Genomic DNA, 61,905 nt, shown 5'->3' on the forward strand with positions numbered 1-61,905 from the left:
GGATTCACCCTCCGAGAGCCACAAACATCCTCTGTCCTTCCGTCTTCTCTGCTGAGTTAACCAATTCAGGTTGCATGGGGGATGGAGCCAATCCGAAATGGACGAAGGCACTGGACCAACACAGACACAAACATAAAGACTCATATTCATACCTACTGGAACTTAGGGTCACCAATTTACCTCAAATGGATGTTTTCTGATCCTGGCCGGAAGCTGAGAGAAAACCATTACAGGAGAGTTCTAAATACTACAGTACCTCAACTAAACAAAAAAAAAACATAAAATTATAATTTTTGCATGCATCATCTTGTCGTCTCTGTTCACCAAAACTGCATGTGTAAGAAGAATATGATCAAGAGGAAGTGCGAGGAGATAGGAGCTCAGAAGCTGCTGCAGGATTCAGTAGCTACAGAGTCTCTTTCACACGTACATTCCCCAACGTTAACTGCACAAATTGTCCGAACTATTCTGGCCGATGCCTCCCGATCTCACTGGAGCAGGTCCTTAACGCAATTTCTATGCTATGCGACCATTCACACACCAACACCAATGGCACAAGTTCTCTGTTGTTTGCAATTAGACGTGTTAACATAATCTCCCAGCATGGCTTTAACTGATTTAGAGCCATAACACCATTACGGTTCATTTTTATTTGTACATGTAACTGTAAGATAAGATAGAATTAGCAGCGGTTGAAGCGTCGTCATTCAGAAACCCCTTTGAGAAGTTTTCACTGACTTTGTTTGTGTAATTCTTGAACATGTCACGAGGGAATTGTCTTTATATTCACCGTGTCCAAGCTTTCTTTTTACACTGAAGGTGATTTACAGGAAACAAAAAAAAACCCCACAAAGGGCCAGGATAGAATTTGAGGATGTTGGTTTACCTTTTTGTGGAGTAAAGCTATCATGGGTAACAGCTGTGATTTATTGACTTAGAATTGAACATTGTTGGTCAAATGTTCTTTTCTTTTTTTTAATTAAAAAAAAGACATTTTTCAATACATTACAGTCATTCCAATATGCTTTTATAGAGAAAATAGAAAAGCCCTACATATCCACATGAGCAAGCAGGTTTGTTTGCGACTGTGGAAAGGAAAAACTAGAGGAGAGGAGAGGAAAGACAGAGATAGACTTGGTGGGGAGATACATACAATACCCTTGTTAGTGCTACATATATATATATTTTTTTTTTTTTTTAATACAGTAATCACAGTGATCCAAATATTTTCCAACTGCCATGAGATTAAACCAGTCTGAGCAACAACAGAGCAAAAAGGAAAATAATCACAACAATGATAGCAAAAACAAAAGGGCATAAAACAAATAACAAGACAGAAGAGAAAGAAAAAACAAACAAACAAACATGATTTTGATAATTGACAGAACAATAGCAGAAAATAAGAAAAATCAGGAGCAGATCTCATCAATGAGGAGTGGAAGTGTGTGTGTGTGTGTGTGTGTGTGTGTGTGTGTGTGTGTGTGTGTGTGTGTGTGTGTGTGTGTGTGTGCGTGCGTGCGTGCGTGCGTGCGTGCGTGCGTGCGTGCGTGCGTGCGTGCGTGCGTGTGTGTGTGTGTGGTTTGTCCTCTGGATGTGAATAGAACAGTTGTGGGGGGGCCGGCAGTACCACCCCGGGGCCCGAGGCCACCAGGGCCGGACGCCGCCACTCCGGTACCCAGCGACCCACCGGACCCGGGGAGGCCCCGACAAATCACCCCGGAGAGCCACGCCCCAACCCGGAAGGCACCAGGCGGAGCGTGCAGAGAGGACCCCCCCCCCCAGGCCAGAGGGGCCCACAAGAGAAGGATAAAGGGCGCAGAGTCCCGGGCCCCGACCCGAGCCGCCAAGCCGGGACCGGCCAGTGCAGCGCCCCCAGGCCACGCGGGCAGGGAGCGGTCAAATATTGGTCAAATGTTCTAAAAGAAATCCCACTTTATCCCACCTAAAGTGGTGGAGCTGAAGCCAGTCCCAGCTGACAATGAGTTAAATACAGAGAGACAGAGAACCACAGACATAAGAAGCAGCAATTAATCCCAGCCTTTCGACTATGGCAGGAAACCCAACCTTTGCACGTGCAAAGTGAGAATGTGCAAAGTCCACGCCGACCTCCCCCCAGACTAAAAGTCTGGACTCAACCCAGACAGTGCAAACATCACCCGCTGTGCGGCCCCCATAATTTTATTATTGTATATACGGTTTAAAATCTTGTTAACATCCTTTTATGCTTCTCTGAATGCTAGCAAGTTTGATGTTGGTGTTTCACCTTGAGTAAATGTGTCTCTTTAAAAAAATAAAATAAAAAAAGAGGTTCCTTTTGTTATTTTTTTTCTTCATACACACATAAAACCTGCAAAAAAATGTTATCTTGAAAAGACTCGTACGGTACAGATAAAATCCCTCAAATCTTTAATTAGATGATCTGACTTACAGATCAAAGCGTGCACAGCTTTAAATCTTTGGTTGATTGAGATCTGAATGAGATTGGGAGGGGGGGGGGGGGGGGGGGGGGAGTTTAAATCAGCCCAACTAATCTTCAATGCCCCTGAGAACTTGTGAGACACGTGACGAGTGACCACGGTTCGCTCATGTCGTCGAGATTTTCACGAGCCGATCCAGTTGTTGTTCAATAGCCGGAATGTGCGGAATGCGAGTGTGTGAGTGGACTCAGCGAGAGCCGACACTCGACATTAGATTTATGGGTGGAGATTATAACCCAGAGCGCTCTGGCAGAAACGGAGAAGACGACAGCAAAGCCAAGGCCGACGGGAGAGAGACGAGAGGTTTGGAGAGAAGAGGCAGAGGAAACGGAGCAAATGCCACGAAACGAAACTAGGTGTTTGATCTCCCCGGGACAGGTCAGGTCTCACCGGTGGAGTGTCTGATCTGACGTAAAAGGAAGCGCGTAATCCGACAACTGCCCAGATAGTCCGTTATCCATCCACATAATGGGAAAGGAGACAGCAGCTCATTGTGATCTATTATATTTATTTGTGCTTTCTCCGTCAAACCCTTCAACCTACGAAGCTTTATCCAGTGCTAAGACACCAACCTCACCTAAGTCTACACTCTTTGTCCAAAAGTTTCCTTAAGAGCCACTCGGTTCGACTCGGGGGCCTCTGTTGTATCTTCAAATGACTTGCCGTTTCTCTTTCCCTTTCGTCTAATCGATGTACTTGGCACAGCGGAGCGGTATCTGCCCACAGACGCAAAATACGAGCCTCTGAAATAAACCTCCCCTTTTTTAGGTGGCAATTGTATGTGGCGGCGCCGTCGTCTGGTTTACCGGTGGGCCTTTGATCCTGACAGTGTGCGACAGTGTTTGATTCCTGGGGTACTTTGACAGTTTGCAGGCTGGCAAAAAGGCCCTCCAGTGTCTGAAGTTAGATCAGAGAAGAGAGGGGCCCTGAAAAGCAGGCGTCCAGCTGGGAGAAGATCAGAAGAGACACAAAACTTTAGCGAAAGCCATTGTGGGGTACACAGTGCCTGCTAGCTGCCATAACTTTTCCTTTTGTGTGTGTGTGTGTGTGTGTTTTTCTTCCTCTATGGCTATCTTCTCCCTTTCTTATCTCCACCTCAGAATGTTGAATGGCTCAGTTAAAGGTCTGTGAGGTTTTATCTGATTTTGCCAAAATAAGTCACCTTGTTCCCTCTCTTGGCTGTCTCTTTGGACTTTAGACAGGTCTGTGTGTGAACGTTATTAACAGGGCGCATTTGATTCACCATACGAGCATCAAAGACACTTGAACGCTTCACGTCCCCATTTTATACAATAGTTAACTAAACTTCACTTTATTTTGCAAGAGAAGGGATAGAAGTTGAAAATATTGTAATAACAATGTTAAAGCTGCAATCCTTCATCTTAGGAAATTAATTTCATGTAAAACCCTTCATAACGTCCCTCACACCTCTTTGAACTAAAAGAAAATTAATCATTTGTCCTTATTTAGAAGTTATGATATAATTATATTTTTGATCGCCTGTTCATCAGAATCAAGATCACATCTGGGTGCATGTGGCCCCTGAGCTAAAATTAGTTTGACACTCATTATAGAGGCTCAGTGTGGTGTCGGGAAAAAGACTTGCATGTTAAGAAAGTGTAATGGTGCCCTCTAGTGGTTCAATGGCAGAACCAACTTCATCCATCAATCTATCCACTATCTTGATCAATGCATCAAACTGCTTTGAAATTAGGTCAAAAAAGCTGACTGAGTTCTGGTCATTTCCAACTGGACACTGAGAGAGAAAGACAATTTCAGGTATTTCAGGGTTGCTTTTCACCACACTTTGTACATTAAACTTCTCATTAGTGATGAACATTTTAGATGATTAAACACACTTTTGTCCAGGATCCATGGTTTCTCTCTCTCACACACACACACTAAACAAACTCTCTTCTCCACACTTAGCAGAACTATACCTCAAGGAGGGAGAACTCCTCCAAAGCGCCTGCTCTGTTTACTCCGTCATTGAGTCAGTCGGGGAAGGCTGCTTTGGGAAAGTGTTCCTGTGCAGGGACGTAGAGACCTGTGACACTGTAGCCATTGACGTTCATCATCCTTTAATTGATTGATTTTTTTTTTTTTTATATTCAGATTTATTCCAAGATCCTGACACGTGTTAGAGGCCATAAGCGTCCTCAGTCCTGACCACACCAACCTGGTCAAGTTCTATGGCTCCATTCTGCACATGGAGGACAGATGCCTGACGTTTGAAATGGTGGACATTAACGTTTATGACCTGCTTGAGCTCAATGAGTACGAGCCGTTATGCCCCAGCGCCATTCGCCCCATAGGCCCTTCAGAGTGAAGCTGGTTGACTTTGGGGAAGCAGCTGGTGCCTCTGAAATCCATCCTGGACTGGTTCTCCAACCTGTATACCAGTATGCTCACGTCCTGGTTTCATCCACACAACCTAGCTCCATGTTGATCTGTTCTTATGCTTGGCTTAATAATCCCACTTGAACATTTCTATAACAGTTGTGATCATTCTGTTCCCGCAGACACCTGAGGAATACCAGGTGGTCAACAACGGGCCCGCAAAAGAACGAGAATCATATGTTGAGCTGCCCAGCAATCTAGATGAGCTGCTTGAGGTAGGTTCTCTCTCACTGCTTCCATTTTCTTCACTTTGTCACGTGCGTTTTAACAAGGCATCTCAGTCTTCAAAAAATACATTCAACCATCTTTTGTTTACACCAGATAAAGAAGATAAAGCTCATTGCGGTCATAAAAGAGACTTCTTCCCATCTGCGTTTGTTGGGATTTCACAAGAACCACAGAAAGTTGGTTCATTTCAGCTGAAAGACAACCTTCACATGTCATGATATACAGTCGTGATATGTGAGGTCTGATTTATGAATCTGCCTGAGCGTCACACCCAGCAGGGGGTCCTGCATGGGTCACATGTTGATGAATGACTACAGTTCATTCTTTCAACTCTCTCATTAAATATTATACTGGTTATATTGTAAAGCATCTTATAATTTTACTTTATTCTTTAATTTGAAAATTTGAATCTGTATAGTATTATAGTCCAAGCTGCCCATGACTTAAGGCGAGATATCGGATCTCTTGATCGTCACAAGGCAAAAACGCTCACTTTGGCATCAACTGACTTGTTGTGTTTCATGACAGCGATGACGTCTGTACTTTATATCAGAGTTAAAGTAGTGTATTTTATAGTTTGCATACTTTATTACAAGAAATAGAATTGCTAAATCTCTTTTAATTATTTGTACAAAATAAGAATATGAAACAGAATTACAAGAAATAAAAACCTGAAGAAAGAAGTCTCGGAGGCTTGTATTAAATCCTCCCCATCAAAATGTTACTGTGGGAGCTATTCAGCAGTCTTTTTGTTTGTTTTTTTTAATATTGATTAATTTGTTTTTGTTTTGTATTACTTTACATTTATAAGAAAAAGGCATAGGACCAGCATGCACCAGGGTTGGGTCTAATGTTTTTCACCAAACCAACAGACAGTGGCTCCTTTGTTGCCTTGTTTGCTTGCTTGAAGAGAAATAATACAAGACAAGACACAATATCTTCATGTTTTTTTATACACAATATATCATTTGCCTGCATAAACCACATATTGTTGGTGCATTAGTGGCATTTTGAATTTTAAGGTATGTTTTGCTTTAAGACAAATAGCAACTTCAATTACCATAATAAAAAAAAGCAACAACATGAAGAGAAAAGTAACAAAGGAGTTAATAAACACATAAACCATACAGCATGTCAGAATCAGTAAGAAACTATTTAGACAGATGATTAAATATTTTTTGCCTTAAAAACGGTCAAAGACGAAAACAATTGAAATTTAATGGAATGTTTATTCTTCTAGATATGACAAAGGGGTAACTGAGAGCCTTTTAGGTTCCTCGATGGGTCTGAGTGAATGATAATAAAAGGAAAAAGTTGTGAAATGTGTCTGGAGGGTCTTGTGCGTGCTTGTGAAGTATTAACAGATGAAATAGAGATTCATTAAAGTCCTGACTATTGTAATATGAGCTCATTCTTAAATATTATTTTTGTATGAAGAGTATTTGATGAAGTTGAGAAGGATGTGAAGCAGACTAGACAATATTGCAAGATTAGTATTATTGTGTGAGTTATGGATATGTTAAACTATTTCTGTATAAAAACATAGATATTGTGAAATTGTGTAAAATGCGAAAATAAGAAAAATATATTTTTATTTTTCAAATCGGATTAATCAATATTAGATATATAAATCAAGCCCAGATTCGAACCTTTGGAGCTCATGTAAGCACATCATTATTATTTTAATGTGTTTATTGTTTGACTGAATGAAACCACAGTTTAAATATGTGTATATTCCACCCTGATGCCGCTTATCAGCCATCCAAAATCCATGCTGTGTGTTATTTTCTTCTTCTGGATGAGATAAATAAACGTTCTGACCACACCGCAGCCCATAAAAGGCATCACTAATCGATCCCGGATCTTGGCCTATTAAAGCGGCGCTCGCGCTCCGCTCACCTGCCTGTCCGCAGTCCTTCAACTTGCCTGCAGTAATGTCGACCTCCGTGAAGCTCATCCCCGGGACACAAATCCCCCTGGTCGGCCTGGGGACCTGGAAGGTGCGTTTATTATTCATTGATTGTCTCCTTTTGCAGGCGCGGCTTAATTTGACGCGTGCTTCGTAAGCTAGCAGGAGTTGGCAGCGGAACGCACGACTAAAAACTCCTGCTTTCTCCAAAATACTTTCCGATTTGTCAACATACACGAGTTTAATGGAGTTGTATTGGTTGTCGTGGACAGTGTTTGGGTTATTTTCCCTCTCAGATACAAGAGGGTCATGCATGTTTTTTATAGAAGCATCAGTGCTCAAAGCGTCAGGATCAAATTACGCATCACTGGAGCGCAAACTATCCCGGACACCTCACTCCAAGAGCTGCATTTTATCTACTTTATGCTGTTTTTTCCCTCATTCGAGAGCTGCACTTTTCCCACTTTATGCCAAGGAATTGCTGGTTTATTCTGCGTTTAATGGGCATGTAGATGTATATGTATACGGTGAAACTGATGCCAAAACAAACAAGGAAAGTCCTTCAGTGATTTATATTTGTGTTTTTTCTAGTCAGATTATCCCTTCAGATTTATTAAATACACAGTCAACTCGTAAGTAACATTTTAGTGAAGGAAAAACGCCTTTCTGTAACTCTACATCTGGAGCAAGATCAAAATGGTCATATTTTTGTGTTTATACTCTTTCTGTACAGTTTCTGATATAAAATGAATCCTTTTAAAATCAAATATATAGTCACAACTATAAGCAAGTTGTTGTTTTTTTTTTTTTTTATTCAAATCTCCCAAATCCTCTTTTGATTCAGACTAGAACATAGGATTGGATATTAAAAAAAAAAATACACTGTTTAGAGCAGTGATACTTCACTTGTGAAAAAGCATTTATTCTACTTTTTAATCTTTCATGTCCTCAAGAGCTCGTTTGTAATAAATATGTAAGCCTCTTGAATGGACTTAACATCACTGAGTTCCCTTCTTGCTCCATCAGCTTTGTTTAATGTATGAAAGAGTTTAGCTCGGTTTCTTCAGCACTCCTGGATCTGGACCTCGTAATCAACCAATCCCTGCTTTAAGAATAATACCTTTTTGTGGCAGTTGCGCAGCTTAGCTTGTTATTGGCTACCACACTGTGAAAACGGCCATTTTCTTTCCGTAGAACAATAAATACCAGCACATGACTGTCCACTCGTCAATCAGTCTTTATTTGCACCTTTCAGGAAAGTAAATGGAGACAAAAGTACCATGAAATGGGTTTATTTGTCACTTTGGAATCGGTTCTATCAAGACTTGTTGATGTCTGAAGCGGCTCCGATTCTCTCGTAGTCTCCGCCCGGTAAGGTCGCCGAGGCTGTGAAGGCGGCCATCACCGCCGGTTACAGGCACATCGACGGCGCCCTGGTCTACGAGAACGAGCACGAGGTGGGCGAGGGCGTGAGGGTGATGATCGGCGCCGGCGTGGTCAAGAGAGAGGAACTCTTCATTGTGAGCAAGGTGAGTCTTTGGCTGAAGTCCATCTTGACCCCAATACAAAACAACACGGTTGTCTTTTTGAATTTAGTTTTTTTTTCTATTTCCTTTCCCAGCTGTGGTCCACTTTCCACCAGAAGGCCGCAGTGAGGGAAGCCTGTGAGAAAACCCTGAAAGACCTTGAACTGGACTACCTGGATCTCTACTTGGTGCACTGGCCTATGGGTTTCAAGGTCAGAAGCTCTCTTCTCTTGCTATAATGCACTAAAAACACTGAGGGTATAAATACACATTGACCTTTACTACTCGTTTTATGTTCCAGCCCGGGGCCAAGCTGTTGCCTTTGGACGATGCTGGAGATGTCATCGGTGACGATACTCACTTCCTGGAGACATGGGAGGTACGTTACCAAGACGAGACTGTTTTCAGGTGAAGGAGACGACAGTTGGCGGACAACTGGGAAAAGAAAAATGGCGATAAAAGTCAAACTGCTAAACTGTGTCTTTTGTTTTGAGTGAGGTGACGGAGGCACTTTTAATCCAAATATGAAGAGTTGCTAGTAACATTTTTTTATTTTTTTTAAAAATCCAATGACGCACTTTTAGTTAGACTTTTTCAAACGCTTGACTTGGTACATTTGGCAATTTTGTTTGTTGTAATTCTAGACTTGTGTGGCTTTTGTAGTTTTTAAAAAAAAAAGCTTTTCGTCGATAGATTGTATTTTAATGTGAAAATCTACTTTGAAACTGTTGCATCCAGAGATGTTGAGGAATGTGTCGTTCTCAGGCAGCGAGCTAAAACTTAACCCGTCGCCCAAAAATGTGTAACAAAGGTGTGGACAAATATTAACAAACCCTTGAGGGTCGGTCATTGATCTTAAGACTTAGGTTTCGGGTCTTGCTCTTGTTCCATCTGCTGCACTGCTTTGGAAGACTGTTCCATCAAGGTTGACGTCTTTTTTTTTTTTTTTTTCTTTAATTGGCCTCTTTCCTCAGGGGATGGAGGAGCTGATGGACGCCGGGCTCGTCAAAGCCATTGGCGTCTCCAACTTCAACAAGTCTCAGATCGAGGCCATTCTCAACAAGCCGGGCCTCAAATACAAACCTGCCAACAACCAGGTACAAGGCGGGACTCGTTTATCTGGTTGGCATCGATGCATGTTTGTATTCCACTTGAAACCTGATGTGGATTTCGGCGCCGTTTTAGCAGCAACAAGGCAAATACTTTTCAAGCCGGCGAGTCGTAAAGGGCAAAGGGGGGAGTAATGGCGTTATCTGTCTTCTGCCATCAGCTCTGGGGAGTAATGTTGTTCATGCATCATGGGCCGCAGCAGTTCTCCCTTCAGGCTCAGACCAATTAGCTGAGGTGACCTTATTTTCTTGTCCAGCCTTGCTTTGTCATGCTTTAAATTAGATTCAAGGGACAATTCGTTCTGTCTTTTGTCATCAGAGACACTTAAAAGCCGGCGAATCGGATTGAGACTTAAAAACGTTCTATTTTTGACCTCCGGAGATCCTTATTGCATCAGTGTGTCGCCCAGCAAGAGGCTTCCGGGTGACGAGCCATCTTACCGACTTGTGTTGCTTTTTTTTTTTCTTCTTCTCCCCCCCCCCCCCCCCCAGATTGAGTGTCACCCTTACCTGGTCCAGGAGAAACTGATCAACTACTGCCACTCCCAGGACATCGCGGTGACGGCCTACAGTCCGCTGGGCTCCCCCGACAGACCTTGGTCAGTCGGAGCGACCTGCCATTCCGTCTGAACGGCTGAGTCTCTGCTGTGCCGCTTGGAAATGAAATAGAATTTTTTTTTTATGTATTTTTTTGTTCATTGCTGATCCTGCTGTCAGCCATGTGACTTTTTTTGTTGGTTCGTCTTGTGACTGTTGTTCCTCTTTGTGTACTTTTTTTGGAAGAAAAAAAAATAACGTTTGAATGATTAAATGTGAATGGCAGGGCTCAACCCGGCGACCCCACCCTGCTGGAGGAGAAAACCATCATCGACATCGCTAACAAGCACAAGAAGACCGCCGCTCAGGTGCAACAGGCCTCATAACGGGAAATGAAACTGATCTCGACACACAATCTGTCTGGACGGGACTGAATATCTCTCTCTCTCTCTCTCTCTCTCCGTCTCTGTCTCTCACGTTGCAGGTCCTCATCCGTTTCCATGTCCAGAGAAATGTGATCACCGTCCCCAAGTCCATCACGCCGCAACGCATCCAGGAGAACTTCCAGGTAATGAACGTCGTTTTCCTTCGCAGACCCTACACACACACACACACACACTCACTCACTCGCCCGTTTTGTGTTGAAACTTCCTCCAATGTCTGCAGGTGTTTGACTTTGAACTGAGTGAGGATGAAATGAGTGCCATCAAGGGATTCGACCGGGGCCATAGATTCTGTCCACTGCACTGGTAAGAACGCATGTTGACGGTTTTGTAGATTTATACCTATATAAAAATTTTATCTTTTTCTTTATTTTATTTACGCACATAGGTACTTTCAAAGGGAATTTTAACTCTTGGCTAAAGGTGCAATTAGAATTGCTAAAAAAAAAAAACCTGACACGATTGGGGTGGGTGGCTTTAGAAGGGACACGCGCACCAGAACTGCGATTAAAAATAGAAAAGAAGGTTGAAAGCTCAATGTTTACTGTCTTAAATCATAATTAAAACCTCATAAATGCACCATATGTTTATGTTCATATATCAAAACTATATATGAAACTTGTAAGAGCTGTGTCGGCCATCTTTTTAAAGATTTAATTTGGTTGTATCCATTTAGTGGAAAGTGACGAGAATAAAATGGTTATTAAACACAGCCCAGGTTGTGGGCTGTGTTTAATAAGCCCAGTTTGATAACTTAAGCAAGTATTTCAATATTAACTTGTATGAAACTATAGTCGGAAAAGTAGAATAAATGTAGAATTAAATTGTGAGAGGGGCAATTATACAACCTCAAGGATTGAGCTCAAATAGAAGCAACACATTTCTGCAAGATGACGGGATAAATAGACTGATGGAAGTCCAAAATGTAACGATGCCTTCTAGTGGTGCAGTGCCGAACGGCTCCGTCCCTCCAAACCAAATCTTTTGCCCTCCTTCGGCAAAATTAAACCATTTCATTCCATTCTGTGTTTGATTTCTCTCCACAGGGGCAAGAAGCACAAAGACTATCCATTCAATGCAGAATTCTGAAGTGGAAGAAGATTCACCACAGGTTTACACTGTCGGCTTACGGCTCTGCATAACGCCTGCACTTATATATTGACCTAAAGTTTTGATTCCCTGCAGAAAATCCAATCATTTTGCACTTTGTTACTGAAGATTCATGTATTTGCATCTTCCCCTCGGGTGACGAACACGCAACTCGCGTGTTTTCATAGTGTTGTGGGATCGCTGCCCTCACTTCCTGGATACGGTAGTTTTTTTTTGTACAGCTTTGCAATAAAATAAATCCTGTGAGAGAAAATCAAACCAGCTGATATGTTTTCAAGCTTCTTTGTGTTATGAGGAGGATTCACGTTAATCAAAGTCGGCATTTCTGCGTAACCAGTCGCATGCAAACAAATACTTATTAACCCTGACGCAACACTTCTGTCTATTTTGACTATTTCTTATAATCGGCTCAACAAATGTTGCCATTTAAATGTTTATTTTCTTTAATAACTCTTTAAGTAAAGCCAAACATGTCCTCTTCCAGCAACTGCTTCAAAAATAGTGCAACCTGACATTTTATTCTTGTGTGAAATCTTTATCAAGTCCTGATTGAAATGGTGAATTCTAATTTAATTTTAGATTTATCTGTAAAATAGTGGTGTTTTTTCTTCACTTTTAAAGTTGATTTTGAAGCATGCTGGAATGAGAAAAAATTTTTATTTATTGATGAATCTGACGATTATTGAAATGGATTTAAGTTTAAAGCTGTAGAATGTAAAAGGGCAGTATTTCTACCTCAAAACTCAAACTGGGTTTGTGTTCATTTGGTTTTTTTTATAGGTTGAAAAAAAGAATTTCCAAAGCTTTATATGACAGTTGGGAATGTTTTATATAAAGTAACTGGATTGACAAGTAACTGATCACAACCTGTTAAGAGTGGAAAGGATTTGTCTGGACAAGAAGCAATCGCAGGTTTCGGGCATAAATTTTTTTTTTTAAGCTAAAGTTGGAGGGGATTGACTTTTAAACGCCTCATTTCTCAGGTTCAATACCTCATCAGTGGTTCTGATTGGACTCTTATGTAACATCAATAGTCATACCGTCAAGCACTTCCATAACGACTCTGATCACACTGATCCTTGAGTTTTAACTCTTCAGTGTTTCAGTGAATGATGAGGAAATGTTTCAGCAGAGCTCATTATGAATTGGGCACACATTATTCCTAGGGGGGAAACCACTTTAAGATCAACATCAGCCAAGGTGTGTTCAGACTTGTCGCATTGATTCCAGTGAAATCAAACCCTGCTGCCATTGCCATGTTATTTTTTTAATACCCTTCATTTTAACTGCGACGTCAAACCAGCAGGAGTCGGTCTGCTTGGAGATTAAACTGGGAGAATGACGAACCACAAAAATGCAAGGAGATTTATGTTTTGGTGTTTAAAGAAAAAGAAATCCCAAAGCCTGAACGTGATTCACTGAGGAACAACCTGTAGCCACAGTGTTTGTATTTTTTGAAACATAAATCTAAATAATAGACCTTTCTCGGCACTTTAAGTTGAACCAGACTGCAATTTGCAATACAGACTAATTAACCCCTTAAAGTGAGAGCAGCATCATGCAGCGACGCTCTAATCCAAGTGCAGTGTGACCAATCGCAACGCCGATGTTTTCATTTCATTCAATTAGATGAGCACAACACGGTGTGACATCCTGCTGGAAAGTGACGCACTCGCTCATCCACAACAATGTGGAGGAAATTGAAAGGCAAAATTGGTAGAAGATGGCGTGAGATTATTTACACAATCAAAAAAAGCTTTTTTTGATTACTCTTTTTTTTTTTAACACAATCTTGTCGTTTGAATGAAGTTGGCGTGTCCTCCCTTCATAAGCTGATGCTGATCTTTGTAGCTAAGGAAAATCCGCCCTCTGGTGGAGGTTAGGTTGAACTGCAACTTTCCAGAAAAGCTCGTCTCGCCGAGTTTCTGTGTTGAAAACGTCCTTAAACGCATTATAGATTTTTATTCATGGGGGGGGGGGGGCTGCTTTAAAGTCAGCAACTTTTAAAGTATACGTATGTACTGTATATCAATGTAGAAACTAAAAAATGTGAATGAAGCCTATATGACAAAGGTTTTAGAAATCGTCCATTCAATATGGGAAAAAGAAAGAAAAAAAAAAATCCAAAAGTTGTTTGCTTTTGTAACTTTATTTACTTTCCAAACATTACACAACCAGTCAACATTCAGGGCTCTCGCAGCGAGCTTTTGCACACACACTCTCTCTCACACACACACACACTCGCAAAGTGCAGACTTGAGACAATGACATTTCTGCAGCACTGTCTCTGAACGATAGGCAACATGAAGAGCAGAAGGTGTGAGATATTGCACGTTACAATCAGTTCCGGAAACTTTTCAGACCCTTCAGCTTCTCACTGGCAGACGAGCCCGGGGGCTTTTCGACTAGCAACCAAACAGCCGAGGCTGAACGCAGACGTTTTTTTTTTTTCCCCCCGAATGTCGCCAGAATGTCACGAGACTGATAATTTCCAAACCCTGATGGATCAAAGGTAGATGAAGGAACTAAATAAAAAAAAAAAAAAATGAGGTAACAGTTGATGATGGCCAACCTGCAGGTTTGATGGATGTGAAGCAGCTGCAGTGAAATTTGATCCTATGATTCTGCGTTTGCAGAAAAGATTTTGCAAAGAAGATGTGCAAAGTTGGATGTTTAACCAAAATGTAATGTGCAAAAAAAAAAAAAAAAGATTCAGATTCTTGGTCTCGTCTGAGGAAGAGTTTCATGTTGTGAGAAAAGGTGGAGGATTGATGTTTCATCTCACAACAGTGGTTTTAAATTAAATCCTATTGCCTCACAGGCCTTTTTTTAAACTCTAATCCATACCTGAGTTTAACAGATTGTACCATTTATAAAAAAAAAAAAAAAAAAGCACAAGTAAGAATACTGGAAAGAAAAATAGTGGGGAGGTATATGAAAGATTCTCAAACTTCTTATAAGACTATAAGGAATAAGATAAATGGATTATTATTGCTTGGAAGCAGCCGTTTCTCAGGCCAGCTTGGATATTTGTTCATATAGAAAGTCGCATATAGACGTTTACAAAAGCCACGCAGACACTACTCTCTATTCCACCGAGTGATAAATTAACTCATTTCCAAAACCGTCCCAGGCCGCCGCCCACCTCCTCCTCCTCAGGAGCAGTCGGTGAAGGTGGTCACCATGTTCCCCCGCCGCTGCGTCACTGTCCTGCAGTGCTGCTTCGCCGCGCGGCGAAAAGTGCCGTCAGTCCTGGAGCCGTGCGCGTTGAAGGAGAACATCTTCTCCAGGTCCTCGAACATGTCGTCGAAGAGTCCCGCGCCGAAGCCGGCCTGCTGGGAGCGCCGCTTGTGCGCGTTGGTGGCGTCCCGGTGCGCCTGGAAGTGGCTCTCAAAGTGTCTCTTCTGGTGGGCTTGGTTGTGGAAGTTGGAGTGGAAGTGGTGCTGGTGTCGCTGCTGCTGCTGCCCGAAAGGGTCGAAGTCTTTGAAGATGTCGTCGAAGTTGAAGGACTGGTAGTGCTGGTTGAAGTTGTAGGCGCCGCCGCCGCCGCCGCCGCCATGGGCCCCTTCTGAAGACGCAGCGCGGCCAAACTGGTCGTAGTCTTTCCTCCGCTTGTCGTCGGATAACGTCTCATAAGCTGCGTGAGAAAAATGCACATCATTCAAATAAACTGGTTCTAGTTTATCATTACATGAGTAAAATCTCTAATTGTGTGTAGCATCAAGTCACATTTGCTCAATCATTAAAATAATAATAGTAATAACAGGTTTTATAGCATAAGTTCAAATCTTTTGACCAATATGTAAAATATGTTAAAAAATAATTATAATAAATCATACAGAATCAAATTCTCACTAAAGTTTAGACTTTTGCTGGAAATTGAAAGAAACTGCTTTAAAGTTGACTTAAGGCACCGTCACTCCAATGGGAACAATTTGGGGTCCTTGTCTCGCTCAAGGACACTTCGGCATGTGAACAGGTGGAGATGGGAATTGAACCTGCAGTATTTTGATTGGGGGATGACTGACTCTTCTATCAATCAAATAAAGTAAGTACAATTTTGGAAGGGGGAGACTCAGAAGAGGTCTGAAGCCAAGCCTCAAATTCTTCAACTAAACTGCTGCCTCTACTTTTTTGTAAACTATGTGACAAGGAACAGAAACTATCTGGAGAGTATTTGCTTGAGATGTGTGCAACAGTTATGAACTAATATTGTGTTACACAGTAGAAGACTTGTTGGATTATGGTCAAGAACGTTGCTCCATCATCCAGGTAATTGAGTCCTTATCAGAAGACACAATCACCGGGTTACTGCAGCAGGGTGTGTCCTTCACAATATATCAACCTTAATCTGAGAACACTGCTTTTCTATGACGATAAACTCGTTTTTCAATTGTTGGAACACACAGTGTGTTCCTAAACAACCTCTGTGTGTGACAGGGTGCCCCAGTGGCTGACTTACCCTCTGCCATTTCCCTAAACTTGGCCTCAGCGTCCGGGGCCTTGTTTCTGTCGGGGTGGTACTTGAGGGCCAGCTTGTGGAAGGCCTTCTTGATCTGCCTCTCGGTGGCATCTCTGGAGACCCCCAGGATCTCGTAGTAGTCCCTCTTGGCCAGGATGAACTCGGAGATGAGCAGGACGTGGACCGCCAGGAGGAGCACCGACTGAGCTGTGGCCATGGCTGCTGAGTTTGAGTCCCTACGGGCTGCAAAGGACAAGTTTGGCACTTTAATACAAAGACGATTTTGTCCACACACCCTTCAACAACCACGTGAAGATGTAAAAAAAAACGACATTAGTTCTCAAACTCAAGCTACTGCGTTATAAACACACTGGTGTTACTTTGCTAGCTTGTTTCGACATAACGACCACTCAGTTTCACTGTAATAACTGTTGAACCGACACCTCCGAATGGTAAACGCGTTATAGTAAGCAACCAAACGAATAATATTGTTCTTGGTAAGGGTTTACCTGAAGACGAGGTGACAGACAGCCAAGGGGTCACTCCTCTTTACAGCCGCCAGCAGCTCCAGCTGACGCGGACTGAAGCTTTCTGTTGTTGACGAGCCGCATTCCTGAGCCGAACACCACGACTCGCAACGCCATTGGTCCGATTTCTCACACAATGACTCAGAGCGATGTAATTGGTCCAAAGAGTGCGCACGTGGAGAGCCGACACCAGCCGACAAAGAGTGCTCAAGCAAAGCAAGATGGTTATAGTGTTTGTATTTCCGTTTTTGCTTTGCTCTGTAAATTCTCCTATAAATCAATAAAGGAGTGTGACGTAGATTATTTCCCGAACAGTTAACTTTAAATTTGCAATCTTAATGTATTCATACAGCATAGTTACATACATAGATGTAACTGTTTTATGGGCTTGATTTCATAACGACGTTACTAACTATCTTTGTTGACATAAATGGCAAACGTCACTTCCGCCACAATCCGGAAATAGCTACTTGCGAGCTGCCTTGTAATTCTTAAGTGTCAAAAGTATTTATTTAGAAGCTTTTCTCCGCAAATCTGTATTCATGTCGTAACATGCCGCGGTATTGTGCTGTGAGAGCGTGCAGAAACCGTGGGGGGACAGCGTCAAGACAAGACAACAAGAGAATCAGCTTCTACCCGTATGTTGGCTCTGTTTACTGGACTGTTGCGTTTCACCTGCACATGCTGCTACTGTTTAGATTCAATAATGTCTTAGCCATAAAGGCACTGAGCGTTAAAGACATTTATTTATCTCCACTATAGTCTAGGGAACCAGTGGATTTTTTTCATTTGAATTATTTCGATACGTATTGTTTTGTGACTGCTATTTTGTGTCTTAATTGCTGAATTGCACCTGACATTTCACAGGAAAACGATTTCCTCTTTACAATACAACAAAAATATATAGAGTAGTCCAAAGTTGTAAATTTACATAGCTGTGTACAACACAACAAGTACAAAAGAAAATATCAATAAGATGGGTCCCAGCATAAGTTGATTTGATGTACTGAAACACAGAGGAGTTTTAATCTTCTCTGTCCTTTTCCCAAAGGTTTCCTCTGCAAGACAAGTCCCGGCTTCAGAAATGGGTGGACAACATGAGGCGGGAGGACTGGACCCCAAGTCGACATCAGTATCTGTGCAGCGAGCATTTTACAGAGGATTGCTTCGACATCCGATGGGGCATCCGCTATCTGAAGAATACATCGGTTCCCACTCTTTTCCCTCCTGCTGAGGATGTAGGTATCACCTGGCTTTCACCTGGTTCTTTCTCATTGCAAATGAAAACATGCAGTTATAATACAGCAGCTGGACTCAACATAATCTTGTCGACATTAATATATTTTGAATAAGTCCTATCTCATTTGTTTCACTGTTTCTGGTTTTTGGTTTTATTTTTATCTCAGGACGGAGAGAAAAAAGTGACCACATTTAAAAGAAACCTCAAGGGCAAAGCCAGCTCTCCAGACCCTGAAACGGACAACACGGGATGTGACTCACCTCTGGGTAAAAGGCCACTCATTTTGAGCAGCGCACCCAAAGACCTCCAGTCAAGCACAACAAACGGTGCGTTTGTCGAACAGACTGAAGTGATATTGAAGCTTCCTCTGGTGTCGACCGCTGTCATTTTTGGCCGGTCAAATCACTCGGAGATACAGACTGCTGCTTGTGCGCTTGCGGGGGAAAGAAGGCTCCCGGCGGCGTCCTGCCTTCCACTGTCTCCTTACAATGAAGCAGACTGTGAAGCCGACTCCACCGTGACTGTATTGTGCTGTGACCCTTTGGGCCCTTTCTCTGGCGGAGAGGCAAACATAGATGTGTCCAGCCTCCAAGCAGCCCTGGGTGAAGCATTTAGCTTTGTTCCCATAGAAACGGTCAAGGATATACCGACAGACCGCTTTTTGGAGGTGAGGGGGCCTGTTGATGGAGAGCATATTTCTCTGTATGAGCATTCCTATTGCAGGCCGGACACCAGCAAAGATCAGCTGTGGAGGAAAATCTTGAGTTTGCATGCAAAGATCCTGGAGCTGGATCACAGAGAGGAGACCACCGTGGCCAAAATCCATGAACTGGAGAACGAGATAACCCTCCTGAAGAGAGATGGGGCTGTTTTCAAAGAGAAACAGAAGGTTTTAGAAGATTTTATATCATCTGTGATGATCTGACTTTGGACCCTGGAAGGAGATTGTAGACGCATGTATACTCTAAATGTTACTATTAATTAACTTTTGCAAATTCACACACATGCCTGTAGATAAAGCGCAACACGTTGAGGTTGTTATAAGGGTGTAGCATAAATAGGATTCACAGAAGGAGTAACAGAAACAGGAAGTTGTGAAATTATTGATTTTTGACAGTTTTGTATTTTCGTTGTTGAAAGTTGATTGGAATGAAAATATTTAATTGGTAACACAAACATTCCCCATGGATCTTTTATCACATGATGAAGAATGTATGTGAGAGAAGCCAGGCGACGCCAGGATAACACGGCGGTAGGATCCACTCTGTAGGAGTCCACTTTGCACATTTGATTGTCCGTCTTTGTCCACATGGTGGCATTGTATGACCTGAGTGATTTGCTTCTTTCAATGAGTGATCTGTTGCTCTGCACTAATGTTATGCAGTATTTTAAAGAGTTCCGGACTACTCAAATCAGTGTGGGGGACACAAGTGTCTCTGCCTGAGATCCCTCAAAGACCTTTTTTTGAAGTTGTCTAACCTTCCCCCTTAAATGACGTGCTGTTTCTGGAGAATAGTGGCCAAAGGCATTCATTGTATTATTGTTTTACATTTACAGCACTTTGAATGTAATTTACACCCATAATGACTCCCTATTGGTAAGTTGTATACAACTGAACGTATTGCAAATTCAAGCCTTCAAGTTCATTTGCGGTTCTTCTGCTTTATGTTTCTATTCCTGTGTGCAATTTAATGGTCTGCGCTTTCTTTTCTGGTGCCTTTTGTTACACCTGTTGGGTTGACTGTGGGACACTGAGTCCTTATCTTTTCTATCTTTATTTGAACTGCACACGGTGGCACTTGCATGACTCACAGTCACTAACATGGTCAATTGTTTTCTTTTAAAGAGTTAAAATTGGGACATTTTAAAGGTTCTCTATGAGTCATGTCTGTTTTTTTGGGGGTTTTTTTTAAACCTTGTTACAGCTGGTGGATTTCTGTCCTGAATGGTGGTATTGGGTTGACTGGAACAGCGATGACTTTATATATTAACATCGAGCAAATCAATATACCAACAAAAATACACATTTATAATAAGATCCACTCCTCCGATGCTGAATCATTTCTTCGTCTGCAACCTGAAAATCCAAAATATTCTGCTTTACTAAAGTTTCATTCGAAAAAAATGTGCTTGCTTTTTGTATTTGTTAAAGCATCACGGGTGGTTAAACGTATTGCAAATTCAAGCCTTGAAACGCTTTTATAGTTGTTTAACAAACTGTGTGTGTGGTCATTGATTTAAATATTACAACTGAACATGCAGCAAGATGCATCTGTGCTTTTTTGCCCCCCCCCCCCCCGGGCTCCAAGTCGGGGTATTTTGACCACACGACTAATCCTATTTGAAGCTAATTTTCCTGTCTGAAATTTGCCACAGGCTGTCTGGTCCAGCCAGATCCTCCGTGAAACCGTGTCCACGTCCTCGGGTGCTGTCACTGTACGACATCGTTTTATTTGCAACCTACACCTGAGCTGAAAATAGAACCGTGAACATGTATATGTCCAAATCAATACAGGAAACAGAACCTGCTGGGACTAATAAAGCGTGGGATCATGGATTTCATGCTAAATGATTCCCATATATGCATTAGGCTTTACATGATGGAAATTCTCCAGGTGTCAGGGATGTGGTGATATTTAATTTGATGCACTCGCGCACCACCTGCGCTCGTGCGCGTGAGTGAGATGTCAAAAAGGATTTAGAATTAATATTCCAGTGATTGATTGGAAATACGATAGGATTTCAGACATGCAATTTTGATGTTTTCCAGGATGTCGAGTCAGATAAGCGGGTTGTACGAAGATGTGCGCCTCTGGATGAGCGCTCTGCAGCATCAGTGTGGAGAACAAGTTGCTGAAATTAGTTTGGAAGGTAAAATTGCACCAATCAGGTTGCCGTGTGGCTCGGCACATATCTGCATCTGCACACCTCTTTGTTGACACACTAATTTTGTAATTTTCCTGGTCAGTGCTTTCAAAGTGCAATTCTGAACATGTCAGAAAAATACTGAAATGTAAAAAAGTAGTTTAGAGCCTGGGGGGGGGGGGGGGGGGATCAAAAGTAAATATAGTACAGATTTGATATGTGATGGACAGTTTTCAAAAGAAATATTTAGAGTTCCCTTTTTTTTGCAGTAATTTATTCTATTCAACATCAAGGATACTTAAAGCAAGCGAATGTTCATTTAATCACAGCATTACTATAAAAGCTTTGACATCAAAGTGATGAAGGTGAGGATGACGTTCATCTTGATGGGGACTTACTTGCAACATTTTCCTCGGTCTGTTTGGGAATTATGCAAATTATCCTCAGTTTGCTTTTGTGTATGTGTCATCCATTTATCCTGGGTTTAGGGTCCAACCAAACTGACAGTTCACCACAAAGAGATAGACTCAAATGCATGTTTTTGAACTGTGGGAGAAAACCAGATTATATATAGAGAAAAAAACATGCATATGCAGAGATAACGTGAACCCAACCCAAAGTCCTTTCATGGAAATGCCATGTTTGAAGTTTTATGCTCGATGCCTTGCTCAGGGATCCGGAACTGTTACCAACGGGTGTTAAGATTCAAACCAGCAAGCTTGGTTCCCTCGCCCTCAGGCCACCGCTGTCCCTCATTTCCTTATAAATAAAAAGTATTGACCATGAATAAATAAACAGATGCCAGTCACGGTTTTACGACTTGGCGCATTATGACCTTAATTTCATACCAAAACATTCATAAACCACCACTAAATATGTAAACACAGGATCAAAAGGGGGATTTGTATAATCAGGATCTACATTTCTAGGTGTAATACAGATATATCCAAGGGTTGGTGCAACTGTTCAGACTGGCCAGCAGCATGATGATGGAAAACACAAGTCCTGGGGAAGAGAGAAAGGAGACATGTGTGATTATTCTTCAAAGCAACGGGCTTAGATGGATGTTGGAAAGAATGCAGGAGATCATCCTGGATTTCTTTTGGGTTTTTTTTTATAAACCAACCTTTTGTAGGTGCACTGGTGGGGCTCCATGCAGACCACAGCTGTACAACAAAGAAGGGGCTCCAGCACACTGTGTATGTCATGATAATGACAAAGGTCATTTTCACAGTCTTGAGCATTGCGTTTGAAACCCCTTTGGTTCCCGTGCGCCTCGGCTGGATGGCTTTTCTCTTCATGTTGAAGTAAATCGTGGTGCATATCTTCATTTGGCAGTACAGTAAAATAACTGCAGGCAAGGCAAACACTGACACTGTGATCCAGCTGATGTAGATGCGGCTCCCCCAGGGTTCAATGAACGTCGCCCAGCAGTCGCGCTGGTTCGCCTCGACCTCCTGCAGAGAGAAGATGAAAAGCTGCGGGGTGCTGAGGGCGAGGGAGATCAGCCACGCTGCGCCGATGGAGAGATACCTCCGAAATGAGCCTTTGATGAAAGAAACCATGGGCATGCACACTGCGTGGTACCGATCTATGGTCATAGCAACCATCATGTACGCTGAGGCGAACATCCCGACCACCTGTAAGTATTTTATGGAGCGGCACAGAAAGTCTGTGCCTCGGAACCTGTGCGTAATTTCCATGGAGAGCTGCGGGAGGACTTGGAAAAAAGCGACCACCAGATCAGCCAGGCACAGGTGTAAGAGGAACAGCTGGGTCCTCGTGTTCCTCTTCCTTTTCTTCCAAAGTGTGCCCAAGAAGAAGAAATTACCGCACGTTGCGAGCATGAAGATCACCCCCAAAACTCCAGCTCTGACGAGCGCAAAGCGTTCATGAAGCTCCTCGCCCCCCTCCTCCTCCTCCCCCGCCGTTGTTTCAGACATTGTCGGATCCATCGGAGCGTCAAATTCCACGAAGCACCGTAACTCCAGCTGTCAATATAATCAGCGGACAAGGTGAAGACGCTTGATTAACTCTTCCCTGGCCATTTCACTCATATTGCGCACGGCTGGAACAGGAGAAAGTATGGCAAGTTGCTGCTATGGTGGTAGGGGGGTGGGTCAGAATACCCCATGGTGATTGGAAACCTGCGTCACGGTGTTTCAGATAGACATGCACTCACATAGATGAAAAGAAAACAATACATTGCCAAAAATATAAAAGACGTTCATTTACGCACTCAAAATTCATTCAACTACATACTACAGTGGTTTCTCATATATTAACTGGGGATCACAATGTTTTACCTATTAGGGAAAAGAGCCAGTCTCTTTCAGGGAACAGTGTGAACTGATGAATCCCTTAGGAAAAAGGACAAAATTCCAGTTTCGCCATTTTATCTTTAAGATGCGTCCTAATGGGAATATGCATTAACAACAACATTCAAAGACAACACAGGACTCGTAAATGAAAAGTTTTTTGTTTGTTTATTTTACTGTGTATTTCACCACAATGCACTAAAAAAAAATTAAGGGACCATTTGTCCTTGTCCTTATATGTACAAGTTACTTTGTGGCCATGCCATTGGAGCTGCTCACTTAAGATCAATTTGAGCTTCATGTTGTCCCTCAAGTAAAAAAAAAGTTCAAGCTCCAAAAAAAAGTTCACATCAAGGGAAAATCAAATGATTGTGTTATGTTTGGCAGATGATTTATTTGTTGTTGCAATATTTCTAGGCTTGGTAGGTTTAGGAAAGAGCTGCCAGCAGATCTGACCTCAGGCCCATTAAACGGCTGTTTGATCCAGGATGACCAAACTCAACCAAGTTGGCTGAGTTGCAACTTCCTGGTTGAAACAGCAGTGAAACAGCAGTGCAGATACTTAGCTGTTCTGGGTGTGAATTATTCATCCAAACACTACTGGGGATCTGTTTCCTCAGACATATTATCAATTAAAGCAAATAAGAGTCAACAGCAAATTAAAATTGTTTGGTTGACAGATTTGTTTTCTTAAACAAATTAGGCACCAATTAAAATGGAAATAATCATACTTACAAGTGACAAGTGGTATTCGGTTTATTGCCAGGAAAGAAAAACACACCTTTTCTTTCGAAGAAACTATCTGACATACTCAAAATCCCTTTTTTTCTGTATGTTGTTTAAACAGAGTAAAAGAGAAATACTTTATGAGCAGTCCAATTGTGAGACGGAAACACTTTCACAGTATATAGTTGCATGCGTGAAGAATGGATTTACTGTCGCACGAGAGGCCATGACTGCACCTAAAGCCTTCAAATGCCTACAAAGTGAATTATTGAAACCATTCCCAACTTCACCGTCACACGAAAGAAAAACACTCACAATCAAACCTCATCAGGGACTCAGACAGGGGCCCCCAGCTGGAATGCAATAACATTCAAGAAAGGTCATGTTGTAGATAGCTTTTTTTTTTTTTCTTACAATGTTTCATAGTCATACATCGAAACAATGCTGTAAGTGCTTTTTATCGCTTCATGCTGAGGTCCGTCACTAATGTGTACCACATTGAACCCAGCACTCTGATGTTTGAGGTATCCATTTGTTGTCTTTGAACTTTCAGTGCACTTGCAACTTGCAGTACATTCAAATGCATTTGCTCACAGTAATTGATTCAAACTCCTATGACTGTTGCAAAGTTACTGCATGTAATCGGTCTTGTGAAGAGAAGAAGACTGAGTCAAGATCTACAGAGTTCATGGTGGAAATTACACGACAGTGACATTAGAGTTGGACCGGACGGTAATTGGCTTTTTATGTTGTCATAAAAGCTTTGACATTTAAAAATGGAGAGGCGGTGATAGAAATGTACGGTAAGTAACAATAAGAAAACTCTTGTATTTTTAGTCAATACAGATTCAGACACAGAAATAATTTTTTAAAGGAAGTCATCTTTAATTTCCCTCGGGATGAATAAAGTATTTATCTAGCATTATTGATTGTTATGGGTGTAGTTCAGTGACTACAAAAGGGAAAGGGTATTATTATTATTATTATTATTATTATTATTATTATTATTATTATTATTATTTTACATTTAACTTCTAAAATGAAAAATTTAAACCCGATACTGCAATAATGTAAAATGACAATATTAGCCTGAGAGACGACTTGTGTAGAGCGTTAACAGGTTTTCCCTTTAAGCATAGAAATGTTTATTTGTAGCAGAAATGTCACACTGGGTAAAACCAGAACAGAAAACTGCCACAGAGACTTGCTGAAGGAATGAAGGACCTGTTACACAGGTAATAACTGTTCTTGCTGACGCAAAGAGGAACTAATGGAAGTGTAACTACAAGTGCTTTGAGATAAACTTCTCCATCTATCCTGCACACCAGTGTGGTGGCAAGAACGCGTTCTGTGTTGCGTGCGCCATGTTGGAGCCGTGATGACAATAACCACTCATGACAAATGACAAAGAATCCATACTTTGTGTCGTTATGTCAGGATGGTCACAATATAGCGAGTACAGATCATTTTGTTCATTCATCCACCCCTGATTGCCCTATTTCACTAAAGCTGTTTTTTATAGCGTCCAATTCTTTGTGAAAAATATCTGAGATATTGAGCTCTGCGACAGGAGTATAACACATAGGAGACACACTCCAATTATGACTGTCTACCCAGTCAACCATAATGGTCTACTTGAACAGGTGAGCGTGATGTATAATTACAATCACGTGCACGAACATCATCAGCAATGTTCTCTTTTGGAGAATTTGTATCAGTGACGCGTCTGTCTTTTAGCAGGACTTTTTGCTTTCTGTGCGCATGTGGTTAATTCTAAGTCCCCAATCTTCAAGAGGGGGAAAAGAATCATCCAGTTTTCTCCCAAGATATATATTTGGATGTAAGGCCAACCCTGGATTGCTTAAAAGACATAATTTTAAATTGTACTCCACCGATATATCCGTCACAGTGCGAATGACGTCCTTTTGAAAAAGCAGCTGCTCATTTATTAACCTTTACCAAGGTAGTCATCTGCCTGAGTCTGTCTGTGCCAGAGGAACTATTATCATTACCAACTGACACATTCGTCCTCAGCCATTATCGCTTGAAATGACCCATAGCTCTCAGAGCAACTAAATACAATGACAATCAGGCCCATATAAGTTAGATGATGTTTAAGAGTGTCTTTCTTTGGTGTAGGGTTTGATTAAGTGTGTCATCTTGATTGCATAATGCTTTGTGCGTGTCAATTTTGAATTTACTTTCAAAAGACTGCCATTACCTCAGTGATTTCAACGTCCTATGTGAAAACAAAAGGAGGGTGTGTGTGTGTGTGTGGGGGGGGGGGGGGGGGGGGGGGGTTGCGTGTACATGATAGTGAAGAAATAGAAAGTTAGAGAAAGTTAGATGCAGTTAATGGTGGAATGCAGCAAGTATTAACAGAGCATTCAGAGGCCTTTTTACACAAATCTTTTCCCAAGTTAGCATTCAATTGGCTTCACATGGTCTGGAGACTAAATTGACTTGTTCTATTTGAGGAAAGGCATGCTTGACATTTTAATTGCCTAAACATTTCATTAAAAAAAACTGCTGGCTGGTGATGCTATACTTAGCACTGTGATCTTAAGTTTAATTTTGTCCTGGTGCCTTTGCTCTGCGTGTTTACATGTTCCTCCAAGTCTTTATGGGCTTCCATGGGTTTTCCAGCATCATTCAATAATACAAAAACCATTATGTCAAATTTATATGTGGCTCCAAATTCGCTCTCCATGGTGCTGACTCTTCATTTATCAATTTCATTTACATTATTTTAAATTTCAGGCATGTGGATCGCTGAAGATAAAAAAGCAAACAGGCCCATCAAATGAACCGATCAAGAAAAGGAAGATGAAAAAAAACACAATGAATATTGTCAACTGTATAATGGCCTGTCCATTGTTACACAATTGTAATTATACACTAGTAGTAGTAGTAGTAGTAGTAGTTGGTTATTGTACACACACCATATATTTTCCTGTATATCTTTTCACACACTATTTTTACTATACTATTTTTCTCTCTTTTCTTGGCAAATTGTTGAGCGTGGTTAGAAATGGCAGACTTTGTTATTTGGCTATTACTTATTATATAAGATCACTTGAAGGTAACCTCGTTGACATTAACATCAATCTAATCTGTAAAAGTTAATACTGTTCTTCTATGACTGTTGTTTCTGTTTTATTTTTGCACTTTTCAAATAAAAGCTTTAAAAATATATTTATCGTATTTGGCGACATTTGGCGTTCAAGATAAGCACTGCACCCTAAACTCCGCCTGTGTCGTCACTTCCTGTTATCTTCCTGTTTATCCAACTTGGACTCATTCATATCGCGGCGGTACCAGCCTTACGGGGAGTTGGGATTAAAAAGCACCAAATTCTCTGTTTCATAAGGTAGGAAGATGACATTTTCTTTGAAATTGTGAACGTTTAATGATGCTATGGTGTCAACACATTAGCAGAGCTAGTTTAGCCATATATCCATGTGTTAAATCACACGTAGCTGGTTGTTTGGCGAGCTAGCTTTTCAAAATAGAACAAGGCGAGAAGCTGGCGTGTTTATTTTGGTGTCGTTTAGAAGTAAAATAATTGTATTAATTCGGTTAGTTCATTTATTGTGCCTAGCGTTGCGCAATGAAGCTGACAATTTGCTGTAGTAGTTTGCTTCATTGCTGTACATGGAAGTACGGAAACATGTAAACAATCAGAAAACCGCTGGAAAAAAACAATGAGTCTCGTGGTTAAAAACCCAGAACTCCTTCGAGTTTGTCCTTGTCCTCGATCACGTCCTCCAGCCACTTCTCTCTGAACAAGGTCCTGCCGGGTGTGTGCACCAGCCGGTTGGACTCCACCACGAAGTGAACCTGCACCGGCAGATTCCCGGGTTTCACTTTCGACACGTCCAGAGCGAAGTAAACGCTGGCGGTCCCCTGGATCGGCCTCTGAGGCGTCGGGGTGCTGAATCGGGCCCTGTAATTGTAGAAGGTGCGGTACTCCTCCTCGGTAGAGGAGAGAAAGTCCAGACTGAAGATCCAGCGGGGTCGGATCTCCCATGTTTGGATGTACGAAGCGATGTGCTTCCTCCCCTCTTCCACGGTGAAGTCTTCACTGGCGGGCCACTGGATGTTTGTCGCCCTGGCAGGCGGCTGGTCGTCCTGCTGCCTGACCAGGCGGTGTCTCTCCAGCAAAGCTTTCACCAGATAACTTGACTCTGGATCCATTTTGGCTATTTAATTTAAAAGGCAAAAGGGCGACAGGCAAGCACAGAAGACCCTCTGGGAATATCTAGTTGATTCTGCTGACGACATCTGCTATGTTGCTTGAACTGTTACTATGGTTACCAACAGGCGACGGAAGTCAGAGGGAGCCCTCTGCTGTCTCGTGCTCTACATACCACATCATACATTTAACTTCATATCATTCTTATCATAAGCTCAATGACCACGATTCAAGTTGCTATAGTGTCATTGTTTAAAAAAAATTATCAAAAGATACTGACATACACACTGAAGTTATATCATCAACAACCATCTGACTATTTTCTATATATGTCTTATCAAGATCAATGACGTGGAGGTCTGGAACCAGTCCCAGTTGACACTCACTGGGTGAAAGGCGAAGTAGTGGGCTGACAGGGTGCAAGTCATTTAACTGGCCATCACGAAGGCACGCACACATCACACCATTCCACCTCCTCCACCACCACACACACACACAGTTAATATCAACCTGGCATCCATTGCAGGAAGTGAGAATGAACAACTTTTACCCCCACAATTGCTTAAGATTTATAAGGAAGGGCATCGGGCATAAAACCTGTGTGAAATGAAACACGTTGATTACTGCTGTCGAGGCAATAGAGGAACTGAAAGACGCCATCATGATGGATGCTCATTTTAAAAATGTCCAGCAATCTGTGGCACATTAGTTTCTATTGAAGTGTCTCCTCTATGCTGTCTTAAATATGCATGTGTTCCATGTTCAAAATCTTTTTCTTTTTTCCATGTTAGTCATCTGACTGTATCTTTCTTATTTCCATTTGATCTTTTTAGGAGAACCTTGACCAACAGCATCGGTTCAACTGAAATAGTTTTCTTCCATCATGAACCCAGAACCAGTGTAGCTCATGGCAGGGAACCTGCCAGCATGCTGGATCTCGTCACACCAACACCCAAGCCTTGCTCCTTCGCTTGACCAAGTTAATGCTGAACTGGCAGACAGATGTCGCGACTCAGGACCACACTGGACACTGTCACCAAGGCGGTAGGCAGCACGGACCTCATCTCCAAGTTCTCCCGTCTGAAACCGGGCAGTGCCGCCGTGGACGGCGTCCATGCAGAAAAGGCTCTGGTCAAAGCGGAGGCTGTGACTTCTAACAACCCAGCTGCTGCTTCAGCCGCCGAACCGATGAAAGAAGAGGACGACGGGAAGAACGGAGCAGCGGAAGAGTCAGAGAAGCAAATCTCGCAGGTTCCAGAAAAACCTTTTGTCGTGACGAAGAAGCCCGACCCAGCCCCGGCGGCAAACCTCTCCACCCCGGGTTCCTCCTCCAACGTGGCAAAACAAACAAGGCAGCTGTTCCACCCGGCAGCTCTGTCCACCAACATGGACGAGACCTATAAAAGCCTGTCCCATCACATCAATAGTTACTTTGGCACCAGCACTCAGGGCGAAGATGGAGACAACAAGCAGCAGAACAGAGAAGAGGATGTCCCTTCTCCCGAGCCAATTCCTTCTGCCCCTCAGAAAACAGAGCACCACATTCCTGTTTTGTCCCCAGTGGCAAAGAGCAACGGAGCACCCACTACCTCTCCTGTACCGTCCTCTCCGTCAGAAAAACCCGTTCCTGTTGGCGAGGTGTCTCCTTCAGAAGCCTCTGCAAGTCAAAGTGTCCCTCAGTCAGTCCCTCCTCTGGCAACCCCGCCGAGAAAGGGCTTCACCCAATACCTGTCCTACCCCCGGCCCAGCGTTCAGGCTTTTGTCGGCAGCTACATCGCCCCTCTGGTCCCCAAGTTCAGAGGTGAGAAAGATAAAACCGCTGTGGAGGAGCAGGTTGTGGACAAAGCCGCCAAGAAGGGAGGGAGCGAAGAGGAGAATGCTGAGAAAGCTAAACAGCTAGTGATCCAAAGAGAAAAGGTGAGATTCTAAACTTTGCTCAATGCTGGTTTGTTTTTCGTTGGTTTTTTTGTGCACATGCTTTACATCGTCTGGATTTCTCGTTCAGATTATAGCCAGAGTGAGCGTCGACAACAGAACCAGAGGTCTAGTGAAAGGCCTGCATAAAGTCTCTGATGTCAAGCTCCTCACAACTCGAGTGGAACAGCTCAGCTACCATCTCCTGGAGTTTCCGGAGACTCGCGGTGTGGCTATCAAAGTAAGTTTGAACTGTTTCAGGGCTTTTTCAGCGCAGCGCTGATATAATGGATCATCCTTATAAAAAATTTTTTATAAAAGAATACTCGCGCTGTCCAGGATGTGTAGGTTAGTTTCAGTTGTTTCCCCTTGTTATTTATCTCCTATGATCTTTGCTGCTGATTGAGAACAAGTTGCCGTCATGAGGAAGATTTCCTCGATCCACAAATGTGAAAGTTATGAAATTTGTTTTCTGAATGTTAATATATGATTTTTGACCTCGAAGGAGAGTGCGCTTCCCTGCCTGCTCCGACTGCGTCAGGGCAGAGACCTTCCTCTTCAGGCTGCTGTGAGAGAAGCACTGGCGCTGGTTGGCTACTCTGAACCGGTCAAAGGCCGAGGGATCCGGGTCCTGGCCATTGACGGAGGGGGAACGAGGTGCGGTTTTCCTTTAAAAATAAATAAAGAATCCAATATAAACGAGACTATGCTGCTGAGTATTAGAAAATTAAACTAGTTAAAGACTGCCGCAAACTTTTCTTTTTCTTTTTTCCTGGTGAAGTGGGATTGATTTTAATATGTAGTCCAACTCCAGACTAGAAAATATAAAGTTTATGCAATGAACAGTGATCATATCGGAGAGACGCCTGGACGTTGACAAACTTTTAAAAAGTTTTCAAATACAGCATCTCAAATTGTTTGCGTTGCAGCAAAGGTGCCACACTATGGGAGGAGAATGACAACGGGGTTTTCTAATAGCCCACTATAATGACCGTCACAGTATTGCTTCTTTTTTTTTTTCATTGATAAATCATTAAACACAAAGCAGCTCAGGTGCAAATTAACTGTATGCTAAAATCATCATTTCATTACTATATATTTGATTGTAATGTCAGAAGTTGTACCCATATTGTTCTTTTTCTTTGTCACAGGGGGCTGCTGGCTCTGCAAACTCTCCATAAACTGCAGGACCTGACAGGAAAGAGAATCCACGAGCTCTTCGACTATATCTGTGGTGTCAGCACAGGTACGTAATTGTTCTTTTTTTTCTCCGCTTGTTCCTAATTGTGAACTCTTATTCATGTAGTAGCCATTGACTGTAATGTTACTTGTCCTTTGTGTTAGGTGCCATCCTGGCCTTCATGCTGGGGATTTTTCAGATCCCGTTGGATGAGTGCGAGGAGATGTACAGGAAGCTGGGGTCGGACGTCTTCAATCAGAACGTCATCGTCGGGACCGTGAAGATGGGCTGGAGCCACGCCTTCTATGACAGTGAAATCTGGGAAAACATTCTCAAGTCAGTCTGCAAATTCATAAATTGAATCAAATCTATATTTTATATTCCCTCTAAGCTGTCTTTCAGTCTCAGTCTATCAAGATCTGATTTATTTGTTATGTGTTGTCTGCACTCCAGAGAACGGATGGGCGAAATGAGTATGATTGAGAGTTCCAGGGATCCGCATTGCCCCAAAGTAAGTTGTATGTCTTTCATAATGTTTGATGGATGCCACATATTTCTCTGTTAAGCGTGAGCACCCGCACAGCTACAGGCTTATTTCAGAGCCATTCCTTTTGTCTCTGATAGCAGCTTGAGATCCAGTCAATTGATGGATGTATTGACATGTGTTGTTTATCCACAAGGTGGCAGCGGTGAGCACCATTGTGAACAGAGGGTTGCCCCTGAAGGCCTTTGTGTTCAGGAACTACCGGCTCATGCCAGGAGTGAGATCCCACTACCTCGGAGACTGCAAACACAAGATGTGGCAGGCCATCAGGGCCTCGTCTGCCGCCCCGGGCTACTTTCAGGAATTCGTGCTGGGAAAAGACCTTCATCAGGTACAGCATGGAACTGAGAGATATCTTGAAGTTTCAGATAATCTCATGTTTCATTGGAGAAATTCTGTGTTGGAGTAGTGCCAAAGCACTGCAATAGTGCAGTTTTGACAAGGTACATGTGAGAAATATTACACAAACGATGCAAAACTGACAATTGTAACCCGTGCAATAATAATCGTGTTGCTTCTTGTTATTAAATCCAGACGTATGTCTGTGGCAGTTTTGCATTCTCAGTGTTCTAATAGCATAAACAGCCCTGCAGACTATCATAATAATCAAAACAGTGGAGTGTTTCAGAGTGAGGGAGTCATTTCCATGATATTTTACTATTAAATACACTCCTGCGATGGTGTGTTTCCTAAGAGGCTGCCACCAATGACGCAGACTCGACTGCACTTCACCCTGTGTGTGTGGGTTTAGATTTGTTTCGCTCTTCCACACAACTATTAAACAGTCCCCTAATTGGCTCATCCTCTCTGCTGGCTGTCAGGAGTCGGATGGATTGAGGGGAAGTGAATAGAGTTAGATGGAGGGAGTCCTGAGACCTGGTCTGTGCCCCTAAACATCAAAAGCTTTGTCCTCTTGTGACTTGGCTCGCCTTATTGGGGGGGGGGGGGGGGGGGGGGGAGCAGTTTCCGCTCCACATGAAAGGAAATATCCAATAGGAGGCTGTCTGTCAGTCCAGTGTGTGTCTAAAATGATCTTTCTGGGGTTCCAAACCGCAAACACACTAGTGTCTTATTCTTGAAAAAAAATACTGATCTTTCTTTCTAAGTTTTGCAATTTTCTGAACAATCGAATCCCTAAAAAATGTGTAAGCTGCTCTATAATGATATTTTAGCACTGATAATAAATATCCCATTAGATCGCATTGTGCTTGATGTGTTGGAGTCCTAAAACTGTTTCCTCATCGCTCATAGTCACACTGATTAATGGCTGTATTAAGTCATGGATCCTCGCACCGCTTCTGTATTGAATCACGGTAGTAGGAGGGTATGATAAATGATTAGCTTTGACAAATGTAGATGGGATTGATGTAGGAAGTCTGTGAATAAAAATCAGGCTTTTAATGTGTTTTGTAAGTCTGAGCTAAACTGTCTATTAAATGGCTTAAATATATGTGGGATTAATGTAGTTTACTTTGTACAATTAGGGTCTTTTGTATGCATGCATAGAGTTGCATTAATGTCTTATTTTACAAGGTTTGATTATTAGGCCAGATATCTTTAGATGGTCTTTGTGGGTAGCAATTATGCTCAAGGCTTAGCTTCATTTTGATAACCTACTTAAGTAAAATTAGCTTTGTCGCTCCGCCGCTCCCCTGCCATTTTCGAAAGCAAACGCCTCGACGGAGATCCCCGTCTTATGCTTTGCTGCATTTCTGCTCCTAATCTGCAATTTCAAATTACTTATGTGTTCACCTGATTTGTACTTCTCGCAGGATATTCGAGGTGTGTCCAGTTCGTTCTTCGTCTGAGACGTATCTCGAGGAAATACGACTTTCACTGTGTCAACAAGACAAATGTGACTCGCCCACAACTTCATTCTAGAAAGTGTTCACGTGTTTTTTGAATATTTTTTTCTGCATATTTTTGCTCAGAAAGTAGCCGTTGCCCATAAAGCTCAGAGTTGACAGCAAGTATGGAGACTGAACGAGTTGTGTCTGTTGTCCTCCACATTCCTCATGGAGCTGCGTAGCGTTTCATCAACGGCTGGAGTTACCTTTGCCACCCACCGGTCTCACTCCTGCTCGAGTTTTCAGCAGGAGCAGTGGTATTTCTCAGGAGAATTCTGCCGTTGCAGTGGATCAAAACTGCACATAAATCCACATGTGGACGGAGCAGAGGGAGTTACATTCACAAAGTCCTGTACAGACATTTCTCTGTCGGCACCAGGTGCAGAGTCAGCCGTTAATATATAATGCAACAATATCCAATAATTGTCCTGCATTAAAATGAGATTTTCGCACTTTGATCATGTTTGAAAATTGAAAGTCTAATCATGTCTATTTAAAAGTTACATGGAATTGTCACCAAATGTCTGTAAAATGTCACACAGTCCTGTTGTGGCTTGTCTCATATAGTTGTCGTTTACCAGAGGAAACCGAATTGGACTTGACACGGAGCACAAAAACATGAAAATATCAAAAGTGACCATAATTGCCATAATTTGACTGTTAAAGGTTCGCTGTGATCCAAGTTCGCTAAGAGTGTAGGATAAAAGTTCAAGCCACTTTTTCAGAGTATTTCTTCTGAATATCAGTGTCATTTCTATTCGGAGCTTCTATTTGTGAATCGACAATCTTATAGCTGAGCTCAGCTTTGTACTTATTTTACCTTTGTACTACTTGGTTAGTGTTTTCATCACACGTGCCTCAGTCAGGCATAAAATCAACTCCTTAAAATCTCAATCTTTTCAACATATTATTATAAAAAAAAAGAGTTTTCAGATTACGTATTTAGCTTTTCCTATGTACTTAAGAAGTTTTACATTCAGGTCTTCATAGTTGTTGATTTCTTTTTAGACGCAATTATAACCACAACCTGTTGAGACATGGAAATAACCTTTACCCCTGCTCTGCTGGGGTGAAGATGGTGTGTTAACTCACCATTTTCTATTAATCCCAGCCAAAACAAAAAAAAACACTTAAGTGCTTGGATGCGGTCCACATCCAGACTTGGGGGAAAGACCGAGAAACAGCCCAAGCACTAAATCGGTCCTGGCATCCATTTGTGTGATTGTCCTCTTTCTCTCAGTGCCGGCATCGGTTTAGGTCAGCAACTCTTTAATGATTTGGTTGCCGTTGTTTAGTATAAATAGACATGAAGCTCCTAATGTGAGCTCAAGCAAATAATGAATCACTGAAGATTATGACACTGTCTGATTTATTAGCGACGGTGAATTTGTCGTAAAGCAACTGTCAGAGTCATAAAGGTCCATGCTGATTTAGATCTTTTCATGTCGCTGCAACAAAACAACAGTACTTCACTCTGTGTTTACTTCTGGATAAACAGTAAACAGGGCTGTCTGCCAGTGTTGCACATCTCTGACCCATGAGCTTGGCTTTCCTCTGGACCGACGCTGTGGGGCTCTGGAACAACCACCTCACCTCATTTGCCCCAACAGACTGTCACAACCGATGTATTATAGCCGCAGATGAATGTCACAGACACCGAGATTCCTTTATATGCCGAATACTCCGTTTTGAGAATCAAGACTAAAGCAATATGTTTTTGTTCTGGTTGTCCTTTTCTCCCCCTGCAGGACGGGGGACTCCTGATTAACAATCCCACGGCTTTGGCCATTCATGAGTGCAAGTGTCTGTGGCCAAACACGCCACTGCAGTGTGTGTTGTCTCTGGGCACTGGGCGCTACGAGACGGTGGGCAAAAACAGCACGACGTACACGAGCTTGAAGACCAAGCTCACCAACGTCATCAGCAGTGCCACAGATACCGAGGGTAAGACCACACAAAAAGTGTTTTGGTATCCTACACAGGTTTATTTATAAACTACAAGCTCGCAGCATGTCTTCTCAGGTAGGGCCTTCTTTGAAAGGGAAACTGAAGATTTCTCCTCCATGTTTGTTTGTGTGGGGGGGGGGGATTTTGTCAGAGGTGCACACAATGCTGGATGCCCTCCTGCCCCCGGACACCTACTTCCGCTTCAACCCTTACATCTCCGAGGACGTCCCGCTAAACGAGAGCCGCATGGAGAAGCTCAACTTCCTCAAAGGCGAAGGGGACCGCTACCTGGAGCGCAACGAGGCCAAGCTGAAGAAGGCGGCGAGCGTGCTGGGCCGGGAGAAGGGCGCCATTCAGAGGCTGGCCGAGTGGGCCAAGCTCAAGGCCGACATGTACGAGGGTCTCCCCTTCGTGTCAAAGCTGTAAGTGCTAGCCTGGCAAAAAAAGTTTTAAAAAAATCAAACGGGCACAATTTGGTAATCTCGGGTAAGTGACATGCCCCAATGTTTACACGGTCCGATCACTCATCTGCCTAAAACTGAAGACATGAATATTTATTCATTTTAACACTATAGACAGTGTCGACATGTGTGGCGTAATTTGTTCTACACGGAACATGATGTGTCTATGATGGAGACAGAATAAGGTTCTTTCAAGAGATTTCAGTTGATTTTTAAACTCCGGTGAAAGTATTCTGAAAGTGGCCAAATGCGGAGTGGATTTGGAGGCGCTCGAAGACGAGAGTGTGGAAATGAAGAATTAATGCCAACACGATAGTTTTGTCAGTTTTGTGGATTTATTAAAAAAAAAAAAAAAAAAAAAGAACATTTTATGAAGTTTAATACATTAAGATGTAATTTAGTACATGATTGCATAGTGAGAACTAAAAGAATGACTGCCTCATTGTTATACTGTACAGAAAAAGAAATGCAAAGGCACTTTGTGAGATTTAATTCTTTGCCCCACTGCTGTGGAACGATGTAAATAATGTTTGAAGTAATTATTCTTTTGAGTGTTCCTGTTAGAAAAAATAAAAATGAATACGACTAAAGTGATCAAACCTGACCGTACACTAAAGTATAAGACTAGAATTCTTAAAACCTTAGTGGTGCAAAGCATGCGTCTTCTCGTTGGAGTCCATTCAGCAGCGTCAAGCTTTTAAACGAGTTCAAACCCAAATTATTTACAAATTGAACAAACTGTTTTGAAGTTGTGATAATCCAGACCCCCCACCCGAGCCCATTCTTTTTCATTGTTGGTCGAATGCAAAGAATCTACAAAATGTCATGAAAATAATAAAACTCGGTTGTGAAAACCTTGACAACAAATGTTCTCTTGGCATGTTTCTCTTTTGAAGTTCAGCACCGACGGTGACCGACGCTCCATTTGTGTCCACGTTCCTCTGCCTTTAGATGCGCCTGAACACTGACCACAAAGAGCAACACAATAGAGTTGACACTGAAGAATTCCGAGCGTTTGGCCTATGATGAATTGCCCTGTTTTTTCCTAATTCCACATTCTGATTTCTGCTTTATTGATTTGATCCCATTGAAGGTGTCGTGAAAATTCCTCAACATCGATCCTCTCAGTCGCACCGATCACGGTGAACCAGCCAGTGGATCGACAGATTTTTATTTATTTTATTATTTTGCCAGCTTAAGCTTCGCCTTGGCTTCAGCTTCATGTCAAGACCCGATTTATGGCCGTGTCGCATACACTTGGCCCTGCTCTGTGCTGATCCTTCCAGATAGTAAACACTGATATCACGGTGTCAGAGCGTTGTCACTGGAAGACAGAACGTCTGCCGGATGCTGGAGTGCTTGGAAGTCCACGCTTCACGGCTGCTGGAGGCACTGAGAGTAGAATTGGTTTTACACAAATGTAGATGCCAGCATGATTTATAGATAAGTTTTTTAATTTTATGAATATTAAATAGAAATTGTAGGATGACCGTGGATCTGACTGATATAAATTCCATAGTATTTATAGAAATGTGCACAAAGAGGCAGACGCATCCACACTTAATTGTTATCAAAAACATTTCTTTCTGGACTGTGGGAGGACTGTGAGTACCAAATCAAAAAAAAGAAAGTGCAAACTCCTCAAGGAAAGACTCCTTACCTGCCTGTAACTAAAGGTAATCTAATCTAAAGCAATAATCTGTATTATTATTACTCATTGACCCACTTTATTACGTGCCTTGCCCGTACACGGCTGGACCTGCCAGAACTGTCTTCATATTTCATGGCAAGAGATTCAACAAGGTGCTGCAAAAATTCCTCAGATTTTGATCCATACTGTCATGTCACTGTTGATTTGCTGGCTGCACATCCTTGACGGCAATGTCCTGTTCCCCCACATACCACAAAGGTGCTCGGTTTGATTGAGATTTGGTGACTATGGAGTACCAGTGAAATACAGTAAACCTGTTTAAGAAACGGGTGAACGATTCAAGCTTCCTGGTATGATGCGTTTACTGCATAACCTTTTTTTTTTTTTTTTTTTTAAGTGAAACATTGGATCAATAATGTGAATATTCCTCAGGGTGTTGGAATACTTGACGGTTTACTTATCATTTGAGTTGAATAGTTTAAAACAATCCTTGCTGGTATTGAAATGGAAAAACTTCCCCTCAAATTTAATGATGCGAATTCTGCAAAACGCAGAGGGTAAGTGAATAATTCCGTTACTCGGGTCTGTGAAACATCACATTGCGTAACACATGACAAAATATTATTCGGGTCTCCTGTCAGGCCGATGTGGAGACCGGGAGTCTTTGACAAGTGCAGCCGGGGCAGACAAATGAGGTGAACGTGAGATTAGCACTCTTGTTGGCAATTTTCCCACACGTGAAAGGCCCCGGTGCCCACGGTGAAGTGAAACCTGCCAGCCAGTGTTTCTATGTGTACATTTATAGATAATATAGTTCATTCCTCTGCAACGTTAGTTGCTTGTCGTGGCAGGAGCTGTCTGTCTCTCCACCCACTCCTCAAGCAGAATTGGATTGTGTGGTCTTATGGTGTTCCCTAGCAACCGTTATAGTTCCCTTCTCATTCACAATCTTCTCAATGTATGTGTGCCCACGTTTGCCTAAAAATGTCCCAGATCTGGCAGAAAGATGTTATATAATAAACCCTTTTTATGCTTTATTTATTCATTTAAATGTGTGGGGTTTTTTTTATTTGTCAGTTGGAGATAAAATAGTGATGCTGCCTTTTATTTTGAAGCTGCTTCGGTTGGCCCATATCTTTATCAGCCTAACGAGTGCCAGAATGCGCCATCTTCTTATACAAACAACGCCATGGCATGCTGAAGACGCTTCAATACAAGCTGTCCCGGCTTGTTTAATCATGTCTCACTTTGTTTTTAGATTCACGACAGTAACACAGCCTCACCCACTTGGAACAGGCTACATCATTTCACTTTCCCATAACAATACAATCTCTGGGGCAAATCGTGGCTCCAATCCGTCAAGAGAACCAACAAATGAGACCATATGAGGTTAGAAAAGTGTGAAGTCTTCACAAATATACAAAGAAAGGGCAATAAATGGATAGTGTCATTGAAAAAGAAAAATTAATCACTCAAATGGCTTTTAATCTCAGGGGTGTTCCTTATAGTCTTAACCTGGGTCATTGCAGGATAAGTAGTGTGAAGACACTTGTCGCTACGAGTGGGGGTCAGTTAGGTAGGCTGTTGAGTAAACATTAACTGTATGGAAATGTGTGTCTGGTGAATGTCAAAGAGACATTGTTTCACTGTCTTACATCCTGGTTTCAGTCAACGGGTTGAAAGAAAGCATTTCTGGCGTGACGTGTGCTTAAGAGCCGGATAACTGCATCCCAGAAATGTAGGACTCTACTGTAAAATTGTTAGGTGCCTTTCTTCTGCAAATAACTGGACGTTTACAGGACTGTTTTCATCTCATGTGATGGATCTGTAGACAGAGAAGCGTCTACCATTTAGAAATAGTAATAAGAACATGTTTGCAGGACTTTTTCACAATTGGCTGCAGTATGTCTGCAATGTCACGCTGGAAAAAAAGCTAACAAAACAAAAGCATGTGTCCGTTACCACGTCTCCTGAGACGCCACGGCCGTTTACACAGTTGTGTGGCTCTCCACAGATCTCTGGCAGTCGGTTGGTGGAAGGGGGTGGATACACCTGCATGCAGAAAAAACACACATCCTATTTACCCGGCATAAATGTCAGGACGTCACTGTTTGTGCCCGTCTCCGTCCACAGTGAGATCTTTCAAATGACAGAAGTCTTTCTCAAGCAAAACAATCGTGCTTTTAAATCAGCTGACCGGTGGAAAAGATTGTTAGGCCTCGGGTGTGTCTCCATCACACATGTACAGACCATTAGCGTTGCTAAAGGCACATTATCTACTGGTGAATGTTGATGATTCCCTTTAGTCCAGATGAACATGAAAAAACTATGGTTGTGCTGTTTTTGGTTTTGGTTTTTTAACAGTGCTGATGACCTGGCAAAAAAAAACTACAAGTCCCTGTTGTGAAAGCTGAGCTCACCGGTTTGACTGTCCTGACATTTCATTAAAAATGGCGGTGAAACAGTCAGAGAGTGAGACATTCAGGTCATTAGTGGCTCTGATGGCTGCGCCACTGCTGACAGTCTGAATGTGTGTCAGACATACTCCGTCTGGAATTGGTTGATGTGGGATTGGTGAAGGCTGTTGGCGCACAGCTGTCAGGCGAGAATAAGGACCTGCAGGTTAATCTGTGGTGCAGTTCGGTGGGCTGGTAATGACAGCGCAATGCGCAGTGGAGGGTTTGACACCGGCACTGCCTTGCACGAGTATGCACGAGGCCACTTGTCCAATGATGAGGACTGAGAAACACCTGTCTCACGTCTGACATGTGAAGTTATCCAGAACCTGCACATCACATTAGTTTTAGTCACTGTTAACATTCACAGACTGTGAATTGGACTCTATGACAAAGATTGGTTTAACGCTTTAATACCTCAGATTCGCAGGACTCCATTGAGGAGGCCCAAAAGATCACATAGAGGCAATTGAGTCTTTGGCTGTTTTTAGGTAGTAAAAATTTGTTTGGGGGAAAAATCTTCAATAAGAACCGACGGATTCATCTGAAAAAGCTTTTCACGCTTCAAATTCCATATTGTGACCTTTGGTTCATTCCTCATGTCTACTGGACCACTTTGTACCAGTACTAGTAGCCTTATGCTTTATATTCCTCGTTGTATTTTTCTCTCTATCAGACTATATCTCTGTTTATTGTTAGTAAATACACAAAGGCAGGTCTTTGCTTGTTTTTTTAATGTTTATTTGTGTTGTCTAATAGATAAAGATTTTGTCCATGCACCCAGGTTATTTGATCCTTGTGTTTGGCTATATTTCCACACATACGTGCCACTTTTGCTTGAGAAAAAACATCAAGGATGATCATTTATTCTTCCAAAGAATATTTAAGATGTAATACAACACTGAAGTGTCTTCAAAGAAAAAAGTTAAATATAAGTGCTGAAATCTGTGACCTTTGATGACTTTGAGTTGGGGTTGTTTCCAGTGCCAGATGGACAGATGGATTTAATGATTATACAAAATGTTTTCCACAATACATGTGTACATGTGCTTTTGTGAAGTTCTGTGCACTGTAAAATCACATCTACAAATTACATCTAAATATATTCATGAGACTTGTTTTGGAAAAAAATTAATGAGACCAATATTTTTGAAAATGCATAAATATGACACATTATGTTTGTATAGCACACTTTAAAATCAAACAACACCTCCAGGTGATTAACAGGAGGATGATCAGGTAGATTTGGATATCATCTGCATAAGAATGAAAATCAATAGCATGGTTGGCCAAAATGTTGCCAAGGTGAAGCATGTAAATTAAAAAGAGCAGGTGCCCCAAGACTGAGGGACACCAGGGGCAACATGTCAGGTGCTGGAGGTGGTTTCTCCCAACTTCGCAAACTTGAGTCTTCAGGTAGGTAGGAGTGGAAGAAACCAAGAGCCATCCCAGTGATTCCCACATCCTTGAGGCGCTGACACAGGAAGTCATGGTCCACTGAGCTGGAGGCGGCAGTTACGGTCGAGCAGGATCAACAGGCTGGGGCAGCCAGAGTCTGTTGCCCTGAGGAGGTCAGTTACTACTCTGACCGAACAGTCTCTGTGCTGCGGGATGGTGTAAAAGCAAATTGAAATGTCTCATGAAGTTGGTGACATTGGAGATGTTCTTGGAGCTGCAGGACCTCTTGATCCAGGTTGTGCTTTTTTTTTTAATACAGGTTTGATAGATGCAAGTTTGAGGGAAGGTGATAATTCACTAATTAACAGTGAGCAGCTTAGTCTATGTGTCATAATGTTAATATACTGGCAAGAAGACACATTTTCATAAGCGATGTTGGGAAGGGACTCTAGAGAGCTCGTGGTAAAACAACAATTCCCAACGAAAACACGCCTGTCTTGTCGGTTTTTCTTTTTTTTAATGAGTATGTCCTGTTTCTGCCTGCAGTTCCCTCTATCGCCACTCATTTTTGAGGGAGCGCTGTTGTGGCGATCTATTTTTCTTTCTGCACCGATTTGGGAGCGACTGAAAGATCCACGGAAGAAAGTAACCTCTCACTCCGACACGTTTCACTTTCACTGACAGTCGCGTTGGTGTTGATAATCGTACAGAGATCAATTCCGATATTTTAGGAGAGAAGAGAAAGAATGGGATTTATTTATTTTTGTAAATAGGCCTGTGTGGTTTTTACTAAATGTGATTCAAGACGAAGGAATAATAGAAAATAATAAATAAGGGACGCCCACTTTAAGATGAGCCAGTTCCTGAAGTGATCCATTTATTTTATTGCATTTTTTTCTTCTCCATGTAGGAGTGTGGGGTCCTCCTCCGTCGCAGAGACGATCTGTGCGGCCGCTGGTCTTTGACAGCGGCGGGGAGCTGCTGGTGCGGAGAGACTGAAGAGACTGAAGCGGAGGATCCGTGTGGACCACAGCTTGCTGTTGCAGCGGCTGAAGGGGGACGGACACACCAGCCGGGCACGGTCCCTCCATCACACACACACACACACACACACACACACACACACACACACACACACACACACACACACACACACACACACACACACACACACACACGTACACACGCGCGCGCGCGCGCTCATTCGCATACACACCTCATCATTCCCAGCAACATCAACACACACACACACACACACACACACACACAATATCAGACTGGGAAGGAAGAAGCAGCCGGTCTGCAGAAATCGGTGAGTTTATTCATTTTTCATTCATTCATTTTTTTTTTTTTTTGGTGGGGGGGTGTTGAATTGCAATGTTCTCATTGTTATGTTGCATGCGAATAATGGTGCAGTGAAGGTGCTTTTTTTATTTACTACAGCATCACAGTGGCGTTTGCTGTCTCGTATGGCTCAGGTGCACATATTATAGCAATATGGACGCCGATTGTGGATTTTTTATTTTTTTTTTAAACTGGATTGTGCAGATCATAACAGACGCACGGACCCATTGCGGTCTGCGCGCTCACCGCGATGCACGCACTGCATCCCGAGGAGCGACCATCAAAGCAACCGGAGGGAGAGAAAGCAGTGCAATGATGGTGATGGTGATGATGATGATGATGATGATTGTGTTGGATGAATGTATTCAGCCGGTGCTGCAGCAGCGGGGGTTTGTGCCGCCGGCCGGCCGGCCGGTGCACGCAGGCCCGCAGCGCTGAGCCGATTATTTGATGTCTGCTGGAGATGCTGCTGCCAGCTGTAGCTCTGCTCCTCTGGGTATCATTTCAAGTGTTTGGTCTTGAAAGGAGGGGTGCAAAAAAAAAAAAAAAGCCACAGAGGCCCCGCTCATTTAAAACATGGAGATGTAGAAAGGGATCAGTTTTTTTCCCCTCTCTCTCTGTCTATTCGGATCCGCACACAGACTATTGATTCTGTCATAAATAAAACACAGGCTTCCAAGGATTATTCTTTTTGTGATAGCTTTGCTTTCAAACTACTCCTCGATTTTGCTGTTGATTTTTTTCCCTCACACAGGGAGCCATATGTCTTTCATCAGAAGTCATAAATCAAAGATGAGGTTACAATATTTGGAGATTTCATTGGCTGTTAAAATCAATTCTGTGGCCAATCATTGAAATTACTAGTCAGAACTAAAGCTGTTTTTAAAAGAAACCTCAAGATCAAATATTGTTTTATTCTGGCTTTTAACTGTAGGTCAATTTTGTATATTTGTTTTTTGTTGATCACCAACAAAAGAAATATTAAATAAATGATTGAACCACTCATTAATCAAAAAGTAAATAAGCATTAAATCAGCAAAAGTTCCATATATATCTTAACAGGCCTGCATTATTACTCTTTTTGCAACATATCATGGATGAAAATGATTAAGAATTGCAGTGAAAGTTACTGTCAGCCTCAGCCCACGTCAAATCCCATCTGAGTAAACTGTCTGTGCATGCAGAAACAAATGTGCAAGAGTAAGTAAAAACAAACTGTGGATATACATGGTTGAGTGTTGACAGAAGTGGGAATTAAGCTTGTATTTTATTTTTGGATGATCCTATGATGTGTGGGGAGACTCGGAGATGTGCTGTGGTGCTTTTCTGTTTGTCTTCACCCTTCATTCCATCTAAAATGCTTGTAATTTAAACATGCAAAGTTGCCCTTTCCCATGTGACAGTCTTCTGATAAGAGTCAGAATGTGTTCATTCGCTGCTCATCGATGTTGTTGACGACCACATTGAGGGTCCACCAGGTGTCACGCCTGACTCCAAAAGCAGGTCGTCAATAGGAAGAATCGCTAATAAGAGTGGCATTGTGTGTCAGCGAGGAGTTGGAAGTGTGAGCGGGTATCATGCAGTGTTAATATTTGCAGTCAGCATCTGCTGTTGTTGTAACACTCCATGATACAATATGACATGATGCTGTGTGTTCATTTTGACCCTGCGCCCCGTCTAAGCCGGTGAGCTGCTTCACTTAGTTTCACATAGAATAACCTACATTTCATAAGCTGCAGTCAGCATTTTATTCCCTATTCTTTTATCCACAGACTGTATGTCTTGATCGCACTGATGAAGAATGAGATGTAATAATAAAATACATTTCACACAGTTGAAATTTAAGCAAAACAGCAGGATTTGCTTTTATTTCATAGAAAAAACCAGCATTGTGCCAAACATCCTTGTCATTGCATTGCATACAGTTACAGGAATCCCACATGGGCATCATCATCATAGTTTAGTTGTTATTTCTCTCTTATCACAATGAGAATATTCCCAGTTTGAGTCCAGGTTCCTCCAGGGACCCTGGTTTCCCCCGACAGCTCAAAAAGCTGCATTCAAGGTCAATTGGTGACTGTATAGGTGTGAGTGTGGGTGTGTGCTTTTCTGTCTCTCTGTGTTTGTCTCAAGTTGGATAAAGCAGTGATGAAGAGGAATAGATTAATCTCGCATGGATCGTATCATAGTCAGCCCATCATGCAGCATTGCTAAGGAAGTTGTATTGCAGAATGTATATCAAATGTGCCCTTGCAGGTCTGTTGGGTAAATCCTTTGGTCCAATTTCAAAAAGCCAATGTGACCTTAAAGAGAACCAAGACAATGTGTATGCTTTCTAACCTTTTTGATCTGTAATCTAGACCAAGAAACCCAGATTACAGTTTAAAACACATTTGGAAGTAGTGTTGCTTTCAGTCACACATGTACTTTTCATATTGGGTAAAATATAATGCTATGTGTTATTTGATTAACAACCTATATCCTGTGGCATACCAGGTGTTGTGTGGTAGCACTGCGTGCGTCACGACCGCCGTCGGCCAGCTTTCCCCCTCGTGAGACACTGGAAGACATGACTTCAGTCTCCTGTGACGGCTCCCCAGACCGTCAGTGCAGAGCCGGCGCAGAGCCATTACTCATGGCAGAAGCAGTGTCATCGTCACTCTCCCCGTTCCCCCTCCTCATTTATCCACGGCCCATTAGGCAGGACGTCGGGGTGGCGGAGCTTATGGTGTGTTTAGGTGCATTCTCATTCTGCCCACTGTCACCTTAAGTGATGGCACAATCTCCAGACAAGAGGGACGCATTATATTGCCTTCAGGCTTTTTTGGGGGGAAGCAGGACCGAGGACAGCTTGCTCATATGTCACTTTGTGACCATGTATTAGGTTTTATTTCCTGGATTCTGGTCTGAGTTTGCATGTTCTCCCTGTTGTCGCAGTTAAGTTTTCTTCAGGTTCTGCATTACACGTCACTGGTGACTCCATTGTGTTTCTTTCTTTGTTGTGATGGACTATGTCTTTCGGCCATTGTCTGCTGGGTTTGGCTCCAGCTGGCTACCGCTATGGGCTTGACACCGGTGTAGAGGAAAAAGGTGTGAATGGCAGAAGGATGGGCCGGATGCAAAGATGGTTTGTCCTATGAGATGGGAGAAAATTAATTTGCATTATTGTTTGGGTTAGCTACAATTTGGACACAAAGATAATCAATTTGACTGTACATTATGAACAAATAAAGAATGGCTGTTTTTACAAACTGAACCAACAAACAATTGGCAAAACAGCGCACTGGAAATCTTTTTTTTTTTTTTTTTTTTGTAAAATTACCTTATTTTGTTTGAATTCATCCCTGGAGATTGTCAGACGCCCTCAGTCATTGTCTGTGCCGGTGCCGATGTTCATGAAATAATAACAGAAACATCCCATGATTCTGTCTCACACTTGATTTATTGAATCTGTGCCGACATTTGTGAGGCCGCCGTGGAAGCTCTCACCAAACGGAGACAATTAGCTTCACAGATCCTTCTGCTCATTTTGGGTTAATCGCACCCTGCAGCCATGATGGTGGGCTTCGGGGTGGGAGGCGCGGAGGAACACCACCCCCCCACCCCCTCTGTGATACAATCCTCCAGCTTGTAGCGGAACACGTTTGGGTGGTTGTTTTCATTAGAAGATTGAGACATTAAATTAGTGTGATTGACTAAAGATTGATGAATGGAGAAAATGGGGACAAGTTGAACTTGTGCTGATGGACTTCTGAGATAGCAGATGTCGCTGTTCTCTACCTTCCTTGTGGGACAGATGGCTCTTTAATTGTTTTTCCTCCTTTTTTGGAAGATGATGTTTTTGCTGGTTAGATGGAATGGGGAGTAAAAGAGTTGAGTTCAAATACTTTTGTTTCTTTACACCATTGAGTGACACGCCAGAGAGGAAACGGTTGAAATATGTCACATTTGTGAGAGTGTGGGATGTATTTTTCACTGTTTAAGAGATGGTATTATGCTTGTTATTTTAAGTTATTTACAGCTCTTGAAACAACTGCAAATTTCACTGCTGGATAACAGAATCAAAGAAAGAAAAAAAAAACTAGAAAGAAAGATGAAGCTTGAGAGAATTAAAAAGAAAAAACAAAGGGAGTTGATAGAAGACAAAAGGATAAATACATTATGATAAATGAAGAAGGTGGCCATATAGAAGAGGAATGAAATAGAGAGAAAAATGGAAATTGCAGAAGGGAAAATGTGCAAAGGACAATAGAAGATCAAATAATTGAAATGACAGAAACAGCAATAAACAAGAAACAAAGAATTGGAAAGGGATGAAAGAAAAATGAGAGAAAAATGGAAAGTAAGAGCAGAGTGAGGTAAAAAATAAGGAGTAAAAGCACAGGAAAAGGTGACATGAGGGAAAGGAGATGAAAAAAAGAGATTAAGGAAGTCACATTGGCAATATAAAAAAGTAGAGGGGAATCAAGTGGAATTAGGAGAAAAAAACAGGACAGGAATAAAGCTGTGTTGAGGAGGAGTTGGGTGAAAAAGAGTGGAGAGGGCAGGAACGGTGCGCCGCTGTGATCGCCAGCTGCGCCAAGACGCATCGGAAGTAGAGCAAGAGGCTGGAGATTAATAAAAGGAGACTTAACGTACCACTCCCCGAACTGCTGGCAGGCACATACGCCGGTTCTCTCTTGTGCATGTTAGTACAACCACAGTTAAATAACTTCCAAAGGTCAATAATTACACCTCGTCTTGTCTCATGTACTTCTTCAAAACTCCGAGCCCACAAGGATGTCTTGAATGCCGTCAGTTGGTTTGCTTGCACGCTGCAGGTTGCTTGTTTGTGCAGATAAAGTGGGCAACAGATGGGACAGTGGGAGCCACGAGAGGAGTTGCCAGACTGGTAGTAGCTGTCACTTGCTGTGTAGGAACACATCAATGTATCAGTCTGATTTAATTCTATATGCTGAGCCATATGCACAGAAACTGTGTTGCTGCTTTAGTTACATTAGAGTTTACTTCGGTGTGACAAGACGGCAAACGCTTAAACACACTGCTCGATAGTTTCAAAACGAGATTCGCACAAGGTAAAGAAAACTACGAGGCCCTTTTAAGGCACTAAGGCTGGAGATATTGCACATGGAGTCTCCTGGTTTTGAGTGTTCTAAGGTTTAGTCGTCTCAGAAATAGGACAGGTGACAAGCTTAATTTAGAATGACTCTGAAAGCAGTGCAATTAAAAGGTTGGGAACCACTGATATAGAGCAAATTATAATCAAATTAAAGGTATTTTCAATGTGACACTGTCTCATACTTGAATAGAAGCCGATGTTAAAGGCTATTATATTACCTTATGTCTTTTTTACTTATTCAAGTTTCATTAAAAAGCAATGAGATTTACTTCACATTTATAGTTCACTGATTTAATTAATTTTAACAAATTTTTTAAGACAAATCAAACCATACTGAGGTCATATGACACAATATTCAAAACAAAGGGGCGTTGGCACATTCATTCAATGTACATAAGGCTTAAAATAAATATTGCCACTCCCCTTTCCACCACAATCTTTGTCACAGCTCTGAAATGATTAGTGAGGATTTAGGTCAAAGAAGCCATTAACCAGATCTCTTTATCACACTCAACTTCCAATTGGTCTGTGGCACCAACATCACATGACAAGTGTCAGCCGGGGTATAATTTAACCCATCAGCTATGGCGGTTGTGTTTATTTAACTGCATTACTTTCCAATTAGTGAACCTGTATTTTGAGGTGGAATTTAAACCCGACCCCCTGTTGTGAGATGAGATTAGCTCAATTGAAAATGTATCTTCAGGCCTTCGCACATGACTTGTGAAGTGTGTAATTATGTATTGCTTTGTGTTTTTAAGCATTGTTTTTTTTTTTTACCTCCCCCTCCAGCCTAAAGCAGACAGTACTCACACCACATGGTAAGAACTGGTATCACTTCCTACACCTGCGTCTGCTCCCAGTTGTTCGGAGAGGGTGCCTCCAGTTCAATAGAGTCTGCATGGTGTCCGTTGTCCTACTCGTCTGACCCCAGAGAAGAAGGCCAATCTGAGGCCAGCTTCGCTGAGGCCCCCCCCCCCCCCCCCCGCTTGTACTGAAAGAAGGTCTTTGTGAAAGAAGATAAACCGGCTGCAAACAGATGAGTATGACGAAGAACAGAAGCACCTCTTAGTGTGGAAAAGCCATCTATCAGACGAAGATGCATCTGTTAACTGATAAACCAATTAAAAGCGGTCAGACCCTCATGTTTGTGGGCCTTAAAGAGAAAATAAAAGACAGGCCTCTATCATCTTAGCATCCTTCAGTGCTGATATGTGTCAACCTTTAATTCTATTACAACTGATACATGGCCCAGCAGTGCAATGCAGAGTGAATGGAAAACCCCCTTAAAGTTTAAACATATATACCCTCTATCATCATTTCTAAGAAGTCACATTGCAAATTGCCCTTTTATTATTCGGTCTATGGTCAATTTCAGTTATTATGTTTACACGCTTTGTTTTTATTTTCACTCTGTGGTCTATTGTGAGAGTTTCTACTTCACTGCTTTTATGAGAGTGCCAACTAAATTTAATTGCAGTGACAATAAAGCTTCCTTATGCCCTCTACAATTGTTCTTCCAGTTCTAAACATTTCATTAATCATCTTAAATGTCCTTTTAGCATGTCCTTTTTATTTTATTTTACAGTCAGCCGGCCTGACATAAACTGTTCCCCGGGAAATATGACTTACAGTAAGAATAAGTCATTTCCTTTTTATTCTTACTCAGCATCACTGGATGTGTCTGGATGTCCGCCCATATAAGTCAACGGCCTTTCACATCAGTGATAATGGTGCGCTCTGCCACTCTTGCCACTCTGCCTTCTTCTCTGTCTCTATCACCCTTCAAACAGCTGAGCCGGCAGTTTTTTTGGGGGGATGCCGGATTCGGTGCGTTGTCCCATCGGAGCGGGGCTGTGTGCTACTCACCTTGGCTCTTCGCTCATGTGACACAATGCTGCTGGTCCAGCACTTTAACTTATTGCAATTTGACGTGCGATCAGAATCAACGACCCCGTTTTTATTAGAAGTGCTCCTCTCAAGGTTGTTATTTAAAAGAGGGAAAAAAAAAAGACAATTTATTCTTTGTTTTTTGTTTTTTTCTTGATACCACTTGAGTCGAGATGGGGGCTCTCATTTATAAATACACATCAGTTTACCATGAAACATTTGTTATTGTGATTCTTTGCAGCTGGCACCGATCAAACGAGGGAACAGATTGCAATCGGGCCACTTTCGACTAAATTACCTGCTCGCTTCTGTGCACTTTGCTTTTGTTGCGTGGGAGATAGATGACCTTGATGTCCCTCCTCAGATCGCTAAGATATACAGTGATGATACGCACGGCAAGATGGGAATCGAGCAGGCTGCGTGCACAAACGCCAGCGCACACACATACACACACACAGGCAAGGACAGAAGCTACAACCTGCCCGTCAAACATCTAATAGTGGATAAATTTTCATATTGGTAATTTTAGCTCGCATCACAAAGTAAATCTTTCATTTGTTTCATTTTGAAAACAGTTGCTTGGAGACTACTTTGAATGGGAAGTTTGTGGTGTTTTAAATTGTTTTGTGAAAGGTGTTTTCTTCAAAATTTAAATCTTTCAAAAACAATCAAATCAAGTCATAGCATCATGACAACCTGTCTTATATTATGCAGGCCCTCCAGTTTCCCGCCAAAACAGCCCTGACCCAGTGAGGAGTGAACTCTTATGAGATGTATGAATGTGTGGATCTTGTCACCAAGAAGTTCACAGCGAATTCCTTCAGGACTTTGACTCTGAGCTTCTGTGGGACAACCAGCGTTAATGAGCCTCGGTCACTCATGACCAGTTCACCACTTATCTTCCATGGATCATTTTACATGATCGCTGGGATTGATTGAACCCCAGATTCCATGTAGTTTCAAAATAAAATGTATCCACCAAGGCAGAGCCACATGCAATGAATAGCAATTGTTCACGCGTGCGGGTTGGATTTACATTCATTTACATGGCAAATTTGCTATTTTTTAGAATATGTAGCAGAATTTTTGGAAGATTTTACTTACATTTCAGTCTTTTAATACCTTCAGTAGATAGTTACAGCTGATATTCCAGAAGAAACAACCTCTCAATTACACTGAATAAAGTTCTGTTCATTTTTTTTTTTTTTTTTTTTTTGCAGTTTGGTATCAACATGATCGTACAGTTTTCTATGGAAACATCCTAGCCTGATTAGCTACATCATGAAATATGACATATGAAGACGTTCACATTCTTTAAATTGTAATTGCTTCCATGCCTGGGAGGGCTGCAGATGGCTCCACACTACGCCTGTTTGCCCGGCTTTCTTTTCCCATGTGTCCTCCGAGCATTTTCCCACCGTATGCACACTGCTGGTATTGACCCTCAACCCACTCCATCTCTCCTCTTCTCTCTGCTCTGATCCGTGACTCACAAAGACTATTTAACCTTTACCCAGCTAAGTGCAAGCCAGCACTTGGTTTCTACCCACTGGCTGCAAGCGCCAGATATCTCTTCTTTTTATTGCTTTCGCTTGCTTTTATGGAAATACTTGAAAGTATGACGCTTCTGTTTCACGCTCGCTATGAAACGTTGTGTGAAATGTTCTGTATTTACCATAAAGTTTCTATAAGACAAAAACAAACAAATAAGCAGCACCTGAACATGACTGCAAAAGCTCAGGAAGCCTTTTTTACTTTATATATTCATTTGAGCTGGTCACCCATTAGAGCTGTGCGACACATGATCTGCAAGACATTCACGCTACAAGAAGCCCATTAATAAGTACAAAAAGGGAGATACTTTTCAAGAATGAATATCCAATCCTTTTTTTCCCATGGTGTTTCCCCCTCACACAACCAGGTAACACAAGCTATCAGGTGACGAGGGAGTGTCCTCTCACTGTTGGATCACATTCACTGCCACTCATCCGGTCAACACTGACACAGCAAACACACCTGCTCTCCTGTATTACCCTCTTCTTTAGATGCAACTTTACTAAACAAACTGAAGCGGTCGTGCTTCTGTCAAATCAGGTACAGACACTTGACTGATCTACAATGTGATTGATGCTCTGGTATCACACCATGTGGCTGCCCTCCTCTCTATTATCTCTCTCTATCTACACATCAATCTTTACCCTCTCCCTCGTAGGAAGATTATCTGAAGGGAGACATCTGCCTTATGTGGGACTATAGATCAAAAAGGGAATAAACTGGACGAGGTCATCGCCTTGTGCTTTAGGAGGCTGATAACATTTTAGACCAGCACTTATTCACAAGTGCTGAAGCAGTCACCGGTGTGTTCTCGGACAAGTGAATTACCATGGTTTCTGTTTACTGGCAGTTTGAGGGTTCATCTCTTGTGTTTTTTTTTTGGGGGGGGGGGGTTGTGGTATGAATCCTGCTAGTAATGTCAACCAGTTCAAAGCCAGATGGCCAAAACTGTAATTGGTCATTATTTCAAAAAATATTTTTATATCTTTTCAGACACATTTAAGAAAACACGAGTTCAGTTTGTAGCACTGGATTATTTTTGTTCCTTTCCAAGCTACTTTGTGTTTTGGTCTAACTGCACTAGGTTGTTTCTGCTTGAGCATCCATCCATCCATCCATCCATCCATCCATCCATCCATCCATCCATCCATCCATCCATCCATCCATCCATCCAGGGAGCAGGAAACCCATAAACTCCACACAGAAGGATGATGGCTGACATATCAGCTTTATTAAGATGATGTTGCCCTTTAGGAACCTTTAAATGAGGACCTCCAGCATGCGCTTGGACAGTTTGCTGCAGTGCAAAGCATGAACACACAGTCCGTGGCTCTCTGGCATGGCGAGATGGCATGTCCTCTCCAGGAAGTTGGACGAACCACAGAGCCTCCACAGGAAACTCTCTGGCAGGATTCACAGTAGGGCTCCTCGAGCCCCAAGAGATAATTTGTGTTTGAATAATTGATGTCCTCTCACTTATACGAAAATATGTGTCTTATCATCTTGCTTAGAAGCACCGTTACTACTTTGGTGAATGAAAGCTGGGCCACACAATACTGTTCTGACCGATTAATTATTCAGTGCTGTTTCCTGCTTGCCACTTGCAAAAAAGCCTCCATGTCTTGGGGTCAAATTTGGGAATGCCTTGGATATGCTGTGAAATGGAAGACGGTTGCCGACATATCCATTTTTGGATTGTTTTGTTATCTATTCTAGGAAGTACTTTGATTTATTGCTAGTTTTCTTTTATTTCTAGTTTTTCTTTTAAGTCCATCATTCTGTGTCCTCGCAAAGTCTCTGTGTCTTACCTGATTCGTCTTTTCCTGACACTCACCTGTCTCCACGTTCTTCCTTGTGTTGCCCGTGTTTTGCATTTATTTGGACTTTTTAGATCACCCCTCTTGGATACCTTTGCCTCAGATTTTTAACTTTTATAAACTGTTCCACTTGGATCTAAGTCTGCTTTTTGGGTTTGCCACTGACCTCTGACAGCTTTCTCCACCCACACTGAAATGTTTGCATCAACACACTGGTTGATACCAGGGATTACGATCAGAAATCTATAAGTGTCAGGCCACCAGGTTGTATCGACATGCAGATTATTGATCCAGGGATTAGAATTGGGGAGCGAGAGGGCATCAGTGCCACTTTAAGCAGAGCCCTCTGTTTAGGGTAGCTGTGTGATCCTTCACAATCTCATTAACGGCGGACGGACACAGTGGAGTGGGTTAACTCAGCTGATCTTTTTAGCCCAAAATCCCTGCAGTCATTTTGTGAGACGGGAGTTCCTCCAGCCATCCCCCTTCTGACAAGAGCCAAATTAATTTCATGGTCTGTCATTTTTGAGCTGCTTTCTGAGATATCTTTCCTTTTTATTTTTGTGTGGATTTTGATACTTTACCATTTAGACTTGCACAACACTGAACTATCCATTTTATAACAACAATATTGAAAAGAAAAGAGGACGTATATACACAGATGGAGTTGGAGGACTGTCCCAATGTAAACCCAGGGCTGTCTTTTCTGCGAGCTCCACTCTTTAGCTCAGACAGCATCTGTTTTTAGAGTGGCAAAGTGCTGAGTGGGGCCTTTGTATAGAGATAGCTACAGCTGGGCTCTTGCTGTCTGGCCTTCCACAAGCTCAGCACCACTCGCCAACAAGGCAGCGGAGGCCTGTGGGCACTGTTGAATAGCATGAGCCTGTGTGTATGCATCCGCCACACGAGATGGCGAGATAGCAAGCTGCTAGGGTCTGCTACTTTGGTACAGCCTGTCCGGAGCCGAGCTTCACGTGTTTTTTTCAAAAAAACTGGGTTTTGCTTATTTCCCTCCTGCTGTTGATCTGGGATCTTTTTTTGTTTTGTTTTGTTTTTTTTATGGTTTAAAGGAAAAGCTGTGTTGGAGGTTATTGTGTCTTTATTTATTGTGACACTTTGAAGCTCAAGTGTTTCTAAATCACATAAATATGCAGAATTTCTGTCAAAGTCACTCGGTAGAATGTTCTCTTGAGCACGCTGCATAGTCAAACTGAAAACACGGATGTGGATGTTATTAAGAGAAGTGGGGAGGAGAGGAGTTGCCTTGTCAAAATGATAAAAAATTGCCAAAATTCCTACATGAAAAAACTCAGATGTTTAGTACAAATGCTAATAATTCATTATTAGTTCAGGAGATAACAAATATGCTCACTCACCCATAAAAGTAGTCAAAGATTGCATTCATTGTACACCTGAAGCGGATTTATTTTTTGGTCCAGCCCCATAAGGTATAACTTTTGTTGACACTTGTTCACACTTGTTCTGCATGTTTCAGCTCAGCAGGGGGAAAAGAAATAGTTTGGTTGTACGTACATTATATTTTGCATCAGCACAAGAGTGCTCTGCAAATCCTCCAGGCTGGCAGGTAGCTGAGTCACAGCAGGTGTCTAGTTATTTATAAAGGGATACTGACCAATGGCGGTTGCCTCTTGCTGCAAAACAAAGAACGAGTACACATTTTGGCAGTAAGACACTAACTGATTACTATTAAAAAATGTAATGCTGTTACAGTAACCGGTTCCGTCTTGAATTTGTTGCACAGTACAATAAAATAGCCACAAATCTGCCTTGTAGTATTTGCATGAGTAATTTGCTTTATTGTTTAAAACTAAATGATTTATTTATAAGGAATAGGTTAGTTCAGAGACAGATTATAACTTGTCTCGCCTAACTAATACATAATACCTAATGAGGATAAAGGAAGAACTGCCTGTGGTTAACAAGCAAAACTTTGATTCATGGATTTTTTTTCTTTCTTACTTCCACGAGCCTTTTAAAAGCATCACAAGACACACACAACCTGTCCTCCTTTTTACTAGGAAGATAGGTATCACATAATGCTGTTATCGGGACACACAGACTTTTATTCATTCAAGGGTCACAAATGTATTGCGTTAGTGTCACAGCGTGGCAGCATTTTCACCTGAATGGTTTTCAAAATGGCTCGATTGTGATATTATTGTGCTGCAACCCTGTGACTCTGAGCATTTCAGGCCACTGTGGTTTGCATTGTCTGCCAGATTTGAATGCAGGTGAACGCTGCCTCAAATGTGAATTTGTTTAATGGAAATGAAGGCACAGACTGGGACGCAAATAAAGCAACTTCATGTGTGTGAACCCATGTGTATACGCGATATGTGTGTATGGATGTTGATTCTCCGCCTCAGTGATCCTGCACACCACACTGTGCGCCACAGGGAGCGGCAGCCCCACGGTATGACCGAGCCACGGAAGCATACAAATAAGTTATGCTGCGCTTTTTCATTTTGCTGCTTGGGTGAGGTCACAGCTTCACGGCTGTCACATCATCCAGGGAGACATTTGCACACATCATCTGCAGCATTATTAGTGCCTCCTTTGTTATGTGATGTTTTGTTGCCACAATAGCAATGCTTGGAGCTACAGAGGTGAAAACCATGCAAGGGGTCAGTTGAATTTAATTTGACCTTCAGGTGCATAAACAAATGAAGCACTTATAAAACGCCAAAGCAAAGCACACAGACATGTCAATTCACAAACCACAAAGGCTCCAGCTCGTACAATATACTGCTTTTGAGATGGCACTGCGTTTAGTCCCCGTGTAAACCGGAGTCCTTGTTCAGAAGTGGACTGTTTGCGTCAAGTCCATCCATTCTTGTGAAGTACGCGTTTCAGAGCTTTTGCTTTTAGTGAAGGGCGACTGCTGAGTGGTATGTAATTAGTCACTTTGCATTAGACACGCACATGCTCAGACACACAAATGACGCGAACTCTCTGATCCTGCGGGCGCCACAGAGTAGCGTTCTGTTGTTGTCATCTGCAGAAACGTAATTTACCACTCTTATGACATATTTGCGTGCTGTCATGAAACAAACGAAAAACTTGATTGTAGTACAGATTTTTCTTCACAATTCTGTGTTGGGAGAAAATGTGTGGTCTACATGGCACAAAGACAATCTCAAATACAATGCATTGCAGTTGCGGTATGTATGAATTTAGGATAAAAGTTCTGAACTGTTAGTGGTTTGTGTATGTGGGTCTTGTTGGATGTTGGGTAACACAGAAAGGCCATACAGATTGTGAAAAGCTATGAATTTTCTCTCAACTGGCAGGGACTCTGGAGTTGAGGCTGAAATGAAATACCACATCTGATGGGCTGTCAGTAGACATCGAATCCATACATGCACATATTCATAAAAAAAAAAAAAACCCTGAGGGAGGGAAGCATTCTTTATAGTGGAAAGCAAGTCTACATCTTCCTTGATATATTCTAAAAATAGCAAATGCAGCCTTGACGTCTCCTGCTTGCTCGTTTCCAGATCAGATCGGTCTTTGCAGAGCGCCGTGCAGCAGGCTGCACCATATGCTCCAGCCTTGAGGTGCTTTGTTTGTCCGGTGCGAGACGTTCATGCTGGGATTTTGTTAAAACACCAAATAAAAGTCATCCTATTTGCTTTCATCTCACTTGGTTACAGTTACACAGTCAGACAGATGTGGGGGATGTAATATCTGCACGAACACCGCTACGGGAAGCTTTTGTGTTTGCCCGTCACTACTTCATCACACATTCTGAGAAACCTTTTTTTTTTTTTACGAGTCCTAAATTAATGAAAGAAATCCCTCTTCATCGGTGTTACTAATATTAGTAGGCCTCAATTCTCCATGCCACTCGTGTCTTCGTCTCTGTTATCCAGAGGCAGCGTAGTCAATATTAGGCGTCTGTCTCCCAGGCGTCCTATAGGTCCCTACCCTTTGCTGTTTGCGCACTCATGTAAACAGGCCATCACCTCGTCTCACTCTCATGTTCAGTTTCTCATCGGCCTCCACTCATTTGAGGTCTCATTGCTTTCCTTTGCATCTGTCTCCATCTTTGCTTTCCCTTGCGAGTCCTTTGTGTTGTTGCCGTAGATATGATGGTCTCCCGGGTGCGGGCTGCACAAATGTTCCGCAGCGTCATTCCGACATGTCGTGTCACCGATAGCTGAGTCCTGCTCACTTGCTAGACTTTCTCCATGGTAATACAGCCACACAGTTTCTTTAGGAGTGTGGTCTTTTGTAGATGCATGTAAAATTGCATTGTGTGCAGCATTTTCAATCATAATATACATTTTTCTTTTAGAAAGCATGAATACCTGGATAAAACCCACACAGGCAGAGTTTAAACTTATACATGTACAAATAAACATTAATGTGTGCATGCAAAAAAATTTTTTTTTTGGCCTTTGGCTGTCAGTAAATTCAAACCAGTAAAGTCTTTGTTGCGAGGCAACAATGTCACTGCTTTACATATTTACCCTTTTTTACTTCTCTTGTATGTTGTAAATGTTGATGAAGACACTTTTCTGAGACTTCAAAGTGTGTCACAGTATTAGGTCTCCCTAGTCTGTGTTTATAAAATCAACTTAAAACAAAATTAGGACAGGTTTTATAAAAAATAAAGTAAATATACCTACTAAAACTTACTCTTTTCTGGTTAATTTTTTTGTTTATTTAAAGTTAAACTGGACTGATCTACTGGTTGGCGATGCTTGTTCAAAGTTTTCAGTCGTTAGAGCTTTGTGTAATTTAATTACAGAAAACTGTGATGATAATTCTTATCATATAAAATTCAGTCGGAATCATTCAATCAATGCTATTTACATTTACTTTATGGTGTTCTCGCACCACCTTCTTTTCTTTATTGTGCTTGTATTCAGTTAGGGCAAGAAGGATTAACATCCCGCAAGAAGAAACCAGAAGTCGCTATTTCCAAACATTCTGCTTTTTTGCACGAGTCTGTGATCTGTAAAGGAAGTCACATGTTGGAAAGGTCCAATGTGGAGGAGTACATGTTTGTGTTAAATGAGGTTTTATAGCCTTGGGAGAGACCCTCCACCGTGTCCCTACCCCCAGCTCAGCCTGCAGAAATCCAGAAATTAAAATGGAAATCAAAGTGTGCGGCAGCCCCTCTCACACTGACTTATTTAATGGAGTCAGGCATATGGCGAGGTATCTATCCGCCTTCACAGTGGCCACACAGCTTGTCTTTTAAAGTCACCCCACAAATCACGAGTTGTTTTTTTTTCTAGTCTCTCTGCACCTTCTTTTGTTGCTTCGGACCTCCCTCACTTCTGCACATACACTCCTTTGAAATGAGTCTGATGATTGAATTCATACCTGGACACTTTTACAAAAGAGCTCCCCCCCACATTGCAGAGGGCTCAGCGGAGGATCAGCTGAAGTGGAATGCTGCATCCTATGGCTTCTTAATCTTGATTTATCTACCTTGCTCTTTACTCTGCCTGCGTGTACATGTGACATTCATGACGAGTCCGGAGTGCGCACTGTGTGGTGTTGAGTGGGAACGGCGGCTGTGGGAGAAGTGCCCCTTTAACCTCTGTAGGGAAAAAGAAAAAAAAAACAAATTCCAGGGGGCAGTAAATCTCTCTGATTAAACCCAGCTCTTGTAAACTGCTCTTTTTGTGCTGGACTGGATTGTGTGCGTTGTCTGTCATCTGAAGGATGCTCCTAGACTTGAAATTAAAAAGCCTTGGAATAGTCATGGTAACCAACCCCCAGTGTCTTTCTAACACACGCACACGCACACGCTCACACACACACACACACACGCACTACAAGGGGATGTATGGAGACGTTCAATAGCTGCTGGCAAGGCCAACTTCCCACTGGCTTGTGGTATTCGTCAAAATCCTCATACATTGACATAAAGAAAAGTTGTTTCTTTTTTTTCCAAATTTGTGTCCAAATCCAATCAACGACAAATGAAAGCACCCATGACTATTTCAAAATACTACATGAATTCAGACCCAGTTTCAGGAACAATCAGAATGACATATTCTCTGAACACTGCAGACAGCCGTAATTTATTTGTTCCCAGGGGGGAAATGTATCTGTGTGACACAACAACACGAAGCAGTAAACCCAACCTGGTGACCAATTTAATAAGATCGTGATCATTCGTGGTGGCGACGGGAACATGCAGACAGATGTACATGAGCACAGAACATGCAAGTAGTAATAAATAACCAAAGCTTGCGCTCAGACCTCATCATCACGGCATCACAGATGGTATGTTTAATACTGATCAGACCAACCCTTCAGGCTTACAGACGGTTGTGGCTTTCAGCTGTCTACGCAGCAGAAATCCCCACAATTGTTGTCAATTATTTAAATGTTTTCTTTAACATTGCAACACTGAAGGCGTTTTTGTCATCGTTGAACTTGGTCCAATTGCGTTCGTCTAATGAAGACTTTTGATTGAACTTCAGCGTGTTTCTCGTCGTTTGACCATTTCAAGGTCAGTTGAATTTGTGAACATCAAACCAAAGAAATCAGATTTAATTGAGCTTCAGTTACTCTTTCAGCCTGGGCAATATAGAAAATTGTTAGTTCCTTGTATTATGCACAAACAAGATTCTCCAGGTCCTGGATTTTACAGCTAAAACATGAGGGAGTGTGAATATGAAGTCCAGGCTACAGAAGCCACCACACTTGAATTTGATGCTGATCTGGCACTTTGTGAGGTAACAGAGTTTGCATGTGTAAATCATTTTGGATAGAAATCAGATGAAAGTAAGAATCTGGGCAAGGAGGCAATTGAGTCCTGTCTTAAATGTATTTTTGGGCAGCTGCTCGTGTCCACTGAATGCTGAGGCCCCTGAGCCTCTGGGAGTACACACACACACACACACACACACACACACACACACACACACACACACACACCACACACACACACACACACACACACACACACACACACACACACGCACACACATTTCTATTCATGCCTGCGGTCAGTTATTCTATCACAGTCTGCGAGATCCCCTCTTCTACCACACCACACATTAAGGCACATGCAGTTTATGGCTCCCGGTGGAAAAATAAACCCAGAGAGCTAATTGAAACAGCGAATACATGTAAATCAAAGTGGTGTTGCTGCAGACCTCAATGCCGTTTGGTTTTATTCATCAAATGTGGGGATCAAACTGAAGTTGGGTGGAACGGAGATCCAGAGACTTCATAAGAGACAGTGGCCTTTTTCTTTGGTGCGTATGTTTCACATTCACACTGTTGCCATGGATATATTTTGGATTCTTCCTGAGATCAAATCTAATTTTGCTTTGTGGATCTTTCTGAAGGTTAATCAAACAGATTCACAATATTTAATCGAGCTTATGTGCTTCTGTAATGTTACACTCTAAATAGGAAAGTTGTTCTATCATCTTCAGTTCAGTTTACTCAATACCTCCGCCCCAAAAAAATGAACGTATGTTGGCAGGAATCGATATATTTGACTGATCATATCACATATGTCTGTTATATTGCTTTTTGCCGACTTGGGGTCACTGCAGGTTGAGCCAATCTCAACTATGAGTGAGGATCGCCAGTCCATCACAGGGAAATACATAGGCAGACAGCTACGCAGTCACACATAATACACATCTATGGGCAATGAAAAAAAAACACATGCTTGCTCAGGGAGAACATGCAAACCCATTGTTAACCCGAATTCGATCCGGGAGTTTTCTTCATGTGAGGCGAGAGTATAAACCACTACACCACTCTGTGGCCCTAATGTAATATATCCACCAATTTTGCTTTGCAAGACATTTTTAAGACGAGGCATCTTTATATGTGGCTTTGGTCAACAAGACAGTACAAAGTGCTTCACGCTAACAAAGATACAGTCAATGCTGCAGCAAATGCAGTATGAGGAAAAGAGAGAAAAAAAATGTGGGAAAGGTACAAACATCTGAGCATATTTAAAAATTCATAACGGGCTAAAAATAAGGCACAGCATTAAATGTGTAATACTTTTAACTAATGTGTGTAATCTGTTGTATATACACCATTATATATAATATATACATTTATTCCATACATAAACAGTGCTGTTTGAACAGATTAGGGTATATTGTCTTTACAAAAAAGAATAGTCATAAAAGAGGTACAAAATAATGATAATGTGTGATAGATTGATCATTTTAAATAGTCGATGTGATTTACAGTCATTTGTTCTGTGCTGAAGTGTTTTATCACTGACAAATATAGCAATTTCCATTTTTAAATAATGTCCATTATAGTTTCTAATGACGTTGTGTTAAGATCAAAATGCTGTGTTAAAAAATAATCTGCTTCTGTTTTAAGAGGTAAATATAAGAATATTCTCTATGATTGGCTGAAACCAAGTGAATGGACTAGTTTCTTTAAATGTTGAACTATGTCCTTTAACCAGTGAGCTGCAGTCTCTGCTCCTTCACGTCCACTTCGGTCCGTATGTCTCTTCTTCGTCTCCATGGTAACGCACTGGAGCATGGGGTCAGCTCAGTTAGGTTTGCTCTTCTGTTCCCCCCCCCCCCTGCTCCTTCCAGTTTCTTCTCCTCCGTGGCTCTCTCCTCCCCCTTCTCTTGTGCCCTGATGATGAAGCGCTTTTAGATTTGCCCGTTAATAATGCATGTTTCTGATCCCCGCTCTCTCGTCATTTTTTCATGTTTGTTCTCACTCCTTCT

General features: G+C 42.1%; 5 protein-coding genes across 5 annotated transcripts; 3 read left to right on the plus strand and 2 right to left on the minus strand.

Annotated features, from left to right (window-relative positions):
- The first annotated feature begins 6,977 nt into the window (after positions 1-6,977).
- akr1b1.2 (aldo-keto reductase family 1, member B1 (aldose reductase), tandem duplicate 2) lies at positions 6,978-12,000 on the plus strand. Its single transcript, XM_080518133.1, has 10 exons — positions 6,978-7,105; positions 8,376-8,543; positions 8,636-8,752; positions 8,842-8,919; positions 9,515-9,637; positions 10,142-10,248; positions 10,473-10,554; positions 10,671-10,754; positions 10,853-10,935; positions 11,676-12,000. Exons 1-10 carry the CDS (start codon positions 7,040-7,042, stop codon positions 11,716-11,718), a joined length of 951 nt encoding a protein of 316 aa, XP_080374259.1. The 5' UTR covers positions 6,978-7,039; the 3' UTR covers positions 11,719-12,000.
- Positions 12,001-13,880: 1,880 nt separating this feature from the next.
- Positions 13,881-16,775, minus strand: LOC308146757 (dnaJ homolog subfamily B member 9-like). The gene is made up of 3 exons (XM_080518672.1): positions 16,711-16,775; positions 16,202-16,444; positions 13,881-15,376 (listed from the first exon to the last, which is right to left on the minus strand). Exons 2-3 carry the CDS (start codon positions 16,416-16,418, stop codon positions 14,895-14,897), a joined length of 699 nt encoding a protein of 232 aa, XP_080374798.1. The 5' UTR covers positions 16,419-16,444; positions 16,711-16,775; the 3' UTR covers positions 13,881-14,894.
- A 505-nt stretch (positions 16,776-17,280) lies between these two features.
- LOC308146685 (THAP domain-containing protein 5-like) lies at positions 17,281-18,893 on the plus strand (the record flags this gene model as incomplete). The annotated part of the gene is made up of 3 exons (XM_080518588.1): positions 17,281-17,366; positions 17,780-17,966; positions 18,135-18,893. 3 exons carry the CDS (start codon positions 17,281-17,283, stop codon positions 18,891-18,893), a joined length of 1,032 nt encoding a protein of 343 aa, XP_080374714.1.
- Positions 18,894-21,743: 2,850 nt separating this feature from the next.
- Positions 21,744-22,776, minus strand: avpr2l (arginine vasopressin receptor 2, like; the record flags this gene model as incomplete). The annotated part of the gene is made up of 2 exons (XM_080518589.1): positions 21,744-21,838; positions 21,960-22,776. 2 exons carry the CDS (start codon positions 22,774-22,776, stop codon positions 21,759-21,761), a joined length of 897 nt encoding a protein of 298 aa, XP_080374715.1. The 3' UTR covers positions 21,744-21,758.
- A 4,380-nt stretch (positions 22,777-27,156) lies between these two features.
- Positions 27,157-36,776, plus strand: pnpla8 (patatin-like phospholipase domain containing 8). Its single transcript, XM_080518636.1, has 10 exons — positions 27,157-27,247; positions 28,906-29,989; positions 30,078-30,227; positions 30,492-30,643; positions 31,138-31,232; positions 31,331-31,502; positions 31,620-31,677; positions 31,847-32,041; positions 35,306-35,501; positions 35,656-36,776. Exons 2-10 carry the CDS (start codon positions 29,075-29,077, stop codon positions 35,928-35,930), a joined length of 2,208 nt encoding a protein of 735 aa, XP_080374762.1. The 5' UTR covers positions 27,157-27,247; positions 28,906-29,074; the 3' UTR covers positions 35,931-36,776.
- Positions 36,777-61,905: the final 25,129 nt, after the last annotated feature.

Source organism: Blennius ocellaris (assembly GCF_963422515.1).
Source record: "Blennius ocellaris genome assembly, chromosome: 22".
NCBI lineage: Eukaryota > Metazoa > Chordata > Actinopteri > Blenniiformes > Blenniidae > Blennius > Blennius ocellaris.

What these genes read in the sequence shown, in the direction of transcription:
- akr1b1.2 (XM_080518133.1), top strand. Translation starts at nt 7,040, where the DNA reads ATGTCGACCTCCGTGAAGCTCATCCCCGGGACACAAATCCCCCTGGTC. An exon ending in ACAAACCTGCCAACAACCAG is followed by an intron (nt 9,638 to 10,141) that starts GTACAAGGCGGG and finishes CCCCCCCCCCAG; the next exon opens with ATTGAGTGTCACCCTTACCT. An exon ending in AGATTCTGTCCACTGCACTG is followed by an intron (nt 10,936 to 11,675) that starts GTAAGAACGCAT and finishes TTCTCTCCACAG; the next exon opens with GGGCAAGAAGCACAAAGACT.
- LOC308146757 (XM_080518672.1), bottom strand. Translation starts at nt 16,418, where the DNA reads ATGGCCACAGCTCAGTCGGTGCTCCTCCTGGCGGTCCACGTCCTGCTC. An exon ending in GTTTAGGGAAATGGCAGAGG is followed by an intron (nt 15,377 to 16,201) that starts GTAAGTCAGCCA and finishes TTTCTCACGCAG; the next exon opens with CTTATGAGACGTTATCCGAC.
- pnpla8 (XM_080518636.1), top strand. Translation starts at nt 29,075, where the DNA reads ATGTCGCGACTCAGGACCACACTGGACACTGTCACCAAGGCGGTAGGC. An exon ending in ATTGACGGAGGGGGAACGAG is followed by an intron (nt 30,644 to 31,137) that starts GTGCGGTTTTCC and finishes TCTTTGTCACAG; the next exon opens with GGGGCTGCTGGCTCTGCAAA. An exon ending in TATCTGTGGTGTCAGCACAG is followed by an intron (nt 31,233 to 31,330) that starts GTACGTAATTGT and finishes CCTTTGTGTTAG; the next exon opens with GTGCCATCCTGGCCTTCATG.